Source organism: Heterocephalus glaber, unplaced genomic scaffold (genome assembly GCF_053883595.1).
Source record: "Heterocephalus glaber isolate CG9 unplaced genomic scaffold, H.glaber_assembly_v1.0 deba00001472, whole genome shotgun sequence".
NCBI lineage: Eukaryota > Metazoa > Chordata > Mammalia > Rodentia > Bathyergidae > Heterocephalus > Heterocephalus glaber.
In genome coordinates this window covers 8,003,122-8,075,210 of record NW_028258315.1, presented here as the reverse complement: position 1 = coordinate 8,075,210, position 72,089 = coordinate 8,003,122, and the positions used below count along the sequence as shown (strand labels likewise).

Genomic DNA, 72,089 nt, shown 5'->3' with positions numbered 1-72,089 from the left:
ATGGCAATGTTGAGATGCTAGAACCCGAGAGAGAAATGGCCTAGTGGAAAGTAAGTAGATCTTTGGGGCACTGGCCTCAGAAAGGATGAAGCTGATCCCGCAGAGTGAGCTTCACATTTCTCCACCGTGTAGTGATATAACCAGAAGGTGACACTGTTTACATTCTGCAGCCATGGGAATCATGGCAGCCCAGTTCAGCAATGAAAATCAAACCCCACATAAAAGGACAGCCCAAAGCTCCCCAATTTTATGAAATTTAGGCCAGAACCTCCATATTTACACAGATGCAATCTATTCCATATCTTGACTGCCAAGAATCCCCACTCATTTGTCAGTAGTCTCTCTAGTTCCCATCCCTCTGTCCCAAGCTTGATGCTTGAAGTGACCATATCCCCAGACCCTCAAATTCTCTTCCCATAGTGTGCTACATCCATAAGTGGAATCTAAGACTGATAATGACCGCTGTGTTTGGAAGCAACTTCCGAACCTTCCCACTCCTACTAGGGATGCAGGTAGCTCCATTAGAAATGAGTCACTTTTGGGGCAGTAGACATGAGTGGTCACACAGTAGAAGACAGCAGACTATTGGAAGAAGGAAATAGGCTTCCCATCCAAGCAAAAGTCCATGTGTCCCAGCTGGTTTAAGCTGATCATAACCAATCTAAAAAACGTACAGTGTTAGCAAAGGTCCTCTCCATAAGTCTTGCCGCCCTCTTCTGTGCTCCTTTATATTCACCAAGCTCTGTTTCTTCTATCCCTCTTGCAAGCACTGACACTCCATTGCCTTTCTGCTGAGCCTCCAAATTTTTACCACCCTTCTCCACTTTCAAAAAAAGATGAACTATCAATTCTTTAACCACAGTGTGAAAAAAAGTTACAATCTCTCTAATGACCAAGCAATTTTTATGGTGCCCATCACATGGAAGTTCCAGCCTAATGTGAAAAGCAACATGGTGAACAGAGCACCAGGCTGAGAGTCCAGAATCTGAGCATAGCCTCAGCCCTACTAACCAGCTAGCTGTGAGACATCCCCCATAGGACTTCAGTTCTCTCACCTCTAGAATGATATCACTAGAAGAGTTGATGTAGAAGGGATCTAACATTCTTTCTTGTGGACTTAAATTTGCATAGCATTTTAGATTTTTTAATGTTCATTCAGAACTTGTTATCTCAGCCTTAGCTTCAAAGCAGCCTGTGGAATACATCAGGTAGACAGTGTGTGGTCCACCATATCATAAAGAGGGGCATTAAAGCTCACATTCATGGGATTACACTACCTCTACTCAGGCACATCTCTCTGAAGGGACTAAATATGTGGCTAGGTATACAGAATTCATGCAAAAATATTTTGTAAGGCAGTAAATACTACGAGAATTCAGTGGCGCCACCTTACCCTCCCAACCCCTAAATGTCACTTGGGATAGTTTAGATAGAAAAAATACTTACCAATGGAAGAACAACTTGGGCCGGACCAGAATGAGAAGGCAGGTTTTAGTAAGTGATGATGAACCACAAAATCACTGTGGCATAAACATTGTGAGCGTTCTCATGAGTATGTATCATTTTCCTGGGTCTGTACTTAGCAAAGCACCTTGCTTCCAGTTTTGCTTGGCAACATGTTGATTTTGGAAAGATAAGAAGTAATTCTTAAATACTATTTCTGGATGACAAAGAAGAGAAGAGTCCACTGAGTTCTAGAGTGAGGCAGTGATTATGATAAGCAGAAATCAGGAAAAGAGAAAATTTTCATTGACCTAGGTCAAGTCAAATATCTTGTCACGCTTCAAGGTCTACTTCTGATCAAGGAAATAGTTACCTCGATCTTATCATTCCTGTTGTCCAGGATCAGCCAATGAAATTAATCTCACTTTCATAAAAATGACTAAAGTATTTAATTTTAACAAAGGTGATTACGTAGTAGTTCAAATGCCCTATCAAGCAAGGCATCTAATTTTTTTTCCTAAAGAAATTTCTAAAATTATATCTTACCTCTTCCCTAATTCTCTGAGGATTAGAAGAAAAAGTAAAAACATTCTCTGACCCTGCTCTGAATGAAGTAAATAACGTTCAATTCTCACCCTTTAGAAAAAGTACTACATGTTTGCAAGACAATGCTTCAATTACTTTTGCAATCTGAACTCATGCTTGTCCTCTATTCAAAATTAATACACTACTTTTTTTTTTTTTTGTACCGGGGATCAAACTCGGGACCTTGCATTCTCGAGGTAGGTGGTGGAACCACTGAGCTAAATCCCCGGCCCGAATATACTACTTTTAATGTATGTTTGAGTCTTTCTTGCCTTAAATTGCATGACTCCAAGAGGCAGGACTATATATATTTAATTCCATTTTTATGCCATTTTAAGTGCTATCCTCTTTCCCTGAATATAAGTCCTAGCCAGAAAATAATCAGCCTTGAAAACTAGAGATCAAAAGTGTCAGCCCCAATCAGCCTATCCTGGCCTTACCTGTCTTAGAGTAGCCACTGAGCGAGAGAACAATGAAAACAAGGGAAATGCTGATAAGATGATGTTGATTAGGATGATGATCCTGATGATGACATGATTCGTGGTGATTAATGATAAATCCTGCCTCTTCTATAACTTCTACCTCAGATACAAGCCATTTTTCTATGGCTTTTGAATTTCTTTCCTCGGTAATATCAAGTTTCACTAAAAGGCTTTTATCTGCTCTTCGGGATGACTTGATAGGGTGCAAGAAAATGAGAAGTTTTCTATAACTCAGAAGAGCTTGCTTTATCTCAGGGGAACTCAGCAGTAAAATATGTCAAGTGGGATAAAAGAGAAATTGCAAAGAAAAAATAAATCATTGCAAGCCTCCAACAATCATCTCTGAGTAGGAAGACTATTAAAATAGAACAGAACAATAAATGCAAGAAAGTTAAGTTTTGCCAGTAGATGCTGGAAACTGGAGCCTGTCTAAAATGATGAAGGTGAAAATACCATCCAATAACATAGCTTGGGCTGAAAAGGCAGGTTTAGGTCACCTCTTCCCATCAGATGAGCTACAGCTGATTAACCTGACAGGTAGCTCTAAATAATTGCTCTAACCGCTCCAGTGAGCCCTTTACCTTATCGTAGCACAGGAGCCATGCCTTCCCCAGTTTCAGAGGCCAGGCACTCCTAAACCTGACATCTCTAACAAAGGCACATCTATTTTAATAGAAGCATTATTTTGATGTTGTTGTTTATGGGAGAAAAAGATGGGAGAGAGTTCAACAGAGGCCTCTAAGATGGCTGTAGATAAGAGTCTCATTAAAAGGTTCAAGAGTTTGGATTTGCAAGTTGACTTGATGTGATGACCATTTAGTAGAGACTGATAATAGCAAGAAAGGCAAAAATGTCACCCAGAATCCTGTTTTGGATTCATCTCTTCCAGAGGGTAGAGGATAATTAGGGATGTATGTCATTAAACTTTCATGTCAACTAAGGAACTCACTCTCTATAAAAAAGAAGCTGTCAGATCTGCTTAAAGCCATGCGAGACAGGGACTTCTTTCCAACCTACACCTTCTCATTGGATCTGCCAACTTCTTTAGAAGGCTAAGTGGAGTGAGGCTTCATTTGGATCTTGGATGTATTTGTTTGTCTTGCTACAAAACAAATGATAAAACTTTTTAAACCTTGCGGAAATTAAGGGTCTTTGGCTTCCCCTAACACATAAGCATTTTGTCTCTCTGCTCAGATAATTTTTACAGAAGCCAAAAGAAGTCAATCAGAGTCTAAGCAACAAATTATCCCAACTGTTCACTCAATGGCAAGGAGCAGCTACTGGTTCCCTGGCTCTCCAGCCTGCAGACAACCATTGCAGAGCTATCCAGTCTCTGACCACAAACTCCAAACTAATAAATCTCCTTTTACAATTACATTCTATTGGCACTGGACCTCTTCCAAAGACTATTACACTCCTTTGCTCTTTGCAGTGATTGGCTGTGTGGCCCCTGTTACCATGGTTACTGTAGTCTTCCTTGACTTGGTCCCCAGCCTCCTATTTGATGCTTCCAGCTCCATCTTACCAACCCTACCTTGCAGTTTCTCCAAAAGTCCCTGCCATTGGCTTCTCTCACATGTCATACCACAGTCCCCACTTACCTAAGAGTTCACATTCTGTGCTTTCAGTTATCCATAGCCAACCACTGTCTGAAAATATTACATGAAACATTCAGAAATAAACAATTCATACATGTTAAATTGAACACCATTCTGAGCAGCATGATAAGATCTTGCACTACTCTGCTCTGTCCTGTCCAAGATCTGACACATCATTTTTTCCAGTGTATATACGTTGTATGAGCTACTCACCTTTAGTCACTTAGCAGCCATCTCTGTTGACAGACTGATTGTTGTGGACTTGCAGTACTTGTGTTAAGCAACCCTTATTTTACTTAATTGATAATGACCCCAAAGCAAAGATGCTAACCATTTGGATATGCCAAACAAAAGCTGTAAAATGTTTTCTTTAAGCAAAAAGGTGGAAGTTCTTAACTTAATAAAGAAAGAAAAAAATCACATGGTGAGATTGCTTTGATCTACAGTATAATAAGATATTGTGCAAGAGAGATTGAGAGAGATCACATTCGCATATGCATAAATTTTATGAGATATTGTTATAACTGCTCCATACTATTATTAGTTATAATTGTCAATCTCTTACAGTACCTAATTTATAAACTAAACTTTACCATAAATATGCACATATAGTAAAACAGTATATATAGTGTTCAGTACTAGCTATGGGTGTAGGCATCCACTGGAGTCTTAGAACGTATCCCCTGTGAATGTGGGGGCCACTGCACTCCCTACCTGGAACATCCCTTCCTCCATCCATTCCCAACCCTCAAGAAACTCATTCCCTTGACCTGGAAAGCTGCTTCCTACACACCCTTCAGGTCGCAGTGTGAGAACAACTTCACAAGAAATCTTTCTCAAGAATCAGAGCTTGGACTCAGCACCCCTGACTCATACATTGATGCTTCCAAAGCATCAGTTTTCACTCAGAGGTCACCTAGGTGCCAGCAACAGCAAATTAATTACTGCTTTCGGAGTTTCCGTTTTCAAAGAAATGGCACCTCACACATGTTACTTCCTTGATCACAGCATTTCTTATGCCCACTGAACTGTTTGGATCCCTCGGAAGACTCTATTAAATAAACAAATGGAGTGAACTAATGATTAGAGGAGGTCTGGGGCAGCTTAAAGAGACCTTAGGGTTTCAGATGACGAACTTCCCTACCAGGCTCTGACAGGATGACCAGGGCCCATACAAGACCTCCCATAATTCATCATTCCTTGTGCAAGGTACAAAGTGACCAAGAAGGCCAGGAAAGTTCTACCCCCAAGGATTCATGAGCTTCTCTTTTCATCATGACTTGGATAGGAAGAATGAGAGGAGAGATAGAAAACGTGAAGGTTTTCTTTTTTAAAGTACTTTTTATTAGTTCTGCAGATTAATGGGTTTTGTTTTGGCCAATTCATACACACACACATAATACACTTCGGTCATGTTCACACCTCCATCACCTGCTTTCCCTGCTCTCCCTATAGTTTCACACTTGGGAGAAAGATTTCAGTGTGTGTATTTTGCTCTATTGGCCCAACTTATTCAAAAGAGACAACAGTATTTTTAAATAAAAAGAGATCATTGGACTACAAAGACACAGAGGACACTAGACCACCAGACCACGGTACTGAGTCCGGCTGCTCCCGGCCCAGAGGTAGGGGCTTCTGAGCCATCGTCCCACTGCTCCTGGTCCAGAGGAAGGGGTTTCCCAGCCACCATCCCTCCCACTGTTCCCAGCCCAGAGGAAAGGGCTTTTGGGCCACCTTCTGTCCCGCTGCTCCTGGCCCAGAGGAAGGGGCTTCTGGGCCACCATAACTCCCACTGCTCCTGGCCCAGAGGTAGGGGCTTCTGAGCTGCCATCCCACTGCTCCTGGACGAGAGGAAGGGGCTTCCCAGCCACCATGCCTACCGCTGCTCCCAGCCCCCAGGAAAGGGCTTTTGGGCCATCAGCCCTACTGCTGCTTCCGACTCCTGTCCCACCTCTCCAAGCTCAGAGGAGGTAATCTGTGCAGGCGCCAACAGCACCCCCCCAAGTCAAAATGAGAAAACAAGTAAATAAGTCTCAAAACCAGACTTCCAGATCACCTACAGCAACCCCAAAGGAAAATGAGATGGAACACTCTGATACTCAACCAACTGGACCCACTGAACTGGCAACAAAAGGGGATCTGGAAAAAATGAAATCAGAAATAATTTCTCAGATAACAGGAGAAATTGTGCCCCTGTTGCAAGACATGATTAATAAATCTAGAGAAGAGCTCAGGAACATAATGGAACTCCAACATAGGAAACAAATGGAATCCATAAAACAGATGCAAATAGATTTCCAGGAGATGAAAAGCTCCATTGAAAGTCTACTCAGCAGAATGAGCCAATGTGAGGACAGAATTTCAGATATAGAAGATAAGATTGCAATTAGTGACCAGGAAAAGAAAAATTGCTTCAAAATTATAAGGGAACATGAGAAATCAATCCAGCAGCTGTGAGATGATGCAAAGAAGAATAACGTAAGACTAATTGGAGTCAATGAAGAAACAGGAGAGAGTGGAGATGACATAAAAAAAATCTCTTCACAGAAATAATGGCAGAAAACTTCCCAAGCAGGGGAAAAGAGCTTGACATACAGATGAGTGAGGCATATAGGACTCCAAATAGCCTTGATCAAAAAAAATCTACACATAGGCATATAATTGTTAAGATTCCAGAAACTCAACGGAAGAACAAAATTCTACAAGCAGTTAGAGAAAAGAAACAAATCACATACAAAGGAAAGCCCATCAGAATCATAGTAGACTTCTTAATACAAACCATCAAGGCAAGAAGAGATTGGAGTGACATATTCCAAGCCCTAAAAGAAAACAGCCTCCAACCCAGATTGATGTACCCTGCAAAACTATCTTTCAAAATTGATGGAGAAATAAGATTCTTTCATGACAAAGAACACCTTAGGAACTTCGTGAATACCAAACCAGCACTCCAAAGAATTTTACACAATATCCTAGGAACAGACATTGAGGATCACAACCCCAGGAAGCAAAGCAGAATGAATCCATCTGGCACGACAAGAAATTAAATGTAAAGTGAGAGAACCCAACAAAAAGAAAAAGTCATGGCAATGACAAGTCAATATGTTTCAGTTATAACCATCAATGTTAATGGTCTCAATTCACCAATCAAAAGAAATAGACTGGCAGAATGGGTCAAGAAGCAAAATCCAACAATATGCTGCATACAAAAAACACACTTAATTCAAAAGGAAACTCATAGACTGAAAGTTAAAGGGTGGAAAACAATACTCCATGAGACAGGAACCCAAAAAAAAGCAGGAGTAGCTATCCTCTTTGCAGATCAAGTAGATTTCAAACCAACACTGATTAAGAGAGATGAAGAAGGACACTACATCCTTGTAAAGGGAAGAATCCAAGAGGAAGAGATGACAATCATAAATATCTATGCACCAAACACTAGTGCACCCATTATATAAAACAAATACTAACAGACATGAAAAGTCATATATGCACTAATACAACTGTAGTGGGGGACCTCAATACCTCACTGTCACAAATAGATAGATCAACTAAACAAAAAAACAAGCAATGAAATACTAGAACTCATTCAAACTCTTGAATAAATGAACTTAACAGATGTTTACAGAGTCTTCCACCCCACAACATCAGAATATACACTCTTTTCAGCTGCACACAGGTTGTTCTCCAAAGAAGACCACGTACTCGCTCATAGAACATATTTAGGTAAGTGCAAAGAAATTGAAGTTATCCCCTGAATATTATCAGACCATAGTGTGATGAAATAAGAGATCAATAGCAAAAGAAACCACAAGAATTTCATAAACACATGGAAATTGAATAACTTCTGAATAACCAATGGGTCACAGAGGAAATTAAAGAAGAAATCAGACAGTTCCTTCAATTAAATGACAATGACAGGACAGCATATCAGAATCTGTGGGACACAATGAAAGAAGTCTCATGAGGGAAATTCATAGCAGTAAATACTCATATTAGGAAAACAGAGTGAGCTCAATTAAACAACCTGATGCTGAACCTCAAGCTTCTAGAAAAAGAAGAGCAGGCCAAACCCAAACCCCATACAAGGAAGAAAATTATAAAGATCAGAGGAGAAACCAATGCAATCAAGACTAAGAGAATGATACAAAAAATCAGTGAAGCCAAGAGTTGGTTCTTTGAAAGAATCAACAAAATTGACAAACCCTTAGCCAACCTTGTCAGAAAAAGGAAAGAAAAGGTCCAAATCCATCCAATTAGGAATGAAAAGGGTGAAACTACAACAGACCCAGCAGAAATCCAGAGGATCATCAATACCTACTTCCAGAACCTATACCCCAATAAGATGGAAAACACAGAAGAAATGGACAGATGCCTAGATACATATGAATTACCAAAGTTGAATGAAGAAGACCTAAAAATTCTGAACAACCCAATATCAACCAATGAAATTGAAAATGTAATTAAAACCTTATCAACTAAGAAAAGCCCGGGCCCTGATGGCTTCACTGCTGAATTCTACAAGACATTTAGAGAGGAATTGCTGCCACTACTTTCTTTGAAGAGTTTAAACTCTTCAATGAAATTGAAAGGGAATCAATACTCCCAAATTCATTCCTAAAAGCAAGCATCACCTTGATCCCCAAAGCAGAGAAAGACCCAACTGAAAAAGAAAACTATAGGCCAATCTCACTAATGAACATAGATGCAAAAATCCTTAATAAGATGATGGCAAACAGAATGCAGAAGATCATCAAGAAGATCATACACCCTGATCAAGTGGGATTCATCCCAGGGATGCAGGGATGGTTCAATATATGCAAATCAATCAATGTAATGCACTATATCAATAGAGCCAAGGACAAAAACCACATGATTATCTCCATAGACACAGAAAAAACATTTGACAAAATTCAACATGCATTTATGATAAAAACCCTACAAAAAATTGGAATAGATGGTCTCTACCTCAAACTGATAAAAGCTATCCATGAAAAACCAACAGCCAATATCATACTAAATGGTTAAAAACTGAAATCCTTCACACTAAAATCAGGAACAAGACAAGGATGTCCACTATCACCACCACTCTTGTTTAATGTAGTTCGGGAAACATTAGCCACAGCAATTAGACAAGAGAAAGAAATAAAAGGAATAAAGATAGGTAATGAAGAAGTCAAATTGTCATTATTTGCAGATGACGTGATACTCTATATAGAAGACACCAAGAACTCCACCAAAAGTCTTCTAGACTTAATAACCAAATTCAGTCAAGTAGCTGGTTACAAGGTCAACACACAAAAATCAATAGCTTTCCTCTACACAAATGACAGACTCACTGAGAGAGAAATAGGGCAAATAATTCCTTTCGCAATAGCATCAAAAAAACTGAAATATCTAGGAATCAACCTAAGGAAAGAAATCAAAGACCTCTTCTCTGAAAACTATGGCACTCTGAAAAGAGAGGTTGAAGATGATATCAGAAAATGGACAGACATTCCCTGCTCCTGGGTAGGAAGGATTAATATAGTGAAAATGGCCATACTTCCAAAACTTCTATATAGATTAAAGGCAATTCCAATTGAGATCCCAGCAGCATACTTCATGGACCTTGAAAAAACAATCCCAAAATTCATTTGGAACAAGAAGAGACCCAGAATAGCAAAAGCAATTCTAGGTAACAGAGACATAGCAGGAGGTATCACAATCCCCAACCTGCAACTCTACTACAAAGCTACTGTGATAAAAACAGCATGGTACTGGCAAAGAAACAGACCTGAGGACCAGTGGAACAGATTAGAAGATGCAGAAACAATGCCAGACACACTCAGCCATCTCATCTTTGACAAAGGAGCCAAACACCCTCACTGGAGGAAAGATAGCCTCTTTAATAAATGGTGCTGGAAAAATTGGGCTTCAGCTTGCCAAAGATTAAAACTAGACCTGTATCTCTCACCATGCACTAAACTAAAATCAAAATGGATTAAAGATCTAAATATTAAAATAGAAACGCCAAACCAGTTGGAACAGAGGTTAGGTAGAACCCTTGAAGACACTGGTGTAGGAAAAGATTTTATGAACAAAACCTCAGTTGCCCGTGAACTAGCACAAACAATCAACAAGTGGGATCTCTTCTTATTAAAAGGCTTCTGCACAGCAAGAGAAACCACCAGTAGTGTGAAGAGACAACCCACAATGTGGGAAAAAATCTTCACCTGCTCTTCCTCAGACAAAGGTCTACTATCTCGAATCTATAAAGAATTTAAAAAGACCAGACCTCCCAAATTTAAAGACCCAATCCAAAAATGGGCATCTGAAATGAACAGACATTTCTCAGACAAAGAAGTAGAAATAGCAAATAAATACATGAAAAAAATGTTCAACATCACTGTTCATTCGAGAGATGCAAATGAAAACAATGCTGAGATTCCACTTCACTCCAGAAAGAATGGCTGCTATCATGAAATCAACCAATAACGAATGCTGGTGGGGTTTGGGGAAAGAGGAACCCTGCTCCACTGCTGGTGGGAGTGTAGACTGGTGCAACCACTGTGGAAATCAGTATGGAGATACCTCAAAGAACTAGGACTGGAAGTCCCATTTGACCCTGCTATTCCACTGCTGGGGATCTTTCCCAAAGAATTAAAAGAATCATACCACAGTGATATATGTGCACCCATGTTCATAGCAGCACAGTTTGTAATAGCTAAAACTTGGAAACAACCCAAATGCCCATCAACTGGAGACTGGATAAAGAAAATGTGGTTTTTTTATAAAATGGAGTACTACTCAGCCATAAAAATGAGAAATTAGAGACATTTATAGCTAAGTGGATGCACATTGAGGCAATACTCTTAAGTGAAATAAATAGGACACACATGTACAAATACCGAATAGTTTCTCTGGTGTGAGAAACTGAAAGTGTAAATAAGGACTAAATGTATAATAGGTCATGTGAAATAGGAAGAAAAGGGGCAAAGGAGAAGGAAGTTGGAGGGCTAGGGGAAAGGATAGAAGGGAATGTGATTAATATGAGAAAATGGAAAAATAGGAACAAAATCTTTGTAAATAGGGAGGAATGGAGGGGTTGAAGGGAGGGCTAGGCAAGGGTGAAAAATAAAAACCAAGAGAGACTATGTAAAGGTGCAAATTTCCAATGATGAATGTCATTATATTGTATACCTAAAATGTACCAATGATTAGAATGAATAATCGATAATGTAAAACAGGAAGAAAAGGTCCAAAGGGGTAGGGGTAGTGGGAGGCACAGGGGAAAGGAAGGAAGGGAAAGGAAAAATGATGAGAAATGGAAAAAATGGAAATAAAGTCTTTGTAAATAGGGAAGGTGGAGGGGGTGAAGGGAGGGCTAGGAATGGGGAAAAAATAAGAACCAAGATGCATTATGTAAAGGTACAATTCCCAATGAGAAATGTAATTATGTTGTATACCTACAATGTACCAATAAAAGAATTTAATTTTTTAAAAAAAGAGATCATTGGCTGGGGATTTAGCTCAGTGGTTCTGCTGTCTGCCTCACAAGCACAGGGTCCTGAGTTTGATCCCCAGTACCAAAAAAAAAGAGAGATCATTATTATCTGTTTGTCAAATTTAAACCTTTCTGAAATCAATTATGATACAGTTTTAAGAATAGTAAAACTAACAGATGTTCAAGTTTTTAAAAATAGGAAAACTTCAAATATTTCTTGCATGTCTACATCATAATATACTAAATTTGAATCAGCTTTATCAATGGAGCAAACTATCAACTGAACACCTCTGCCCAAATTATTATGTGTGAACATGATAGGTGTATAGAGATTAATGAAACAGTGCTTTTAGGAAATGCTGAACAACTTTAATAAAAACTTCCTTCATTGTGATCAATTCATTTGATGTATTTGTAATTGTTCAAAGGGTAATATTTATGGAGTGTCTACAGTTTCTCAGTGTGGGAAGGATAAGAACATTATACAAGGTCACCCTTAGCAGTGGGCTTTAAGCCCAGTCACAAAACCTATGTGTGCTCCACTTTTACAAAAGTTTACAACAGAAATTTCTGCATTTTTTTAAGGCATGCAATTTTAAAAATCTACAATGCAAAGATGCAAAGTTGTATAAATATGAAGTGTCATCTACACAAATAGCATGATTCCTTAAAAAATATGGTATGATTTTATGAATAAATATTAGCTCTTCTACTGATATCTGTGTTAGTCAGCTTTCTGTTGCTGTGACAAAATACCTGAGATAAACTACTTAAGAAGAGAAAAGATTTCTTTGGCTCCTGGTTTCAGAGATTTCAGTCCATGGTCACTTGTCACTGTTGCTTGTGGACCTGTGGTGAGGCAAAATATCACAGCAAGAAGCTGAGGCAAAGGAAATCCAATCCCCTCATGGCACCTAGAACACAAAGAGAGGAAGAGGATGAGGTCCTGGTATACCCTTCAAAGACATACCCAATATGATCTCACTTTTTTTCACTAGGCTCCACCTCTTAAAGTTCCAGCACCTCCCCATAGCACCACCTTGGACACCAGGCCTTTAAGATATAGCCTCTTGGGGACACTCCAGTTGCAAACTAAAATGATCTATATGTGACCTTGGGCATGTGAATTAACCACTTGAACCCAGAGCTTCCTTGGGTGTAAACCAAGAAGAATGATATTGACATCAAGCACTTGAGGGTTAGTAAACATTAAATGACTCTGAAGTCCCTTCACCCTTTGAGTCCCAGTGAGATTCTAGAAGAAAAAGAAATCATTTGGAAGAGAATGCAGGTGGACTGTTATCTGTTCATGCCAGGACTTCTTCCATCAGATTGCCCTGTTTTGCTCGAGTTTTGGAAATGGTTGGTGTTTCCTTTGGAAGAGCAATCCTTGATTCTCTTCCCCACCCCCACGATCCCTCTTTAGCTGCAAGATCAGCTTTCAGTTAAAATGGATAATTTCTCTTCACTGCAGCCCACAGCACCAGAGCGGAGCCTGGCCATGTATCCCTAGAATTAGAACTGATAATGAGGCTGCTCTACGTGTGCTGCTGAGTCTTCCAAGAGCAAGAACTGCTGCGCTCCTTAGATTCCTATTCCATAAGCCACAGGATGTAGGACCAGAGAAAGAGGACAAGCACTTTACAACACAAGACAGTGGAGCAAATTTAATGCTGGTGTTTTTATTGATTAAACTTCAGTCAACAAGAAAGCGGTTTTATTTGATCATGGTTCACTGCTGAGAACATTCTTCCCAAAAATTTCACATCAAATTAGGCTGATAATGATTTTTAAAAAAGCAAACATAGTTGTACAGATGATATGAACCAAGCCTGAGTTATCACAAATATCTCTTACTGCTCTTCAGGGTGGCAGGCGCTTCCCGTTGGCTAGAATGCTGGTGTCAATAGCAAAAAATAGCAAGAGAAATTATTTTAAACTTTAAAAATTTCACTCTTCTGGTTGAATCAAGAATCACAGTTTTTTTCTTTAAGTAAAATGAAGCATCAGGCATAGATTTTTGTTATATATCACCCCTATGGGTACATTTTTTAAAGTTTCTTCTTTATCTTATGTGAGCATCTAAAGACGTGCAGTAAAATAGTTAACATTCCCAAAACTTTTTCACAGAGTCTCACATTTTTTAATCAGAGACATCTTATGCTTACATTTTGACATAGAATGTCGTTTTTGGTACTGGTCATAGGTCATGCAGTATTTCTTAAATAAATCTGTAGAAGACCATAAACTCACCTACAGTGATCACTGTAAACCAACAGTGATTGTAAGATACATTCCCACATAGAGATATTCAAGTACATGTTTGTAGTACACAATGTTCACATTCCTTGTGTGGCGTTGGCCCAGGTACATAACACATCTTAATTCCTTTTTCATCCTCTTGTCCCTCTCTCCCCTCTCCACTCCCTCCATTTCTGGATCCCTTTCCCCTTTGAGAAAGATCTATCTCTGTACTTCCTGCTATCTTTTATTTTGTTCTTTATTTATACTACTTTCTAAATTTCCTAACATGAACATTATTACTTGTTAGTTTATAAGATCATACTATCTGCACATTTTAATGCATGCTGCCCTATTTTTAGGTAATAAAAAGTTAAAATTCTCTGTACTGCATACCAAAAGCAAATTGTCAATTTGATCATTTTTGCATTGACTCTTTCCAATAAATTAATTTTTGAGCATGCTGATATAAAAGATTCTTTAAAATTTGTATCTAAAGCCTGATGTTAAATGGAAGGAGACCAAGTTAAGGTACTTTGGAGTCAACAAAAGCTCTTTTCAAACCCCTGGCCTGGCCAGCTGTGGTATATTTAAGCAGATCCTTCTGTTCTCCCAGATCCTGTGGTCTTCAAGGGCCCTCCTTTGTCATCAAAAAGAAATTCTCTCTGACCTCATGGTTCTGGTGAGGGACACTGCAGGCTGCTGGTGGCTGTGTCTATAGACTATTCAAAACAGCATAGAGAAGCTAAGAAAACTGGAGATCATATTTCAGCCAGATAATCAACATCTCAAACTGGTCCACTTCAGTGTAGACCAGTCAGTGAGGTAGGACAGAGTTATGGACAGAACTACGTTCCCCAAAATTCCTATATTGAAGCCTATTGAAGATATTGAATGTATCTGAAGTACATTTAGTACTTCCAAATATGACCATATTAGGGTGTTTAAAAGGAAGATTCATTTAAAAATGAAGTCATGAGAGTGGGTCCCACTCCAATTTCACTGGTGTTCTTACAAAAGAGGTGATCAGAACTGGACATGGTGAACACACACCTATAATTCCAGCATTCGAGAGGCTGAGGCAGAAGCATTGAGAGCTTGAGACCAACCTAAGGTACTTAGCAAGACCTTGTCTCAGGGAGAGAAAGAGACAGACAGGCAGGCAGGCAGACAGACAGACAGACAGAGGCAGAAAACAGCCATCTACAAGCCAAGAAGACAGGCCTCAGGAGAAACCAACTCTGCTGACATTTGACATTTATCTTCACTTTCAGAACTGTGAGAAAATAAATGTCTGCTGGCTAAGCCACCCAGCGTTGCACTGTTTGTAGTAACCCCAGGTGACTAATACAAGTGTACACGATAGTGACCCTGAATCGGTGAGACTCTTTGAACAGAACTTGAAACTCAGAAATATTCATCTGATGCCCCTCAGCCTGTACATCATCGGCCTGATGCCTCTACCAAAGCTTAATTCCCAAACTCTCCTTAGCTGCTTCTCTCAAATTTCTCCCACACCAAACCTTCACAGTTGCTTAAACTTGTGCCCAAGGGACTGCTTCGGAATCCTGAATCCAGCTGGGATGCTTTGGTCCCAGTAGATAAAGGGCAGACAGCAGAAAATAAAATAAAAAGCCAGAAAAAGACACCACTTGGTTAACCATCCCTTTTATAGATAGTTCTGAATGTCTTGTACCTAACAAGATGGAAATGAAAGTTTATAGTGTAGAAAAAAGAAACTGATGGATTATTAGCCTGACACTCTCCGTTTGCTAAACATAGATAATAGATTCATTACCTCCCCCCCTCAACAGTATGGGTTTGATTGCCTTCTTGCCTACAGGTAATTCTCCATCAAAATTAAATCTGTCAGCTAGTTCTCAATTTTATAAACTACACAGGCAGGAGAAGAGGCGAGGTCGGGCGGCCTGAGGCTGGCTCTGGGTAGGAGGGAGGTTATCTTTCCCAGGGCTACAATAGTAATCCAAAGTTCCTCCGAACTAAGGTCCCTGGATCTACCTGCATTCACGGTCCCATAGTGACATCTGCTGGTCAGATCCCAAACAACAGCCTGGGTGGGGAGGAAACGGCCAGGCTGTAGGCACCACTGTGCTCAGAACGGTGCACACGCAGCCCTGGTAGGTGGAGTCCCTTAGTTGTGCCTGTCCTGGCTTACATTGCATGCCAGATAAGGCATAAATATGTCCACATGCTTGTAGCAAATACACAACAGCTATCTGAATGCGTGGATGCTTTATCTTTTATAGGTTCCTTTTCTATTCTCTTACTGATGCTTGAGGAAAAAATGTTGGTGCTTTACACAATTCTGCTGAGCCTGGTGGTGTGTCTGTTACTTTCTTGTCACTGAGACACAATACCTGACACCCACAATTTAAAGGAGGAGAGGTTTATTTTGGCTCACAGTTTGTAAAGGTTCCAGTACGCGGTTGCCAAGGCACAGTGGCATGGCAGAGAGGCGTCACAGAGGAGAAACAGCTCATGGCAGGGCAGCAGGAACAGAGAGAGATCAAGGAAAAAGGGAGGAAGAGAGATCCTTCCAGACCACATCCCTCCAACCAGGCTTCACCTCCCTACAACACAGTTAGCTATAAATTCATCAATGGGCTAATCAATCCACTGATGAGTATCACACACCCATGATCCAGTCACTTCCCAAAAAAACACCTACAAGCGCATGAAGCTTTGGGGGGACATCTAGATATAAACCCTAACACGGGGCATGCATGTCATCCTTGCATTCTGGAAGACCGAGGCAGAAGAATCACAGGTTCAACCTCATGATGAGGAACTAAGTGGCTTAGCAAGACCGAGTCTCAGAATAAGAAATAAAAAGGGGGCCCAGGGATTTAGCTCATTATTTCCTCTGCCTGCCTCACAAGCACAAGGTCCTGAGTTCAGTCCCCAATACCAAAAAGAAAAGAAAAGAAATAAAAAGGGCTGGGGATGTAGCACAGTGCATTGGTCCTGGGTTCAGTCCCCAGTACTGCAAAAAGTCAACTACCCTTTCTCTCCCTGACACCCAGCTCTCTCAGCTGAACTAAATTAGGGAAGGTTCTTATACTTTAGCAATGAGAGGGGGAGAGAGAGAGAGAGAGAGAGAGAGAGAGAGAGAGAGAGAGAGAGAGAGAGAGAGATCACTTGTATGTAATAAAGATGAATGGAAAAGTCCCAAAACATGTCTAGATTCCAGCACTACCTGATATCAACAGCTACTCACTTGCACTGCCCTCTTCCTCAAAGACACCTGTAGGGATGCCATTACATGAATGTTCACGCTTGCTTCTGATTCTTTACTCATAATCTTGTAGTCCTTTCTTTTAAAAGTGTGTCCCTTACATTGTGTATGTTTCAGACTTCAAGAAAAAAAGTGAGTTGAGTTCCATCCCTACTGGGCTGTACACACTGGTGCAATGATTCTATGCCTACTATCTGCTCAGCACTGTCCAGGCAGTGGGACACATAGCAATGGGACAGGAAATCTTCCAGGAATTTCCTGTTAAAGAGCCACATGAAACAACCAGCCATCCATGCAGTATTTAACTAATGACCAAATCATGTGACCAAGATTATATACACAGCAGCCAAGAAATTCAGAGGGGAAAGAGAGGTTATTAGAGAACTGGAGCAATCTTGGAATGCTTCATTGAAGAAATGAATTTTAAATGGAGCCAGAAAATTACGGACAAGAGGTAAAAAGAAGGGTCCAACCTCTAACCAAGAGGGTAGCGTAAGTGGAAACCTAAAGGGGAGAGGGTGGAGCACAGCGGAGCTTGGGGGAAGCTGGCAGTGTATTGGGAAGTTGGGAAGACATTGTACAGAATGGGATAGGACCCAACTATAGAGGACAAAGGAAGCATCTTGGGAATTTGGATGTGAGTCAGCACTCAAGGGGAGAAAGGCCACACCAGGCTAATCCTGTGGCCTTTTACAGTGCTTACCGTGTCCTTATAACTTGCTAGAAATTGAATCAGCGTTGCAATACCATTGGATGGAGGGTGACTTCTTGCTGGATGGTCTGGACAGTGCCAGGCTCATCCTCACCAGCCATAGCCCTATCACTGTGAGTCCTGGGCCCAGGGATGGAGGGTCAGATCATTAACCCCCATCGTGCTCTGCTGAAGAGCCTGGCTGGCTGGCTGTAGACAAGGCAAACAGACCCTGGCTGCAAATCTTACAATATGCAATTTTTATACCAAATTCTAATTTTTATTCATGACGCCCTCTCCACTTTCAATGTCTTTTTAGCCTCTTGGCACTCTGAATATACCAGCTTCCTGCTCTCTTTAAATACCCACACTATCTGCAATACTATGTCTTCCAAATAATTAAAGGAGGCTTTACATGTTGCCATATAAAGGTTTTGAAATAGCCCCTTAAAAAATGTAAAGGTCTCTTTTTGTAACCTACCAAAGTGCCAGAATCCTCAGAACTTAGTGCCATTTCGTATGGATTAATTAATTCAGTATCATGTTCAAGCTTCTTAAATGCAGAAATTGTAAGTCATCTCCCAGGGCACAGCAGTTGCCTAGCACATAAGAGGTGTTCCATAAATATGTGTTGGATAAACAGATGGATCTTTGAAAGAATACACTTAAATGGAGAAACTGAACATCTTCATGGGTTGGGTGCAATAGGAGTAGACTCACCCCATTCCCCTTGTGGTCAGGATCAGTATCACAAAGACATCAACCAACTGGAACAAGAGGAAGACCATCAAAAACTTATGGAGAACTAATACTTTAAAAGGAAAGTTACTAAAGACCAACTCCACCTCTCAGATTGGCTTGGCAAGGCCTTACTGGTAACCTAGGCCCTGGATGAAACCACTTCATCATCAAGCCACCTCATGCTCCATCGTGCAGCTTTGACTACCCAGCAGGTCCACGCCAGTGCTCATCCCACAGTGGGATGGCCTGGGCTGACCCATCCCACTAACCATTACTAAGTGCTCTGTGTATACACTTGGCCTTCTGTATCTGAGGATTCCACCTCCACAGATACAACCTACCATAGATTGAAATTATTCAGAAAAAAAGAATGGATCTGCAGTTAACATGTACAGATTTTTCCCTAGACAACACAGTATGATTACTTATATGGCATTTGCAAGGTATTGGGTATTATAAGTCATCTAGAGATGATTTTAAGTATACAAGAGGCTGTTGACAGGCTCTGTGCAAATACTAAGCTGTTTCGTGTAAGGTATCTGAGCACTGAGCTACCAGACAGGAGTCTCTGTCTCACTCAATATTCCTGTTCTTTGTGTCCCAAACAAAAAATTAAGCAGGACACACAGAAGTAGTAAGAAAGAGATTTATTAAAGGGAAATGTGTACACTCTACAGAGCAGGAGTGGGGAATGAGAAAACTCAAGAGTGAGTTTGACTCAGAGTGGCCCTGTCTGCGTTAGTTTTTGAGATATTTCTTGGGGCCTCTCCCAGGTCTTGGGAATCTGGAGAGGCACCCAATAGGACTCTTAACTCATTGAAAACCTGAACCTGCAGATTAGAAAGGGGAATATTTTATTTTAGAGGTACCTGGAACCAGCACAGCTTGGAAATCCATCTTTGAGGGGAGTCGAAACTGCAGTGCTAATGACACTATAATGACCTTGTGGTAACTCTTGGTTACCTTGAAGCAATTAGGGTGCATGCTCCTTGGGCTCATGCCAGAGGTCAAGGAAGCATGATAAGGGGAGGGGCATATTTTTTAGGCTCATGTCGGGATATTGAGGAAATATCTGGAGAGCACGGGACTCTTTTGGTCTCCAAGAATCAGAAAGCATCCTGTCTGTTGTGAGCCTTAGGCCAGGATCTCTCTCACACCATCTCCTGCCTCATTTTGATGCACAGTCCCACTTAAACACTGTTATAATTTAGATCTAAAATATCCTCTAAAGGCCTCATATATTCAGAGGTAGGGCTTTTGGAAGGTGAGCGGACCATTGGTCCTCTGTGGATTAATCCACTGGTGAATTCACGGCTGAATGCAATACTAGGCGGCAGGGCCTGGTTGGAAGTGGGTTACTGGGGGTCTGCCTGGAAGAGTGTCTTCTTGTCCCCAGCTCCTCCCTTCTCTCTGTTTCCAGGTTGGCGAGAGTTAAGCAGCTCTCCTCCACCATGCGCTTCTACTATGCCAGCTCTTCCTTGGAGCCAGCTGACCTCAACTGAAACAGGGAGCTAAAATAAAACTCCTTTACATGATAAGTGTCAGGTATTTTGCTCCAGTGATGGCAAAGTGATTAATACAAGTACTGAGGGATAACTTGATTTCACTTCTTTAGCCTGATGACTAACCTATGAGGTGGATAGTACCACTTTAGGAATATTTCATTTTACAGATGAAAAAGCTGTAGATCCTGCTTCAGGATCCACTTCTAATAAGTAGTAGGAATTATGTTAAGTAGAAGCCAGGTGCTGAAAAGTACTTATTAGCAGATGAGTGGATTTTAAATGTGGCGTATTCATAAAGAGGAATGTTACTCAAAAAAAAGTTACTTAAAAAAAAATAAAACTAATGATACAGCCAACAGCATGGGTCAATCTCAAAGTAATTGTGGGGAATGAGAGACCAGAAAAGTACATTCTGTATGATTCCACTTACATTGCGTTCTGAAAAATAGAAACTAATTTATAGTGTCAGAAACACATCTGTGGTGGCCTGCGGAGGAGAGGTGGAGGGTGGGGAAGAAAGGGTAGATAAGGGTGATGGATGTGTTCATTACCTTGATTGCAGTGGTGGTTTTACGAGTGTGTTCAAATGTCACAGCTCATCACTTTGCACCCTCGAAAGGTATGCACTTATTGTATGTCATTATGCTTCAATAAACCTTTAACAAAAGATATTTACCATATGATGTTTACATAAAGTTTCAGCAACAGGCAAAACTAACACATGCAATTTGAAGTCAAGGAGGTGGTTACTCAGGATAAGTAACTGGAAGGATTTCCAAGGGGTGCAGGAGATGTTCCTTCTTGATCCAGGTACTGTTGACACAGGTGTGTTCTGTTTGTCAAATTTCACCGAGCTGTACATTTGGCACACTTTTCCATATGCAAGTTGTCCAGCAGTAGAAAGGTTTTTTTCTTTTAAAATGTCAAAAAATCCTCATAAATTATTTGTAGCTGAAAAATAATAGTTGCGTGATTGCATTCATTTATCATCTACTTTTGAATTTTGAAGGCTTTCTGGGGGGTTTTTGCTTGCAAGTGTCCATGACAGAGAACACAACTGGAGCTTGGAGGTTGTAGACATAGGAGCGAGTACTGCAGGGCCTGAGAGAAGAACGCACACACCTGCTCACCATGGTGCCAGTATCTGTCTCCAGCGTCTGTCTGCAGATTCTGATACTTCTGTCATTTCATTGTGCCCTTAATTTCAATCACTGTCATCTACACTCTCTTCTTCCATGGGTACTGAGGAAGGCAAATCTATGTACCAATGGTCCACATCCACACACATAAACTAACTGAAAAAGCAGACCAGCTGTGTCGAACTCCCCAAGATGGGATTACACTGTTGCGGACAGCTGACCTCAGATAAGAAATGGAAATGCCTAGACACTTTTATGAACCCATCATTTTTACCACTTAATATATTAAAAAAAAGAAAACCCTATTGCCACCGATTGATTACTTTAATGAATAAATGTACAGTCTATGATTTGGTGGCTGGAATAGATTAAATTTCCCTGGCTGGCAAGAATGGTCCTAAATAAAAATGAATGGAAGATTTATCTTTTCCAACAACTTCCCCTATCATGCAAAAAAAGATAGAAAATCAGGTTGAATTTCAAAGGACGGTGATCTTTGTGTTTATTTTATAAACTATCTCCTAGTTCCCATGAATGCCCAACAGAATAAAACAAAAAAATACAATATCTCAGATTGTATGTTTAATTAAATTTAAACTATTTCTAAATGTCAATGACCTACTTTATATATTTTTCAAATATGTATTTTTTAAAAACACTACTCTCTTCTCATGCAAAAGCCTTTGCAATTCCCCACTAGACTCCATCAAATAAGAGATAAATGAAAATAATTACAACTACTTATGACTATGCTTTAAAATGGGGAAAAGATACAAAAATAAAGAGCTGAAAATTGAGTTCCGTGTCGAGTATCCACTATTTACCAGGTGCTGTACTATGGATCATACATATAAATAAAAATAAGATTCAGATACCAAAAAGTAGGATGCTGATTTTGCAAAATGCTACAACATATGACAGTGGCTTCAGGACCCAGTGGTTGGTAGAAGCTCCTCAGGCCCTGAGAAACTACCAGCAGAATCTTGGAGATAGTCTCAAGAAGCCATTAACAGAAGCTACAGGGTACTCATTATGTAGAAGCAAAAAAAAAATTAGTGACACTGTTGTCTAAGAAAACATAGAAACAGAAAAATGCAGTTCTGGAAAGAATATGGCAGGGTAGTGATCAGTAGCAAAATTCAGCCTCTCCGAGATCCAGAATCCAGACGTTGGAAAATAACTTGGAGAAAAAAAAGAAACAGATCATCAGGAATCAGGCAGGAAAAATTAGAAACTACTGAGAAGTTGGAAGAAGGGTCCACAACACAGAGAAAGAAAGAAAGTAATATGGACTCTCTCCCCAGCTCTCCCAGCTAACAGAGAGGAGCCAGGCTTCCCGGAAGAAAGATCAGCACATAGGGCTAGGAGATCCAGAGAAATGGCAGTGGATTCTTTGTCCTTTGTGAAACACCCCAACAGCATGGGGTTTTTCTCTGAGGGGACTCCTGCCACAACTTGGGCAACAGCCCGAGTGGTATTCAAGCATGGGAGCCTGCCATCTCGAAAGAGAGAGCTTGATCAGGTGCAGTTCTGGGAAGGGGTTGATTATTTAAATCTGGAACTCAGAGTGACTTTAACACAACTTCACTTCAGGGCTCCCAGTATTACCCTCCCACAGTGTCTGGATGAGAGACAGCCACAGGAGACAGCTGCAGACAGGGAACTGACTAGAAAGAGATCCCTGAAAAGTTTAAATACAGGCCAAGAAGGATACAGGCCCCACTCCCTGGGGCCAGAAGCCTGGTTTGAATTGTGCTCAGAAACAGCTGGATCTGAAAGTGCCTGTGGCATAGTACTGAAACCCTTGCCCTGCTGTCTACACCCAGCACAGATCTGAGGTCTGATTGCCTTCCCTATCTATCAACACCAGCAAGGACATGTCCTGGTGTGGACACTGCCACAGCCTGGGGCAAAGAGAGAGGCCTCTGGAATAGGGGGCATCTCACAAACGCACAGGTCATCAGGCTAGGTAGAGAACACCAAGACTTGCCGGTCCTAGAAGGAAGCTAATCATTCAAAAATACAGAAAACACATTTTTTTCTTCTCATTTTGGACTCATTTTCTACTTTTTCTTGTTCTTTTTTCTTCTTAAATTTTATTGTTTAATTTTTTCTATTTTCATATTATTTATTTTTTATTTTTTATTTTTTTGTATTAAATTCTCTTATTGGTACATTGTAGGTATACAACACAATTACATTTCTCATTGGGAATTGTACCTTTATATAACGCATCTTGGTTCTTATTTTTTCCCCATTCCTAGCCCTCCCTTCACGTCCTCCACCCTTCCCTATTTACAAAGACTTTATTTCCATTTTTTCCATTTCTCATCATTTTTTCCTTTCCCTTCTTTCCTTTCCCCTGCCCCTCCCACTACCCCTACCCCTTTGGACCTTTTCTTCAAGGGTGAAAAAATAAGAACCAAGAGAGACTATGTAAAGGTGCAAATTTCCAATGATGAATGTCATTATATTGTATACCTAAAATGTACCAATTATTAGAATGAATAATTGATAATTTATTTTTAAATTTTTATCTTCTATTTCTCACTGGTTTTTTCTATTACTTTTATTTAATTTTATAAATATCCTTCTACTCAATACAATCCTTTGTCTCACTTTTCTTTGCTCCTTCTCATCTCCTATTTTTTAATTTTTCAAATTTTTCTTTTTGCATTCTCCCATTCCCAACCCCTCATCTTGAATCATATCACCATTAAGCTGTATTCATTTTTAGATAGTTAATTTTGTGTTTCTACTATTGAAGTCTTTTCTATCTTTAGTGGAGATACAGATAGTCCTCATTTAATGACCTACCTGATAAAAGCCATTTATGACAAACCAAGGTCCAACATCATATTGAATGGGAAAAAGCTAAAAGCTTTCCTTCTAAAATCAGGAAGAAGATAAGGGTGTCCACTATCACCTCTCTTGTTCAATAAGGTTCTTGAAACATTAGCCAGCATAATCAGACAAAAGAAAAAAATAAAAGGTATATGTATAGGAAAGGATAAAGTCAAATTTTCATTATATGCAGATGACATAGTCCTCTACATAGAAGACCCCAAAAATTCCATCAAATGACTCCTAGAATTAATAATCAAATTCAGTAGCTTACCAGGACACAAACTAAACACACAAAACTCAATAGCATTCCTGTATACCAATAATAAACTCACAGAGAAAGAAATTGGGAAAATAATACCTTTCAAAATAGCATCAAGAGGGCTGGGGATTTAGCTCAGTGGTTCCGCTGCCTGCCTCACAAGTGCAAGGTCCCCAGTTCAATCCCCAGTACAAAAAAATATATATAGCATCAAGAAAAATTAATACTTAAAAATTAATCTCACCATGGACGTGAAATATCAATACAATGAAAAGTACAGTACTCTGAAAAAGGAGATCAAAGAGGATATCAGAAAATGAAAAGATATCCCCTGTTCCTGGATAGGTAAAAGCAATATAGTCAAAATGGTAATACTTTCAAAATTGATATACAGATTTAAAGCAAACCCAGTCAAAATACCAATAGCATTCCTCACAGAAAAGGATAAAACAATCCTAAATTTCATATAGAACCAAAATAGACCTAGAATAGCAAAAGTAATCATGGGCAATGAGCAAGGCAGAAGAAATCACAATTCCAGACTTCAAGTTATATGACAGAGCTGCAGTGATAAAAACAACATGGTATTGGCAAAAAAATAAACAAAAAAAAACAGACATATAGATCAATGGAACAGAATAGAGGATGCAGAAACAATTTCAATCACATTCAGCTACCTGATTTTTCACAAAGGGGCCAAAAACTTATACTGAAGGAAAGATAGCCTCTTTAACAAATGATTCTGGGAAGCTTGATTATCCACCTGCAGAATATTGAACCTAGACCCATATCTCTCACCATGTACTTAACTAAAATCAAAATGGGTCAAAGAGTTATTGAAATAGGAACACTTAATCTGCTGGAAGATAAAATACATAAAACTCTTGAAAACATGAGTATAGGCAAGGACTCTCTAAACAGAACCTCAATTGTGCAAGAGATAACACCAAAAATCAATGAATAGGACCTATCAAATTAAAAGGCTTCTGCACAGCAAAGAAACAGGCTGAGCCTGGTCTCCGGCCTTGCGGGTGGGACATGTTTCCTTTTGCTTAAACCCCTCAGGGTGTCTCTCTCTAGCCTGACTGTGGCTCCCTGTCTCTCGTGGCCATCCCTCACCCAGTCACTGTGGGCCGTAACACTGGGAGCCCTGAACTAAAGTCATCCCATGGCTGCTCTGTGTCTCAGGCTTAGTCATTCCCTCCCTGGAATGGCTTCCAACCAAACTCTCTCCAGGGTGTATGGCAGGTGCTTGGACTGGAGTCACTCATTCACTGTTGCAGGTCACAGCATCCACCAGTCCATTCCACCACTACATTTCTCTCTGAAGCCCCCTGGAGTCTCTGCTTTCACTTTGTCTCTGTAGATTTGGTCTTCCCTTCTCATGAACCACAAGCTGGGACCCAGGAAGAAAATGCAGATTGTTCCTTCCCTTCTCTGTGTTGCATTCTGTCTCTTAGATTTCTCTGTAGGTTTTAATTTTACTGTCAGATCTTTCCTGATTCCTGGGGATTTACTACCCACCCCAACCCACCCCACCCCACCCTCACCAAGTTATTTTCCAGTGTCTGAGTTGTAGGAAAGGCTGAGTTGTTGTTGCCAACCATATTCCTGACCTAGACAAAGTTTCTAGCTGTCAGCTCTATCCTGTGTAAAATACAGGATACAATCCCACTAAGTTTTAGTTACTGTCTGCCATTACTCTAGACAGAAGTTTCCATGACAACAGAGATTTAGATTCTGGTGGAAGACTAGGGAGGAAAATCCATTAGAAATTTTCCTGAGAAAAACAAGCTAAGATTACTAAGGATACAGTAATGCATTGGTTACAAATGGTTCTGCTCACAAGCAGTTTGGTTTGCAAACAGAAGCGTTCAGCAAAATTTTGCTTCTGTTCAGCAATTCTTCATTAGGTGATGAACAGGACCACGGCCATCTTCCCCAGAATTATGGAACAGTGAAGTTCTTGAAGCACGGTACCACTGTACCTGGAACATAGAACCTGGGGATTTGTAGATTTCTTTTAAAGGAGGTCCCTCTACTCTTTCTGAACAGGAGATCTGTGATGGCCACTCCACTATTGCCTGTTAGAAAAGTAGACCCCAGACAATTTTTTGCTCTAGTTCCAGGCCTTCCAGTCACAATGAACAGTTCTCAGGCACTTGTTCTAGAGAAACAACATTTAAGGAGCCTCATCCTCACCCAGACCTGATTTTTTTATTCACAGCACTGGAGATTGGATGCAGATTCTTGCATCTGCTGAGCAAGCACTCTACCATTGAGGTGCACCCCAGCCTGGACCTGAGCTGGAGGCTGAAGACAAGATGCAATGAGTGTATTTTACAGATAGGAAGGGTGTGCTCTGTGACCAGAAGACAGAATGCAGCTTACTCTGTTTTCCAAAATGGCTGCAACAATAACTTTAGTTCCACATGCCCCTCCAGAACCTTGCCACTATGCCATCAAGACGTGGGGTCTGTTGCCCTCTCCTTGAGTCTGGGTGGTCTTGGTAAACAGAATATGATAGCAATGTCACCAAGGGACTTCCAAGTCTGGTAATTTCAGAAGTACATTTCTGAAAATGTCACTCATCTGTGTGAAAGCTGCAGCTCTCTGCTTATGCATCAAGCTTTAAGATTCCTCCAGTAATTGCCACCAGAAAAGAAAGACATTAAAACACAAATCCAAGACCATCGCTGGAAATGTAAAAGAGACAAAAAGAAAGAACTAAAAGTCCAAGTCAGCACTGGATACCTGCCATTTATCTGACACTGTGATAAGATGGGATATCCACAGAAAAATAAAAATCATCTCTGTCCTCATGCAGTTCATTAGCAGATGGAGAAGACATAATTTAAGCCATTTATATGACATAATATAAGAAATACTAGAAAACATGGTGTTATACAGTGCTTTAGACAAGAAATAGAAGGACAACTAATTCTACTGTGGGGAGACAGAATAATTACATAAAGGTTACATTTGAGTTAAGTATTGAGTTGAAGAATGAATAAGAATTTGCCAAGTAGGCAAAAGACATCAAGTAAATAATTAGGACTAGGCTCGACTATATTTGTGACCAAAAACTACATAATAAAACACACTAAAATGACATAAACAAAACAAAATTTTATTTCTCTATCACATAGGGATTTCTAGAGTTGATATAGCAAGTCTAAAATTATAAGTAAGTCAGCCTTCTTGTTTATCTGCCACAATCCTATGCAGCTTCCTCCTCATGGCCCATGATGGCTGCTACAGTTCAAGTCATCATAGCTACATTCAGAAGAAAGAAAGTCAGCAAGGGTAGTGTCTCACCACATTACACTTGAGCCTAAATCCTACTAACCAGAATTTAACCACGTGACCTCACCTGGACACAAGGGAAGCTGGGAAATGTAGTCTTTGTTTTATTCAATCATGAGTCCACGTAAGAATAAAAGGTTCTGTAACCAAAGGAGAAAAGGAGACCCTGAGAAGGTAGCCATGCTGGGAACACAGTCCGACCTGATCCTCTCAAGAGTGGAGGCAACCGAACTTCAGCAGCTTATCCTGAGCATCACGGGGACCAAGTGGCATCACCACATTCTTCTCTGAGAAAATTCTGATTTTGTCAAATAACCCTAACAAACAGGATGCTTTCCTGATAAAAGGGACAGGCTCACCTGGCAAGCACCTTCTTCTTCCAACCTGGAATGCAGATGCAATGGAGAAACAGCAGCAGCCATCTTTCAACCATGAAGATAAGAACAATACAGGAAAAGAGAATGAGTCCTGGCTCCTGAGGGCATAGTGGAATGGCCCTGAGTGGCCATGGCCAACTTCTTACCATGTAAAATCTCCTTTGGGGCTGGGGATTTGGCTCAGTGGTTTCCCGGCCTGTTGCTCAAGCGCAAGGACCAGAGTTCAATCCCCAGTACCAAAAAAACAAAAAAGAATAAAATCTCCTTTGATGAACCAGTGTAGTTGGCTTTCTGATATAACCAGCCGAATGCAATCTTGTTTTGTAGTACACGTTTGTGGTATATAATGACTACACTCCTTGTGGAGTGTTGGTATGTGTACATAACATGCTTCAGTTCTTTTTTCAGTCCTTCCCCCCACCCCAAGATCTCTTAGTCCCCTTCCCATTTGCAAAAGATCTAGCTCCCTATTTCTTTCATCTATTTTTTTTGCTCTTTAATCTATTTATACTTTGAGATTCTCATAGAAGAGAAGCCATACAATCCTTAAGCTTGTGTGTCTGATTTAGTTCAGTCCACTTAATATTTTGGTCTCAAAGTGCATCCATCTCCCTAAGAATGACTCAAGTTTGTTCTTCTTTATGAGAGAGTGGTACTCCAGTATGTGTAAATACCACATTTTCTTTATCCATTCATCTGTTGATGGAAATATGGGCCACTTCCAAGATTTAGCTATTATGAATTGTGCTGTTATAAATACAGGCATGCATGTATCATTGTGATACAATGTCTTTAAATCTTTCAGGATGGTACCTAGAAAAGGAATAGATGGGTTGAATGGAATTTCTACTTTTAATTATTTGAAGAATCCCCATACTGATTTCCACAGTGGTTTTACTAGTTTACATTTCCACCAACAATAAAGAAGGGTTCCTTTTCCCCTGTTGCCTCACCAGCACTTGTTATTATTTGATTTCTTCATGATAGCCATTCTTTCTGGAGTAAGATGCAATCTCAATGTTGTTTTAATTTACATTCCTCTAATGACCAGCTATGTTGAACATTTTTTCATGTGTCTTACATGATAGACCAAACTGTCATTGCAGACAGCTTCAATTCATTTCCCTGCTGCGCTTCACCCTGCCTTACCATCCTCCTTCATACAGCTGCCCGAGTGACTATCACAGGTGAAGACCAAACTGTATCACGGACCTGCTTAAAGCTTCTGAAAGCTCCCCAGTGTGTCTGGAATAAAACTCCAAGGCTCTATCGTGGCCTATACTGTCCTGGGCCTTACACGGCCCTCTGAGCTCAGCTCCTGGCTCTCTCCTGTCTCTTCACTAAGCTCTCTTCCAACTTTGTTCAATGAAGCTGCCCAGAAACCTCCACAGAGCTGGGCCTGTCAAATCACTCAGGTCTCATTTCAAATGCACTTCCCTACATAGGCCTTTCCTCCTTCCTAGCAAATCCCTGTTTTGTTTTCTTAACCGCACTTATCACTACTGAAATCATGTAAAGTATTTGCTATTTGTTTGTTTATTTCTCGATCCAAAAGACAAGACAATGCTGTACATAGATGAATTATCCTTTCAGGAGCAAAATTTAAAAAACAGTAGTTTCCTCTATTTCAGAAAACCCAGAAACAACCCATTCATGGATAGAGGTGATATAATACCCAAGATTTTGAATCATGTATTACTAAAAAATAGAATCACTCCATTCTCTTTCCTTGCTTCCTCCCAGATTATGAGGCTGAGAATGCAACTTAGCCAAAATACTCATAAAGTCATCTCAAAGCTTCCCATTCATTTGGAGATTTACAGATTTGAGTCTTAAGAGAAGTTTGCTCAGCAATAAGCCCTCAGAAAGAAACTCCTACAGGACTAGGAGAGAGAAATTTGAATCCACAGAGTGAGGGCATTATAAAAAATGGACCAACACATCTCTCCCTAATAAACAGAGAGCTAAGGCAAAGTGTAAACAAGGGAGTCAGGAAAATATTGTTATTTTTATAAGTTTAAATTAGGAGTCACAAATTCAAGTGCCCATAGGGCCCAGGAAACAAGAAAAATAGGAGAAATGGGCTAGTGCAAGATGATAAATAGTAACTAATTCACTGCCTTAGTTCTAGGGGATACTAGAGAGAGGAAACGGTCTATATTGAACAAATCTGCAGTGTTGCCAAAGTTTTCCTATTCCTCAGGAAAAACTGGCTATCTGAATTTTTATGTTAAGTCCTTGATTTAAAGGGCTGGAAGCTAATCTAAATTTTAAACTGCATGCAGGCTGTCAGAAGGGATAAACAAAACACATGCTCGCCCTTCTCCCAAGGGTGGCCTTCTAGACTGAAGAACTTAGACTTAGAGAATGATAGAGATTGGAAGAGAGACCAATCCCAGTGAGTATAAGATGGGGTTTTCTGAAAGATCCATGGATATACACATCACAGAAATTAGAGAAAAAGAGCACTTTAGTGAACTTACATAAATTTGTGGGCAGAAGAAAAGAAATCAGGACCTAGGATCCAGAATCCGGAAGGGCATCACATGGGAAAGGTATTACTTCTAAAATGGGGACCAGGTCTTGAAACAGTATTTAGTCAGGATTAGAATCAGATTTTAAGCACCTTTCTAGCCTTTCTTCCTTTTGTTGTCTTTCCTTAAAGCTGTTTTGACCCACCAGTAAAGGCTGTGGTGTGGAAGGAAACAAAGGGAGAGAACAGAAAAGGTGTGTGGTGTTTACCCTGTATCCCCACCCCACAGGCGTCTTAGGGAAAGAGCAATATGTAGCCATGAATTGTATCCAGAACTACCAGACACTAGCAGATAAACAAGTCGCTGTCCACAGCAGAACTGGGAGTGAAGATGAAGAAGACAGCCCAGAAGGGGTAATCAAAACCTTTTTCCACTTATATTAAGAAAGTGGCTCTTTCAGTGTCCATTGGCAGATGAACGGGTAAAGACAGTGTGTGGCATATACATAATGGAATATTATTTGGCCATAAGTAGAATGAAATCCAGTCATTTGTGGAAACATGGATGAACATGGAGGATATTGTGTTAGTTGAGATAATCCAGACACAAAAATACAGCTACTGGTGGTTCTGCCGCCTACCCTGAAAGCGTAAGGACCAAAGTTTGATCCCTAGTACAAAAAAAAAATACAGCTACTGCATGACCTCACTTACATATGAAAACTAAAAACGTTGAACTCATAGAAGTGGAGAGTCGAATAGTGGTGACCAGCAGCTAGTATGGGAGGAGGGGATAGAAAAACATTGAATAACAGACACCAATATATAGTTAGACAGTGGTAATAACTTCTAGTGTTCTGCAGCACAGTAACATGACTATAATTCACAGTACCTTGTATATGAAATATATTATATATCATATAGTTCCTCGTTTTATATAGAGAGAGGGATAGAATCTTGAAGGTGCCAGACACTAAGAAATGATAAACGTGTAAAGAGACAGAAATACTAGTAACCCTGCTTTAATCATTATACATTGCATATATGTATTGGATTATCACACTGTACCCCATAAATACAGTTATGTTTTGGTTAAAAGGGGGGCCTCTCCAGATAGGAAAGCCGATCCTTACGTTGCCTATAAAATAGAACTGTGGAACCTTTTCAGAGGCCATCCAATCTAGCAGTTTCCATATTTTTAGCCTCTGTCTTCAAAAGAAATTTTATAATTATTGAAGCTAAGTGATCTGTAATAGGAATTCATTAAATTATTCCCTCTATTTGGGTATATGTATTTTCGGTAGTAAATATTTTAAAGAAATATTGCATTGAAATTTAATATACAAAGCAGATTGAACACATGTAGTTTTAAAACTGCGGAAAGATTCTTCCACTATTTCGCTTACTTCCTAAGAATCAAAGAATTCTTGGCAGATGATTTGCAATTGCTTAAATACTTAATAATGAGGAGGAGCACACTAATTTCAAGGCAGTATTAGCTGGATGGCTCTGCTTGTGAGAAAATATTGATCCAAAATATGTCTTCTTACAGCATTAAGTGAGAATGAGACAATTCTTACATCGCAAAAGTGTTCTTATTCTTTTTGTTATCCAGTGCCTTTTCAAAGATTCTCAAATAACTAGCAAAGTCTGGTACTCTGTATCACACTAACATACGCCTCAGAGTCTGCTAGAGAGATGCTAAGGGCTCTATTTCTGTCCTCCGGGTTAAAAAGATGTAAGCGAAATATCTGAGTAAAATTAGGATACCTACAGGCAATAGCTGACAAAGGGTTGCACTCTGTGCTACATAATAGATTGAGAGGTTTTTGAATATGATGATACTCTCCATCCTCACCTACCTGTCAGCGCCACATCAGTTGTTATTAATCTAACACCAGAGAGCTGAGAAAGAGGTGCAAGCTAGTGTGAGCACACATAGCAGGAACAGAGACGGCAAAACCTCCTTGGAGATGCTTGTTCACAACAAACTTTATGGGAATTTGAAAAATGCTCCTCAATTTGGAGGATGCCTGATATAAAATCAAATAAAGGACAGGAACACAAGTTTCAGTCACCTAACTTCAATGCAAAAGCTGAGTAAGATGGGCAGGCAGGTCATCTGTGCAACTCCTAGCAGCTCCCTGGGAACACGTGCCTCACTTCCTGCCTTTCTACCCCCAGCCCCTCAATTACAGTGGACCCACTCCCAGCATCGGCTGATTTGAAGACACGTTAAACATCCGTATGCATTTCAGCAGAAGGTATTTCTGGGGAAAATGTGTGTAGTTGGCAGGCAGAGTTTGTTTTGGTTTGGTTTGGTGGTTTTTTGGTTTTGGTTTTGGCAGTATTGGGGCTTGAACTTGGGCACATACTAAGTCACATCCTTAGCATCCTCCCCCATTGTTTAATTTTTTTGAAACAGGATCTTGCTGTTTCACATCTGCCTCATCTGCTGAGGGCCTTCTTGCTGGTGGGCCATCTGCAGAGTCTCGAGCCAGTTCAGTGTATCACATGTCAAAGGCTCATAATAGACTTCCAAACTGGCTTTTATAACAGACTCATTCTCATGACAACTAACCTACTCCCTCAATAGTCCATTGATCCAGCAGAGATTAATCTAGTCTATCATTTAATATATCCTACATGAGGCCTCTGCTCTCCTGATCCAGTCACCTCCCAGAGGCCCTGCTTCTCAGCAATGCTGCAGTGAGAATCAAGTTTCCAACACGCAAACTTTTGGGGGACACATTCAATCCACAACATGCATGTATCAAAAGAGTTTGAAAGAAAGCCTGTTGCTCAAACACAAGAGTCTTCTGGGGGAAAATGATCGATGCAAGATTATCTAAATGGAAAGAGCAGAGTCGACCTGGATTTGGCCTTCATAGTGCCTGAGGGGTCTGACTGGAGAAGGGCTAGGACCATGAGGTTCAAGCTGCTTACCCCCAGCTCCCCAGGGGGCTGAGGCAGGAGGATCACAAAGCCAGCCTGGGCAACTGAGCAAGACCCTGTCTCAAAATAAAATAAAAAGGAACATGGATATAGTTCAGTGGTACAGTGCTTGCCTAGCATGTGCAAAGCCCTAGGCCCAGTCCCTCATACCGTAACAACAAAAAGCTTAAGAGCTGTTTGGTGGCTTCTCATAAAGTTCTAGATGAGTAATGGTGGGCAGGTGTAACCATTAATCATGATTTGTCAACTTTATTAGATTAAGAAAAACCTAGCAGATTGGTGAAGCTGCCGGGTGTATCTGGGTGGGTCATACAGGCATGACCCGGGGTACCATACTAGGTACCACACACTGTCCCCCTGCTCTGCTTCTTGGCCACTATGAACTAAGCAGCTTTGCTCCACCACATGCTTCTTCCATGATATGTCTATTTTGGAGCCAATCAAGTATGAAAGGAATCCTTTGAATCATGAGCCAAACTCTCCTTTAAATTATGCACATTGAGTATTGTGTCCTAGTGATGAGAAAGTAGACTAATACTCAAAATTGGTGCTGGAATTGGAGCCATTGCTATGGATGTATCTAACCAAGTGGCTTAGAAGTCTTTGGAACTAGCTTGAGGGAAGTATTTGGAGAAGTTTAAAGATGTGGGAAGGAAAAACCCTAAAATGCTGTAAGCAGAGCCTGATGGGTGATTCTGGTAAGATCCGTGATGTCTGTGTGCTAAGGTATGAACGGTGAGGGTGGGAGATGTGGCTGTAAAAGGGATATAGATGTGCAGTCAGGTTTCCATTACTATAACAAATGCCTGAGACAGTCAACCTATGAAGAGAGAAGGTTTATTTTGGTCCCTGGTTTTGAAAGTTCCAGTCTATGGCCAACTGGCCCCATTGCTTGAAGCCTGCGGTGGCATGGTACATCATGATAGGAGTGCATGGCAGAAGAAAACTTTTCACCTCATGGCCAAGAATCAAAAGAGAGAAAGATGAGATCACCCACAAGCCCCTTCAAGGGCACACTTCCAGTGACCTGATGAATTCCCACTTGTCCTTGCCTTATGTATTTATTTATTTATTTATATTTTTATTTATTGGGGAAGGTACTGGTGATTAAACCCAGGGCCTTGTGCACAAGTGCTCTACCATGGAATTACATCCCTACCCATTTTTAAAATTTATTTGTTTGTTTGGCAGGGAGAGTTTTGAGACAGTGTCTTCCTATGAAGTCCAAGCTGGCCTTGAAGTAACTACGAAGGCCAGGCTGGCCTTGAACTTGCGATCCCCTTTCCTTGGCCTCCTGAGGAGCTAGGATTACTGGTGTACACCACCATGTTTGGCAGCCCCACTTCTTAAAGATCCATCACCGTGTCCCAACAGCACCAAGTTGGGGAGGAGGCCTTTAGTACATCAGCTTTTGGGAGGCATTCTAGATCCAAACAGTAGCAGGAGGTGGACAGTGACCAGAAGGCAGTCTGGCTCACACACACACACCCAGTCTCCTCTCAAGACTCTCTACGCTTGATGGGGGGATCTTCATCTATGTCCCTAGTGCTTAATACAGGGCCTGGTGCATTGAAAGTGCTCAATATACAGCTGACCGAAATGCAAGACACACACAGATATGAGAGGTACCTGTGACAGAGAAATAAAAACATGCATAACACCTGTATGATCACCTCATTATCACACATTTGCTATCGTTTAAACTCGAGTTTAAATCTCCGACATACTCTGAAATACAAAAACAAAATTTCCTGAAACAGCACTTTCAGATGATGGCACTGCTGAGAGCAATCTGACACAGTAACAGTTTCTGGCATATGCAGCTCATTTTGATAGATGCCAGTATGACACACAGAAAGCTGTCAGGTCTGCTCCAAAGGAAAAGGGATCCAGTCCCTGTCTCACTTGCCAAATTAATTTCATCTGACATTTAATTTGTACCCTAAGGTGCTACGGACTTAAAACTTGACTACGATAACAGCAGATTAGAGAAGTTTTCTATTTGACAAAATCAGTTCCTCAAATTGTTTTTATTATGAGTAAGGCTGTCTTGATAAAGATCTCTCCAAATCAAATATATATAATTATCTAAATATATATAGTCATCCATTCTTTTAAATAAAATATAAGCTTTCTCCCTTCTGCATAATGCTGAATGAGACAGAGCATGCACCGTCTCATCATAAAAACCGAGAAAGGAGGCAGTGGTAAGTTAGCATGCTGTGGGCTTAAGAATCAGAAAACTGAGTTGAAATTCTAGATGCTCCACTTACCATACAAGGTCTCAACTCAGTGTGCACAGTAGAATTAGCTCAGGGTTTTCTTAATACCCATACCTGGTCCCATCCTATGTAAAGTAAATTAGAATCTCTAGTATAGCATGCCATTTGCACTTATAAAAAACTTCCAGGTGACTCATGTACAGGTCAATAGACTATGACTATGTGGATTTTGGCAAATAATTTAATATCACCATTATACAAGATGGAGTATATTAGATATTTGCATAGTTGTGGGGCTATAGTTTGGATGTTAAATGTCCCAAAAGGCCCATATGGTGAGGGTTTGGTTCCCACAGTGGAGCTCTTAGGAGGTGTAGAACCTTTCAGACATGTGGGCCCTAGCAGGAAGAAGTTACTTGGGGGTGTGCTTCTGAAGGGGTTGTGGGAACTCTCCCTGTTGCTTTTGTTTCTCGGTCAGTGAGGTGAGTGGTTTGCTCTGCCATGTCTTCCTGTCACAGTTTGCTGTCTCACCAGACGCTCAAAGCAAAAAAAGTCACTCAATCATGGACTGAAACTTCCAAAACCCTGAGCCAAAACAAGCTTTTTGTCTTCATAAGTTAATTACCTCAAGTATTTTGTTATAGTGATGATATGTATTGGTGTTGCTATCAATTTTTTATTTAACAGTTTATTTGTTAGAATCAGCCTTGGAAAGAATCATCCATTTCAATTGGTTATGCCCATGATAACTCTACATTTGACAGTTATGAAATAATTACCATCTGTTTTTTCTTTTTTCTTTACAATTTATCTGTTGAAACAATCGGATCATTTGTCCTATGGAGTTTTTCATGGTCTAAATGTGCTGATTGCATCTCTATGGGATCATTTAACATTCTTCCTTCCTACTATTATGTGCTATAAATCTGTTGTTAGATCAAAAGTCTTGATCAAATTCATATTCAATTGGCAAGACTATGGATAATGATGGGTACTTCTCTTAGAACCACATTACATCTGAATTTTTATTATATGAAGAGCTACTGACAATCATTGCCTAGATCCATTTATTTCATTGGATGATACAAAACAATGATATTCTATTGCTCTGTCTTATATATTAGCTATGATACTTCTATGAAGAGAAACTGTCCATCAGGATTTGGCTCCCCTAAGATATAGTTTGTACAACATAATCAAGGAAAAATGTTTTCTTTCATTATTCTATCATTTTTCAAAATAAAGAATTAGATTGCTAGCATCTTCCAGAGGTGACCAAAGAGGACTGTTTCAATTTTATTCTTGTTTTGTTTTTCAATATTATCATACACACATAGGTTTAAACGTAAAGTGTCTCTACCCATTTTAATTATTCTTATTGACCTTAAATGACCTTATACTATTGTGATCCCCCTCGTTACTCCTACATCACTCCTTCACTTTCTCCTCTCACAAGGTGATCCAGCCCTATCTCATACATTTCCTACCAAGGGCTGGAACTGGCCAATCTCCAATTTTTGCATGTGACTTTTTTATTTTTTGTGCCATTCAAAAGCTTCCTTACAGGCAGACACGGTGGTGCACTTCTGTAATTCCAGCACTTTTGGAGGCTGAGCCAGGAAGACTAAAAGTTCAAATCCCACCTGGAGAATTTAATACATTCGTGTCTCAAAATAAAAAGAAAATATTTAAAGGGCTGGGCAAGTAGGTCAGTGAAAACGCCCTGGGTTCAATCCCTAGTACTGCCAAAAAATGAAATAAAACTTTATTTTTATGTAGGCAAATGTATCAATCACCTCCCTCATTGCATTTGGATTTGGAGAAATGATTAGGAGTTTTCTCTACTTCCAGAAATTGACTCATGTTTTCACCTGATACTTTTAAGCTCTAATTTTTCACAGGGGAATCTTTAATACATTTACAATTTTGTTTTATTTTGTATGTGGTAGAGGCTACTGCACCCCATTTATTAAAAAGTCCATCTTGGGCCAGGGATTTAGCTCAGTGGTTCTGCCGCCTGCCTCACAAGTGCAAGGACCCGAGTTCGATTCCCAGTACCAAAAAATAAAAGTCTATCTTAGGGCTGGAGAAGTATCTCAGTGGTACAGTACTTGCCCAGCATGCACAAGGCCCTGCATTCTATCCCTTGTACCGCAGAAGAAAAAGAAAAAGGCAGTGGGGGGACGAATGATTGCATATGACCTTGATTGCACACTAACAAATCTAACTGGGTCCATGTCTGAATTTTCTGTTCTGTTTATTAGCCCATCTAATCAAGTGCCAATTCCACTCAGTTTTAATTAGAGAAGGTTTATAATAATGTTTTGATATCTGGAAGGCTCTTTCAGCCCTTCCCTCCATTTCTCTGTTTCATCTGCAGAATTTTTCTGGCTTTTCTTGCTTATCTGTTCTTTCAAGTGATCTTTTTTTTCTGCATCCAGCTCACACTTGATCTTAGCCAAAAGGCCGAGAAGGGATTCATCCAGCTCAAGAATTTAAAAAAACAACACTGTCTGTTTTGTTTTTACCAGAATTTGCTGATGTGTAAATTACTTAATATGTAGATCGGCATTCATATGTCTACTTTTTAATTTTACTTTTGCAACCTTGTGTTTTTATACCATTATGTGCATAACAACTTAATATTTATTAAATTTACATATAGATTTTACATATTTGATATTAATATAAGTGGAGTCTTTTTATAACTTCTATTGATTTTTGAATATTGATATTCTACTTCACTACTCTTCTAAACTCTTGTTTATAATTTTTCTACTGATTATCTTGAATTTTCAAAATATAAATTTATGTTATCTGTAAATTGAGCTACTTTGTCCTCTTGTTTCAATTCACATGCTTCTAATTACTTTCTCTGATCTGAATACGTTGACTAAAATCTCTAGCACAATGTAATACATACAATAAGGAACTTAGTTTAACAAGAAAACCTCTAAAAAGTTCTCCTTAAATAGAAAATTAGCTAGTGCCTTTACTTTTTTATTGAGTGTTCTAAACATGAATGAGTATTAAATGATGTCAAATGACTTTCCTGAGCCTTTAGAAATGATTATAAGATTTTTCTCCTTAGCTTCATTAATATGATCATAAAGTAAAGGCCAGTTTAGCTAGTTGGCTTATAAGTAGGCAGCAAGTAAGGGACAGAGCCTAAACTAGAGTTGGCTGGCTACTGTAAGACCGAGGGCCTTACCCAAATGCTCTGAGGAGCTGACTATAGTGAAGCACACCCAGGGATCCCAGCGGTGCCTCCAGAATGCAAGGCCAAGGGCCTTACCAAATGCTCCAAGGAACTGAAGTGGAGCACACCCAGGAATCCCAGCGGTGTCTTCAGAACGTAAGACCAAGAGCCTTACCAAACGCTCCAAGGAGCTGGCTACATCGAAGACCACCCGGGAAGGAACACACCAGCCAAGTTGGGAAACAAACCTTTATTAGTCTGGCCAGACGGCACTCCCAAAGCAAAATAGCTTAGAGAGGCACCTGGCTCAGAGTCCGAGGTTGTTTTATAGGGGGTTAAGGGGGGGGAGTTTAACATGTGGATTCACAGAAAAAAAAGAACAAAGGTTAGTGGCTCACTGTCACATGCTGATGGTCAGCAGACATCCTGACTAACAGTTAGGACCACCCTGTTTACAGATTGTCCTATAGATACTGGGCCCTGGGACATTTGGATTTAGGGCAAACAGATGGCTGAGCAATCTCGCCCTATTACTGATTGTCCATTGTCCCGAGGCAAACACACTCCAACCATCAAATTTACAACAGAACCTAGGGGAGTAATTAACTTTTGAATCACACAGTCCCACACTACAAAGAAAATAGCTAAGAACTAATTCAAGCCGTACAACCAGTTAAGCTTAAAAAATATAAAAACATAGGGGAAAGGGTAGAGTTAATATAAGAACCCTAACTCTAAGGGAAAAAACTTTTTAGCATACACGAAGTTAGGTAACAATGCCTCCCTGTTTCTGCTGGACTTGGAGGAACATAAAATTCAGAGTAACCACTTTCCTTTGAACTCAGTTTCCATTGAAACCAGCTGAGTAGTTGATTTTTTAAAAACTCTACATTACAAAGCCTAAACCTCAATTAATTATTCTAAATCCACAGATGCACGTGTGCTAGGTGATCGCTGGATACTAAACAAGTTCCCAGGCTCTGCTCATCCCTAACAAAGTCATGACAAAGCACACCGGAGCTACACTTTTCGACTCCTGGTAGATCCCCATTGGGAGCTATTTTTCTTCTTACTTTCAATAAACTTTCTTCTAATTTCTCCTTTTTCTCTAATTTCCTTCTTCAACTCTGTGAGACAACAGGCTCAACTGTACAGTGATAGCTGCTTCAATTTCACAACAGATTTCCTAACATCAGACTCCTTTGCATTCTGGGAATAAATTCCATCTAGTCATAATGTTTTATTCGCTTAAATGTATTATTGGATTCTGTTTGCTAATATTTTATTCATGATTTTTTCATTTATGCAGTAGCCGTGCCGCTGTCTCAACATTAGGCTGCCTTGAAATTTCTTCTGCCAGATTAATTAATCTGCCGCCTTTATTATCAGTCTCAGGCCAAGTCTCTGGAAATGAGCAAAGTACAGACAAATTTTCTGCCAAAGCGTAACACGCATGGGCTGGAGTCCAACAATCAACGCAGTCCTTTCCATCAGAAACCTCCTGGGCATCTATTGATGTGATCTTATAAGGAAGAAGGCTCTGCAGATGTGATTAAATTAAGGGTTGGGTTTTCCAGTTCGCCATTACAACACTGTTTAAATCCTCAGGAGTTACACTGTTATGTTAGAAACTCCTGATGGACTGTGAACTCTTTACCATTCAATCTGTTCAAATTCGGAGATTTCTGAGCCAAACAAAGGTAAACGTCGGCTCTTATCATTAAAGCCTCAGCCTGCCAAATGAGTTAATGAGTTAACTCAGGCAGCCAGGCCAATAGTCTGCCCTTTAGAAGCTGGCAGAGCCAGATGACTGCAGCAACCGAAGCCCCGCTTCGATGCTCGTTAGGCCAGCACGTCCCCAACAGGTCAAAACTGGAAATTCGCTACCCACTCTCCTCCACTGGTCGCGGAGCCCTTCCTGGGTCCCGCCCCTTTCGTTGGCCCCGCCTTCTGCGCGCAGGCGCACCCTCCATGCATTTCTCCGCTCGGCCAATCGCTGGTGACGTTGGAGGGGGTGGGACTTCCGCCTCTGCCTGTGGCGGAGGTCTTTGCAGTGCGGGTCCCGCCCCCTGTCAGGCGCTGGGGCCGGAAGATGGCGGCGGCCGCGGAGCTGAAGCTGCTAGAGAAGTCCCTAGGGCTGAGTAAGGGAAATAAGTACAGCGCTCAGGGCGAGCGACAGGTAAGAAAAGCAGGGGCGGCGCGGAGGGAGAGAAGGAGAGACTTCGGCCCAGCGCGGGAGAAGCGGCCGGCGGGCGGGAGGAGGCGGCTTCCCGGCCCCCCACGTGTCCGGCGGCGGCTGCTGGTGCCCCTCGGGCTTAGCCTGAACTTCACCGCCGGCAAGGTTGTCAGCATCCCACGCAGGGCCAACGAAGCCATTGTGCAGGGCACTCGGCCCTCAGAGAAGCCTGGAGAGCCCGCGCTTGCGTTCGGCGACTGCATGGGACGCAGTCGCTCCTTTCATTCAGTTCTCGCAGCCGGTTTCCGGGAGCTAACGCGGGGTCACCCCACCTCGGGATGCTTGCTTTTTGGCTGGGTGGACAAACACAGCTGTGTTTTAATGCACAGTAGTAAAAAGTGCTACTTTGAAGCGTGGATGGCTGAGAGAACGCCATTGGGGTCTTGGCGCAACCTGAAGGACTCGAGGAGGCTGAGAAAGGGAAAGTTACCAGGTGTGAGACCGACTGGTGAGGTGTATGTATGGCCCCGGTTTCCCAGGGCATTGGAGGACAGTAAAGATCGTTGCTTGCCGTGGAGAGAATGGGTTAGAGTAGAAGAGACTACTTTGGATTTATACATTTTTTGCTGCTTTGAAGTTTTTTCCCAGATGATGTAGGTTTTTGCCTTAACTTTTCCTTTGTTTGACACTGGCTAAAAAAAATTTCTCAGCCATGCGTGGTGGCACACGTCTATAATCCCAGTACTCAGGAGGTGAGGCAGGAGAATCGTTGCCAAGTTCGAGGCCAGCCTGGGCTGCATAGTGAGTTTAAGCCCAGCCTGAACCACTGCGTAGTGAGACCCTGTCTCAAAAACATAAAAACAAATCATATCTCGACAGTAGCACTAGTGTAGCTTTTACACCTAAGTTAACCTGAGGCCTGGAAGATTTAGCGACTTGGCTAAGATCCGGTGATTGGTAGAGTAGACAATGGCTCCAAAGTGGTCTGCTGCTGCTTTTTCCTCAATCCCCATACTGTTCCTTCTCAGCCGCTTCTACCTCGTTTGCCGTATGTTTTATAGGAAACATCGCGGTGACCTGAGTCTTGCCTTCAGAGAGCTTATTGGCTAGTATGGAAAACAGTCAATGCGATTCGTTAAAACACAAGAAATTGTGTACTTAATGGAAGAGTGCATCAGTGAGAAGTGTAGAAGAGGATGTTAAAACCAGATTAAAAAAATAACGGGTTTATGTTCTTCATGAAGGAGCTGGTGTTTAAGGGATTAGGCTTTGAGAGATGTGTAAAATCAATAAATTATTAAAGTTCGGGGCAATAAGTAAATCAGTATTAAGAGTGGTATGATTCAAGGTAAACCCAAAATTACAGTGTGAGGCCCTACTGTGAGGGCTTTGGAGTTCAGAGTGTGGGGTTTCTTCGGTTTTTAATTAGAATATTTTAGTGATGGGCAACTATTAAAGTTTGTTTGTATGTATGGGAAAAAGGATTGTGTACGAATAAAATTTAGCCCTTTTCTGGGTAGACAAGTGATAACAGTAAGCCAGCAATAAGGCATTCTCTGTCACATTGCCATTAATAAAAATTCAGAGCAGTCTAGCAATCCAGCTCAAAGACAAAAATCCATTAAATTACAGTACATCACATTTGAATATTACTTAGGCAGCCATTAAAAGTAACTACTTCGAAGACCATGGGACCCAAAAATTGATGTGAAAATAGTATGTGTACTATAACTAATCACTTGATATTTATGTCCTTTAGGCTGTATAAAGAAAAGAGGGTGGACTTTCAGGCCAATAGTACTTTATTCAAACTCTTACTCTGCCATCACAAACATGGTGGGCTTGGTTCTTTAAAATGAAGATAAGAGGGGCCTAGGATTTAGCTCAGTGGTTTCACCGCCTGCTGCACAAGCACAAGGACCCAAGTTCGATCCCTGGTACCTAAATAAATAAATAAAATAAAATGAAAATAAGATTACTTGCCTTACAAAAAGATGTAAAATGAAGATAATACTTTATTTTAGAAGATTTAAAATGAAAGTGAGACTTTTCCTATCTTAGAAGCTGTAATGATTAAATGAGAAAGTAACAAATTTTTTTGAGTTAACATAGTGTGATTGGGGATAATTTAGTTTTACAATAATTTTCTTTAGAGTAAAAAAATCAGTGACAGTGTGCTGGAGCTTTCTAAGCATGTGTCAGTTTCTCTCCTCAGCACATGAAAGGGTTACACGTTCCTGCGATATGACTCCTTACATTTCTGTGGTGGCATGGCTGCCAGCACCGGAGCATCTGATTATTTCTAACCAATGGGTTATGTGAAGTGACAAACACTACCAGATGAAAACACTTGATTGCTGGTGCACAGGACTGCGGTAGTCCCCTGCTGTGATGATTATAGAAACACTTGCCAAAAGGAGGATGAAGCTGTGATTGCTGGGTTACCACTCCAACAATCCCCCCAGACCTTTGCATAAGTAAGAAGTACACCTGGATTGTACTAAGCCATAAGCCACTAAGAGTTTAGATTTTAGTACTGCTGCTGCATGATTTGAAGGCATAAGTAATCTTGATTGAAATTTATTAGAATTTCCATTTTCTCACATTACCATTTTTTGCAGTGTTATTAACTGCTTTTTTATTCTTTTTTTTTTTTTGATACCGGAGATCGAACTGGGGTCCTTGCGCTTGCACAGCAGGCAGCAAAACCACTGAGCTAAATCCCCAGCCCATAACTACTATTTGCTTTACTTGTCTGTAACTTAATATCTTAGAGTAAAATCCTAGAATAGTTGGATTAAAAAAACAGTTGAACAATTTTGTGATTACTTAGAAGTTACAGGCACATTGGTCTTTGTTTTTTACATTTATCTGAAGAGGTTTTTTTCTTTTCTTTTAAAGATTCCAGTTCTTCAGACAAACAGTGGCCCAAGTCTAACAGGATTGACAACAATAGCAACTCATCTAGTCAAGCAAGCCAACAAGGAACATTTGTTGGGAAACACTGCAGAAGAAAAAGCAATGGTCCAGCAGTGGTTAGAATACCGAGTCACTCAAGTAGACAGACACTCCAATAAAGAAAATAGCCATGCTCTGTTGAAGGTACCGTGACTTTTCTTTCTGCTCTGGGTTGGGAACCACTAAGTGGGACTCTGCCTGTGCCTTCCAACTTTTGGCCTCTCTCCCTCTTCCCTTCTGCCTCAAGGCAGTTTGTACCTGGCGTTTATTACCTCTGCCTGGGGCAGGCTGGACCCTTCTGTCTTCCTTCCCCTCAGATCTCAGCCCAGACACCTCTGCCTCCCATGCTTCCTGCACTGTGTCCCCTCGGCCACATGCAGCACCCTCTGCTTCTCCTTCATAATACTTGACGTAATTATAGTTTTACATGTTCTTTTAAATGTGATACATGGCTGTCTCTTCCCACTTAGCAATTGTGATTCTCTAGATAGAGGAGAAAATGTTTTCTCAGAGGCAGGAAAAATCAGTCTTTGAAGGTTGTAATTTAAACCAGATTAATCTGAGAAATCCTGACTTTTCTTCTCTTGAGGATCTTAAGATTTGTATTTTTGTTCCAAAAGTAGCAAGTTAGAGTAAAAGAGCCTGTTTATGTAAAATATAACCCAAATAGTTGGCTCCAGAGACATCAAGGACAAAAAGCATCCCAAATTGAAATTGTTTTGTTCATTATATAAATAAAGCAGACTTTGAAAAAAATTATAAAAGCATAAAATATGAAGGAATCCTAGAGACCATCTATTTGACCACATAATATTTCCTGATTTTGTTTCCATTGTTATATAATAACATAAATAATATAAATTTATTTTGTTTCCATTATTACCTAATAATATAATATAAACAATAATATAAATTGAGCAAGAATGTTTTTCCTTATTTTGGAAGGAAATTATTTAAACTACGTTCTTAATACTAGAAGCTATCAAGAGAACTGGCAGGAAGCATTTTCATGCACCATTTCTTAAGAGGTCTCTCATGATCAACCATTTATTCTCAGTATCAAAATTGATCACTTCTGGGGATCCTGCCATCCTCCATAATTTGTGTGGCACTATGAGTTTTGGGGTGTCTTCCTTGACCTGCCCTGTTGGCTCATTTGTACCAGTGACATAAGCCCGTGTGTGCTGTGCCAGGTACAGTCCCAAGAGCTGACGAGGCCTTAGACCCAATTTCTGTCTCTACAGAGTTCAGACTAGTGGGGGCGACATGCCGAGAATGGACTGCCAGTGATTTTTGGCTGTATGAGCACAGAAGAGGAAAGGGTTGGTTTTTTTTGCTATGGTGCTATTTCAAGACAGCATTGTGTATTTTAAAGGCAGTCGGTATTAATTACTGAAAGTTAAGAAATACAAATAAGCAAATAAAAAACATTTTAAACATCTATTCTCGCACCAGTTTAGTCATCAAATTATTAAGCCCCCTTTGTATTGTTTCCATTTGTGTTTTCTTTTTATACATACGTGCATGTATTTAAAAGATGGGCATCTTCTGGGCACAGTCATCTATTATGTAACATTCCCATTTGTTTCCTGAGGCTAAATTCCCACAAGGGAAATTGGTAGGCCCAAAGCCATCCCCTTCCTTTGTCCTTCAGAAAAGTGTATTATTACTGTGTATCAGTGTAGGAGATGGCCTCCTCCCCAGTACTAACTCAGGTAGTACCACTTTCTCTTTCACTGGCGTCAATTTCAGCACCAATGCGAGCAAACTAAGATACCATTTCTTTGTTTTTACTTCTTTCTCATAAAAGTATTATTGGTACGGCATTTTTTTATAATGTTTATAAGCCATTTTTATTATTTTAAAATTTACTTGTATGTATCCTTTGTTCATGTTTATGTTGGGCCATATATCTTTTCATTATTTATTTTTAAATCTCTTGCTCTTAGGGTATTTAAGAAGGAGCTTAATTCTCATTTGCCAAAATTCTACCCTGCTGTAAAAGCCACAATTCTAAGATTGGGTTCCTCATAAGTAAGGCAGTGTGTAATTTCAAAAAAGGCATTACAAAACTAACATTTATTGAGTGTAGGTGGAAGGTATATAATTATTTATTGTACTGCTTTTTCAATTTTTCTGTTTTACTAAATATTTACTAAGAATTGGGAAGATAGGAAGAAATGTTTCAACGGATTTGGCAATAGCTTCAGAAAGATTTGTTTAAAAAACAAAGGAGCCAGGTGTAGTGCACAGGCCTGTAATTCCAGCTACTTGGGAAGCTAAAGTGGGAAGACGGCCAAATTTGAGAGCAGCCTGGGCTCTGTCTCAAAGAAGGAAAGGAACATCAAAATAAGTTCTGTCCCATCTTTTGCAGAAGGAGAATATTTTGTAAATCACTAATCAGAAAAATAGTAATCATCGTTTACAAAAACTACATCGTTAGGGCTGGGATTTAGCTCAGTGGTGTTGCTCCTGCCTTGCAAGCACAAGGTCCTGAGTTCAATCCCCAGTACTGCAAAAAAACAAAAAAAAACAAAAACTACATTGTTAAGAGGTTTTGTAAATGAAACATGGATATGGTTTTTATTTTTAGAAGAAATATGCTGTATGAAAGTGTTTCAGAGCTTTACATTCTCTTTTTTTTTTTTTTTTTTTGGTATCCAGGATTGAACTCTGGACCTTGCGCTTGCAAGGCAGGCGATGGAACCACTGAGCTAAATCCCCCAGCCCTACATTCTTAAATTTAAATGAAGACATACTTACTTCTTATTATTGATTCTTTGAAGTTATTTGGAGGAAACCATTTCTATTCAACAGATTACCGTGGAGGTAGCCCTCGCATACCCATGTGCGAGCGTATTCTACCTCTACTATTTTTTTCTTTCATAGCTATCTCCTTATTCGTGTCCACACTCCTTGGTGTCCTCATCTGTACCATCCCCAGAAGTCCATATTCATGAACCATTTTGAAAATTACTGTCTTTAAATGCAAATGTGTATAAACTCAAAAAGATTAAATTTAGTTTAGCAAATACTGATTACTGATCCACTATGTACCAGGCTCTTTGGGATGTCTTGGGGTATAAATGTTTAGGTTCCCCCTAAATTTGTATATTGAAATCCTAACTCTCAAAGTCATGGTTTTGGTAGGGGATCAGGTCCAGAGGGTGGAGCACTCATGAACAGGACTAGGACCCTTCTATCAGAGGCCTCGTACCCCTCACTCCTCCTGCCCTGTGAAAAGACAGCCCTTGTGAACCAGGAAGCAGGAAACAGGAAATGAACCCACAGGCATTGCATCTTCCAGAACCTTGATCTTGGACTTCCAGAATAGTCTTTTGAGCAGCCTCTGAGAATACCTAATAATAGTTCATGTAAGTTATTTATAAAACCTGCCTTTAAGGGTATAAGACTCTGTTGTCTCTTTTAAATTGAATGTAATTTAATAAAAATTATTAATTTTGAGAGATGCCAAATATATTCATACAATACAGTATATATTTTTCCCTCTAAGGAAACTATTTATACTGGTCTGCCAGATAATACTTCTAGTTTAAGATAAGACATTTTCAGAATTTTATTTTTTAACACATGCTTCTTTTTTCTTTCAAATGAGCCTATTAGCTATGTAGAGAGCTAGTTGGCTGTTTGGAGTGGGTTGGTGATTTTGTTTTGGGGGGTTTTATTTGTTTTTTGGAATATTTTGGTAATTTAAAACAAATTTTTTCATATATATTAAAATAATTTAAAAATTGGTGGCCATTGTGTAGACATCTAATAACAAAAACTTTCTATGCCTTTAGATGATATTTAAAACTGGAGCCTTGGGGGCCGGGGAATTAGCTCAATGGTTTTGCCGCCTGCTGCGTAAGCACAAGGACCCGAGTTCGATCCCCGGTACCAAAAGGAAAAAAAAAAACTGGAGCCTTGGAGGAATTGTGAAAATTGGATATCCACATGCAAATGAATGAAGTTGGTCCTTTACCTGACACTATATATAAAAATTAACTCAAGGGATCAAAAACCTAGATATAAGATCAAAAACTATAAAATTGTTAGAAATCTTTGTGTCATTTGAGTTAGCAGTGATTTCTTCATTTGATGTTAAAAGCACAGATGACAAAAATAAAAATAGATGTATTATGCTATGTAAAAATTTAAAATTTCCATACGTCAAATGACACAGCTGCACTAGGGTATAGCTCAGTGTTGATTGCTTGCCTAGCATCTGCAAGCTCTAGGGCCAATCTTTAGCACCACGGTCAATCAGTCAATGAAATAAGCAGACTAAAAAAGCTACTCATGAAATGAAACAAAATATTTGCAAGTCATATCTGATAAGGTGTGAATATTCAGATTTTAAAATTCTACAACTCAACAAAAAACTAATGATCTGATTTTTAAATGAGCAAAAGACTTGAGTAAATATTTTTTCAAAGAAGGTATACAAATTGCTGACAAGCTTATGAAAAATGCTTCCTGAAATTACTAATCATTAGGGAAATGCAAGTCAAACTCTCCATGAGATATCACCTCAAATTCATTGGGATGGCTACCGCCCAAAACCAAATAATAACAACCCTTTGTTAATCATAGTGCACCATTGGCAGCAATATAAACTGATACAACTGCTGTGAAAATAAGGGTGCACTTCCCCAAGACATTGATAGAGTCACCATGTGACCCAACAACTCCACTTGTTGGTGTACACCCAGAAGAACTCAAAGCATGTCCTGGAAGAGATACTTAGACATTATTCACAACAGCCAGGGTCTGGGGACAGCCCATGTGTCTACTGACAAATTAATGGATAAACAAAATATAGTGTATACATATAGTGTGACATAATTTAGATTTTAAAAGGGAGGAAACTATGACATGTTACAACACAGATGAACTCTGGCGTGTACTAAGTGAAGCAAGCCAATCACAAGTACAAATACTCTATGATTCCACTTAGGTATCTAGAGTAATCAAATTCATAGAAACAGTAGAATAGTGATTGCCAGTCCCTAAGTGAAGGAGAAATGGAGAATTGTTGCTTAATGGCCATAGAGTTTTAGCTTTGCAAGATAAAAATGTTCTGAAGATTGTTTGTACAACAAGGTGAATATCCTTAACTCTTTTTTTTGGTACCGGGGATCAAACTCGAGACCTTGCACTTCCAAGGTAGGCACAGGAACCACTGAGCTAAATCCCCAGCCCAAATATCCTTAATTCTTACTAAACTATATACTTAAAAAATGATTAAGGTGGTAGATTTAATGTCACGTGTTTTGTACCCAATTAAGTTCTTCAAAGTACATACAAAAATTGCAAAAACCAATAGCTTAGAATTCTTTGAATAGAAATAGTTAACAAGTCTTCTATATTTTAACGGAAAAAAATCTAACATGAACATGATGTATGCAATGTTATAAACTGAACTCTTTGAAATGATTGTGGATGGCATTTTGAATATCATTTTCTAATGTTTCTTTATTGCTTTAAAATGTAAGTAATAATATTTACTCTGATTTTGTTTTGTTTCTGTGGTACTAGGGATTGAATGAAAGGCCTTTGCTCTGAGCTGCATCCTTCGCCCTTTTATTTTGAGATAGAAGCTTGCTAAGTTCCCTGGGCTGGGCTTGAACTTATGATCCTCCTGCCTCAACCTGCCTAAACCTGCTAGGATTACAGGCATAGCCACTGTACCCAGCCTGTTCTGGGTTTTTTTTTTTTTTTTTTTTAATGACATGATTGGCATGCAAGTTGTGATTTTAAGTGAAACTTTTTCTATTAATCTCAAAGATTAACTTTATTAAGTTAAATGTTAGTGTTGTATTTTCTTTCTTGTCTTCTAAATGTTTTTAGTTATATGGTATTGTGCTTTGTGCTTTTTAAATTAATATTTTATTTTTTTCTAGGATCTTAATTCATATCTTGAAGATAAAGTCTACCTTACGGGATATAACTTTACCTTAGCAGATATTCTGTTATACTATGGACTTCATCGCTTTATAGTGAGTATTCAAATAGTTTTTGCTTTTTTTTCCTGTCATGTTCAGAATGATTTTTTTTATTTTTCTTGAATTTAAATCAAATTTGCATTTTCAACTTATATAAAAATGAAAGGAGTCATTTTTAGATAAGATGCTTTGTGCAAAAATTCCTTCCATGTATCCACGTAACATAGCTGCTTCCAGTTTCTTGACCTACTTGATTTTCAACCTTCTCTTCTGCTTTTCTTTCAAAATTATTTCTCCACCCACCCTATGGGCATGATCATCTTCATCCCACTCCACCTCTGGATCTTAATTCTAGTGCCCCATCTTCCATGCACCCTCATATCCTACCTCTTTTAATGTCTTAATTCCTAATCCTACCTGGTATAATTTGTCTCTTCTTTTTCCAAAACTGTGTGCAGTACTTCTCTTCCCACCCAACTTAGATTTCCTTCTGCCTGATTTCAGCTACAAGAGCATCTATAGCTCCTTTGCTCTGGCCTGCAGTCACAACTCTTTCCCCGTAAATCCTCAGCATTTGGCAAGTCCAAATAAATGTCTTCATTTCTGTATCCAAACTGAGCTGTGTTTGAGAAATCACAAAACTATTAATGGTTGCCAGGAGAAAGTTGTACTGTCTAATTACAGCTGGGTTGGCATACAAGTAGGCTCTTTCCTTGTCCTTGGGACACTTCCAGACCTTTATCACTTTCCAGGCCTGTCCCTCATCCTCCCTTTTGTCTTCAGTCCTTGCCTCAGAGCCTCCTCCCTTTGACTAGGAATGGAGGTTGTCTGTTAGAATCCCTCATCTGCCAGCCGTCCTGCTTACACATCCTTATTCAACTTGTCTGCTTTTTCTGGCCACAAGGGATTGTCTTGGTTTTTTCCAGACTAATCTATCTGTCCTCTTAACTCTCCTTCAGCTACTACCTCCTTTTTAAAAATTGTCCCTCGTGTAAAATTTCTTTTCAAACAAGTAGAATGCACTCACTGTGTTCTTGGTACTCTTCTTCATGCTGTATAAACGGTCACTTACTTAATCCTTGTAACAGGCCTAGGAAGGAGGCACTGTTCTCGTGAGCCCTCGTCAACCCTGTGTTACCAATGAGATGAGGTGTGGGGAGCTCAGCTGTCTTCTTTGAGGGCCCTCAAATACTTGGCAGAAGCAGGTTGGCTCCAGAGTTTGTGCTTCTTTCTTCAACCCCTCAGCACCCCAACATTTGTATCTCCCCTGTGGAAGAATGAAACCCATGGATTTTTTGTGTTCTGCATCTCATCCACCCAGTTGGTCTGGTCCTGATTTCCACCTCCTGGATGCCTTTCACACGTGACTCTTTCCGTGATCCCTGACGACATTGCCCCTGCCACCAGTCTCATCTCTGAGCCAGATAAAGAAGATTTTAATGTTAGGGAATGTCAGAGATGACAGTGGTGCCACTGAAGCAATCTTTCATGTGACCATGGATTTTTCCTCCCCGACTGACTCAGTAGTTCCTCTTCCCTGCAGAGTGAAATGTCACCACATGAAGGACCCTTCTGTCTCCTGCCTCTCGTGCTAGCTTTGATTCTGCCATTGTGTTCTATCCTTAACGTAGTCCCTGTCTGCTGACCACTGGGCTCTTCCTACTCTGTCCTTGCACTGCTCTTGTCTTTTGCAGCCTGGTCCTAGCCCTTACTTCCTCCCGGGTTCACTTACGTTTCTTTAGGTGTCTCAGCACCAGCACTGATTCCTGGGTAAAAGCCTCTCAGCTTCCTGAATCACACTGACAAGCTCTTTCCCATTTCTTTTTCTATCTTCCCACTTTGAAAATCTGTGATAAGCCCCTTGAATCAAAGATCATATTCATAGCACTACCATCTGACACTCTTGGCACATTTATAGTTAGCCCTCCAGAAACATACAATAAATTTACTTCTATATACTTTTCAAGGAGTTTTACATTTATTTCATTGTATCTCATAACTGAAGGAGATAGGATTAGTGTTATTATTTTCCTTTTATAGAGAAAGAAACAAATGCTTAGAAATGTTGAGTGATTTTTTTTAATGAAAAAATAAAGCAAAAAGGCAAGTAATTTATACAAAGGCACAGAGCTCAGCTTTTGAAAGGACCAAGACAAACCAGATATTCTGACTCAAGTGACTTAGTATGTGAGGGAGCCTTTGTGAGCTGTTAGAAACCATCATAATGCATGATTCAGTTACATTCAGCCCTCCGCATCTGCAGCTCCCACATCTGCAGGGTCAACCAAATCCACATTGAAAATGCTAAAAACTGATAAAGAAGATTGCGTCTGTACTGAACATATGGATATTATTTTCTTCTATTATTCTTTGAACAGTATAGTATAACAAGTATTTTACATGGTATCTATCATGTATTATTAGGCGTTATAAGTAATCCAGAGATAAAGTACACAGGAAGAAGTGTGTAGGTTGTGTGAAAATACTATTCCATTTTATGTAAGAGACTTAAGCATCTGGATTTTGGTATCCACAGGGCATTCTGTAACCCATATCCCACAAGTACCACCACTGTGTTCTTAGTCCTGCCACTCACTATAATCTCTTAATTTGGAGTTACTTGACTTTAATTAAGAATTATTCCTCAAACATCCCTAAGTGATTGTGTTAAGATCTATATCATTATATCATAATGGCCTAATTTGACTTAGTATAAAACTGTTCATATTGTAAGTTTCAAGTTATTTATTGAGAGCCTGCTATATTTGCCCATTATGCTAGACTTGACAAGGACATAAAAGAAGTATAAAATAATATTTTCAAAGAACTGTTAATTTCATTGAGGAAATGACTTATTACATGAAAACAATGAATTAGAGAAAATGAAATATAGTGCTAATTTCTGATTAGAGTGTAATTTGATCATTTAATGAGGGAAGTAAAGTAGAATGAAGAATCATGAAAAATATCTGCAACATTTGAACAGCCTTGGCTACCCAAGGGAATTCTCATTAGTTTAAAAATCTTCCAAGTGTAACTATAAGTGCTGCTTATAAATAGAATGGTCATATGAATTCTCATCTAAAACAGTACTCTTGACTATCAAAAGAGGCCTATTGATCACTATGCTGGGATCAAGAAGGAATAGGCCTTGTATTAAACAAAAGTAGGAGACCAGGGCGGATCATATCAAATTTCTCTTTGCCCCCACCCCTGCCCCCAGTGCTTAGCACAATGACTTGGCCAGCTACATGCTATCGAGAGTAGAAATACATAACAACATTCTGTACCTGCTCATGGTTTTACATCTATAGTGAAAATGCCATTTTATTGGGTTTTTTTGTTGTTGTTACCAGGGATCGAACTCCCGTCCTTGCGCCTGCACAGCAGGCAGCGAAACCACTGAGCTAAATCCCCGGTGAAAATGCCATTTTAGTAATGTTCATCAATGCAATTAAATCAAAGTAATTTTATATAAATGTAAAGAGAGTTTAATTGCAGCTGAAAATCAGTGATCACATCAGCCTCTTTTTATTCCATTCTAGGTTCAGTATATTTTAGTAGCTTTTTCACTTTAGAATGGTGACGTGGCACAGCTTACCTCATTTCAAAACAAAAAAAGCCTCCAAGGTAAAGAGGATTAGCTGCTAAGGTGTCTTAAGTGTTTCTCTCCTGGTGGCAGACCAACAGGTTTCGGCTTGGGGGAGTCCATAATTGACCTGCAAGATTATGTTGCTGTGATCATGGCTGCCTTACAGAGGGGTTCGCCAACAGTTTGGATCTGAAACAACAACAATCTTGTTGGCTTTTTTAAAATGTATTTATCTGTGGCACATGGGGTATTACTTAACTTTTTAAAACAGTATCAGGAGAAATGCACAGCGACCACCAGCAGGCAGTGAATGTCTCTCAGGACTCCCAAGGTCTGTCTTCCTATAGCATCAGGCTGTCATTATGAATGACAGCGTTTCTCCTATCTAATTAAAAAAGATGATCATGAAGTGCAACTCTTGCAAACCAAGTGTACATTTATGTTTTCCTCTTGAATGGCTTGTGCAGGTCCTGTGATAGGAAATACTCTTAAAAGGAGGGAGTTTGTGTGGCATTTCTTTGCCAGCAGAGTGAAGACTGTCATAATCCCTTAACACAGGACAGTCCAGCCCCAGCTGTAGAGTTGTTTAATTATGAGTCTAGGTGCCCTGGGGGACATTTAGTTTGTGGGCAGGCAGGTTAGAAGAGTTTCCTTCCATCTTGCATGTTAAAATTAGTTACCTTAATAATATTTAACTATCCATATATTTATATTTCCCATTTTGGGAAATGTATATCCTCTTTATAGTGATTAGGATATTATAATTAAATATATGGTTATCTTTTTCAAAACAACACTGAGTGGAATATACCCAGATAACTCTGCTGACCATTCCTGTGCTCATACCATGAGTCAAAGCATCTCTTTCTCCCTGGTCAAAGTAGAGGCAAAGTACTCCGATGTAAAGACCTTAAGGAACAGGCCTGACAAACTAAAACCTGTACAGTGACAGGATTGCATTGTGGTATGAAATGACATCCGTGTTAAGCTAGGAATAAATATACACAGGTGAGGAACAAAATGATTGCTAGGTATTACATTCAGTTTGGAGACACCACATCTAGATGGACCATCTGCTCACATTCATCAGGGTCCTTGTTTGGTTTAGCAGTATATTTATTTGTAACTTCTTTCACTTAGTTCACATTAAATATTTGAAATGTAATCAGCAGAATTACAAGGAACCTTCAAGCCCTCAGTAATCCCACTGTGTTTTATTTCATTGTGAGCCCAGTTCTAGTTGTGGCTGAGCTATTCTGAGATCTGGTCTGTCTTAATTTAATTCCTTTGAGAAATGTTATGTTGTGCTTCCTTTGTTACAGTGCCTGTTAGTGTAGCTGTTGGTTGTAATATCAGTGACTCACTGCTTGCTTGGAGTGATTTCACTAGTAGATAGTAGTCCCTGTGAACAGACTGTTACTTGAGATTATTAAAACCCTTTGTAATTTTCTGTGCTGCTTGACTGTATGATTGTTATCAGATGAAATACATTTGTTCTCAAGTTTGGAGCTCCACAGGAGTGTGTGGTTCTTTTAGAAGGAAAGGAAAAGTAAGAGGAATAGCTGGAAAACCATAAAGAGTGTCCCCAAAAGCAGCCTGGTGCCAGTTGAAGGGTAGCAAGCCAGCACTGTACACTGTGCACACTGGGCTGAAAGGGGTCGCTTAAGGTGTTTTTCACATGTCTTCATGGAAAATGAGTGATTCAGAATATTATCTGTTTGGCTTTAAGGTTCAAAGTAATTACAGAGTACCAATATAGACCAAAAGAAATGCTTAGGGGAAAAGCCAGGGAGCACTACAGGCACACTGGCACACAGGCCAGAAACAAGCAGGACGTGGCAACTAGAACAATTACATTGCTCTTCCTGTTGTAAGAAAGGAAAAAATGTATTAGCCAACGAGAAAGGGATGATGGAAAACCAATATTAAATAGTCCAAGGGACTCCATTAAAAATACTTTTTAAAATGGTAGATTTGATGTGGGGACTATCTGTGGTGTTTTTTTTGTTTACAGTAACTTCATATGTAAAATGTCTACAAAAAGAAGTGCTTGAGGTAACAAATTGAGGTCGGTCATAATTTTCTGACTCAAAGGGCTAAATTCAGAAGGTTAGGCCATAAAAGGAGGTTAAAGTGGTAACCTGATCCTTTCAGAAAAGCTCAGTGTATTTCTGGCAAATTTTTCTAAGGGATGTTGATGAAGTTTACATTCCTGAAAGTAGATCAACTAGAAACATTGCGTGGTGGATCTTCTAGTTAAAAATGTCGAGTAGGGCCAGGGATTTAGCTCAGTGGTGCTGCTGCCTGCCCCACAAGCGCAAGGACCCGAGTTCTATCTCCGGTAACAAAACAAAACAAAAATGGCTGGAGTGAGCCCAGGATTTAGCTCAGTGGCGTCTCGCCTGCTTCAAAAGCTCAAGGTTCTGAGTTTGGTCCACAGTACTGAGAGAGACAAAAATGGCTAGAGTGAATTAGAATATTTTAGAAATTTTAGGAACTTTTGAAATAAAAAAAATATTTTGTACTTTGTTGATTTATAGTCCTTACATTAGAGGGTCCAAATGTGAAATTTTCTAAGTTGGAGACTATTTCGCTTTGTGTTGTATATTGTCATTAGTGTTTTAAGTAATAGGCCCGGTAGCAACATATGCTAGTCCTGTGTTAACAAATGCTGTTCTGAAATATAAATATTAAATATGTATTTCCCTTTTTACCTCGTTCAAAATCTGAGTGTACAGATTCAGCATAGATCAAACAATAATTAGTCTTCTGTGTATTTTACTTTATTCTGAAAATAATGTCCCACAAAATGGCTAAATGGAGACAGCTCTGAAAGGACTAAAATTATCTGAAGTCAGATTAGAATCATGTATTTCAGCAGCTGATACAAAATCAAGTTAGAATAGAAATTATTGTTACATCTAATTGCTTCAACTGTCAGCAAAGAGGTTTGCTAAAGTTTGTTTTTTGGTTTTTGGGTTTTTTTGGTGCTAAGGATTGACTAAATCATTCATCTTTCATAAGAAAACTTATCTCTATTTCCCATTAGATCCAGATTTGCAGGTTCGTTGTCTACTAATTGCACTTTTTATTTATTTACTTATTTTACAGTGCTGGGGATTAAACCCAGGGCCTTGAGCATGCCAGGCACACGCTCTGCCAATGAGCCCCACACACTATCTCTAAGCTTTGTAAAAATCTTACATTTTGGGGGATTGGAGGTATATACAGCTCAGTAGGTAGAGCACTTGCCTGGAATTCTCAAGGCCGTCAGTTCAATCTCCAGCATTTAAAAAATCCTTCATTTTCTTTTGAAATCCTTGGTGAAATTTACTGTGGTTAAGAATTAGAAAAAGAACAAAAGATTAGCTCTTTTACAAAGTATTTTTCAGAATATTTTGAAACACGAACTAATAACTTCGATAAACAATTCCTTAGTGCCTCCTATTTAAATGCAACAGTCAGGTGCTCCTCTTATTTTAAACCTAACAATTAGGAATATGTGAAACCACGAATTCTCTTAGTAAATTAGCTTTTACATTTAAGAAAGACCTTCTTGGGCCGGGGATCTAGCTCAGTGGTTCCGCTGCCTGTCTTAACAAGCACAAGGACCCGAGTTCGATCTCCAGTACCAAAGAAAAAAGACCTTCTTGACCAGTCTTTGTGACAAATATGTCAGTTTGTCTCTATGTCATAGACTCACTATTATATTTGTAGGTGACACAGTGATAGTAACATCTTCCTGATAACTACACAATTTTATCCCCCCCTCAGCCAAGATGAATATATTTTTAAATTTTACTGTTAAGCTTGTACGCAGGGCTTCTGTGTGTGTTACTAAAACCTGGAATTTATATTTTTATGTAAAAGTCACTAACAATATAAACTGAGCCAGCAAAAAATATAGACATTTTTTGAGAAAACACTGTCTATCTTTTTATTGTTAATATTATATTGCAGACTAAAGTAACTTGTCCTTCACTTTTGTTAGTCCAGTAACTTAGCAGCATGCTTGCCTGCAGGCACAAGTATATCAAGTATATGTTAGATTCTTTTTTTTTTTTTTTTTGTACCAGGGATCGAACTCGGGTCTTGTACCTGCACAGCAGGTGGCGAAGCCACTGAGCTAAATCCCCGGCCCAAGCATATGTTAGATTCTTAAAAGCCACAAGGCATCCAGCTCACCAAGTGTCTCCAAACAAGCCAAGTACTGATGGGCTTGAACCGTGCATGGGGTGACTAAGTTTTGGGGTTTGGTTTTTTCCCTTTGTATTATAGAAATTTGCAATGTCTATTAAATGTTGAATTAATAACAGGAAGAACCACTCCCTGCTGGCTTTCTCTTTAGCTGGTAATGCCTAAAAGTTCAAAAATTTGTCTTAGAGAAAAGTCTTAGAGTCACCTACTTTGGAATTTGAGCCCAGTAGAATGGTAGGCACCGACGATCTTGATTTTCTCTCTCTGTAACCAGATCTCTGGGCATTCTTGCACCTTGATAACGAATGATGTGAATTGCTGTGTCTACTAAGAGTGCAGCTTTATTGGAAACAGAATTTAGAAGGTGTTCCTGGGTATTTACTCAGCCTTCTTCATCTGAGTCTGTCACTGAGAAAGAGACCTTCCTGTACTGAGTAATAATCACTTGAAACTTAATGGGTCACTGTCTTCTTGAGGTTTTCCCTCAGAGTTCAGTAGAAAGATGGCAGTCATCAGCATATAGCCCAGCCGTTTAGAGCTGTGTGTGTGTGTGTGAGTGTGTGTGTGTGTGTGTGTACATACATATTTTTCCCCCTTAGGTGCTCCCTTGTTTAGTATGTCAGATGCCAGTAAATCTTTCCCTTTTTGCTAAAAAAAAAACAAAACAAAACAGAAAGAGAACCATACCCTAGTCTTTTGGAAGCTACTCTCTTCCCTTCTCCCATCTTCTTTTCTTTTGACAAGCTTTTTTTTTTTTTTGGTACGGGGGATCGAACTCAGGTCCTTGAGCTTCTGGGGCAGGTGGCTGAACCACTGAGCTAAATCCCCAGCCCATCTTTTCTAATAAAATGAAAAACTTTGCATCTGCAAATCCTGGATTAATGTAAATTTTGCATTTGTGGAAAACTTGGTAATTCCCTGGAAAACACATCTAGTTTAAAACTGAACATAAGTGCATTAAACAACTACATAGTGCTCCCAAGTGTCTGAAATTTTTATTCAAATATATTGGCTTTTGAGAACTGTTGGGGTTTTTTTTTCAATTTCTATCAAATGTAGTTGTGCTTATGGAATGTTTATATTATGTGTGTGTGTGTTTTTAATCTCTACTTAGGTTGATCTGACAGTCCAAGAAAAGGAGAAATATCTCAATGTGTCTCGCTGGTTTTGTCACATTCAGCACTATCCAGGCATCAGGCAACATCTGTCTAGTGTTGTCTTCATCAAGAACAGACTGTATTCCAACTCCCACTAGAAGTTACCGATGCCCTGCAGTACAGAAGCGTGATTAAAACTATTTAAATGGAAAGTGTATTCTTTACACAGGACTAACATAAATTGATATGCAGTCATTGTGTATTTGTTGGAGCTGATAGAATTTTTAAAAGTGTAAACTAATGTCTGAATGTCTTATTTGCTCATTAGTTGAAGTCTTGCACTTTTTTGTGTAAAACCTTGACTGCTATCAAAAAAAGTTGATCAGGCTATAAACTACCTTGTTTTTACAGGTGAATTTATTTTAATAAAGGTTGCAAATCAGTGGCTTAATCCTAAAATAAATTTAGGTCATCCTGTGAATGGTTGACTCATTTGGCTATTTAACTTTTTTCATATTTTAAAATTTATTTTCCTCTCACAGATATTTACAGTAGTTTATTAAAAACTGATAAATTATGCCAGTGATACAGAAAGGAAGACAGCTGTATTTGTTTTCAGATGTTTATGTGAGCTAGTAAGTGTGGTTTATTTAAAAAAAAAAGACAAAACTTTTTTGTTTGTTTCTTTCCTGTATTCCGTATCCATCGGGATGAAACTAACTGCTGACTTCCTATGGAGGGGAGGGCAATAAAGTACATTCCTCTTGAGTTAATGATTCTTTTTTGTTGTTGAGTGTATTGGAATATGCAGTGGCTAAAGGAGATGGGAATTCCCACTGTCCCACTAATTTTGAACCTATTATAAACTGAAAGCCGTCTTGGCAGAGGTGCTAAAGCAGATTGTGAAAAACAAAGATACTTTATTAACAGATCTACATATTTTGTAGCTTTTAGTGGTTGAATGAATAGTTAGTTACTAAAAGCCACAGAGCTTCTCTTTCCAAACAGGAAAAGCAGAGTCTTTGGACCCGGTACTGGTTAGTGCTGTCTAATGTTTCGGTGCTGGTGCTGAGCCTAAGCAGTATGCAGAGTTCCCGTAGAAAGAGCTGATACTTAGGAATTATACAGCACTTTGGTTGAGTTCTGTTTTCGTCACTTAACAGCCATTATTGATTTTAAGTGAAGCAGCCTTTTTTTGTTGATCTGTAAAAATCAACAACCTTTATAAATGAACAGGATTAAGAGGCAATATATGTGGAAAAGCCTAAAGTATATCCCATAGCTATCAGCAAAGATTAGTTTCCATTCTCTTCTCCGGGCAATTTATTTTTGCTTGTTTATAAGAAAGTGAGGATTATAAAGTCTCCCCCACCCTATTTTTACCCTCCATGTTACTGAGTCAAGAGATTTAATAGGCCAAGTGTGTATCTTATAATAGCCAAGACAGTTTTTGCAGGATTGAATTTCATGATTCATTGCCCTTGGGAACATTTTTAATTTTGTAAAATGGCCCTTAAATTAGCCACTGTGGACTTGTGTTTTCCTGTTCAGAAACTGGGGGGCTTACGTTCATCCTGCGAGTTATAACGTGCATGATAGGGGCAAGTGCGGCTTCCATATCAGCAGGGTCTGCTGTCAGCAAGCACTGTGGTGTCTGCTACAGTTTCCCCTCCCCTAACCCCTCTCCCCCTGCACAGCAGGAGGAGTGAAGCAGGACAGGTAGGGCTGATACCCAGCCTTCACACCCCAGCCACTGTACTCTTCTGAGGGAAGAGGGAGATCGCCTTTGTGCTAATGCCCTCTTCCCCCTTCAACTTTGTGAATTTTAAACCCTCAGAATCTGTGCATCTGCTACTCAGTTCCTTATCAAAGTGCACAATGTAGATTCCACAGTTACTACCCAGCACTGTGTGCCAAGACTCCCCACTGCTCAGATCTTACCGGATGTGGGGATGGCAGGAGATGAGAGCCTGGCTCCTGTAGCCAAGGGTTAGGTCAATGGTGGCAAACTGATGGGCTGTTATCATTGAAAGCTCTAAAGGGTTCGCCATCACTGGGTTAGTTGATGTTCTCAGTGTCCTGATGAAACAATTCTGTCCTCATAGAATTGTGACTATGCATCATGGGTTCTTAGTGTCCCAGCACTTCTCTTCCTGAAATGCCCTCTTTTAGTAACCTCTTCGATTTAACTTTGCCCCATCCTCTCGGAAGTTGAGTGTATCCTTAGCAACCAGTCCCCTTGGGCCCCTGATTCTGGCATGGAGCTCATTGTACAGCTTTTTATTCTCTTCTGCCAGACTTAATTTCCCAAAAGCAGAGACTGTCTGTTCCCTTGCATATCCAGCCCTCAAACCAAGGCCTGGCACTCCACAGTAGGTGCTCAACATGTGTGTGTTGAAAATATATACTATTCTAGCCTCATTTTGAGTTGACCAAGAACAACATAAGTAAAAAGTACAATTAGATGCAGCTATATGAAGCAGAAGACCAAATATAGCACCAAAGTGGGTTGTATTTAGTTAATGGGGAAAAAACCCAAAAAATGGGAGATTAGGCAGTCCACATTTGTTAAGTCCTGTCTCTGCTCCGTATTGAACACATGGTTTCCATTCTTAGGTTAAACTTACATTCTGTGTCAATGCCAGAGCACCAGATACTAATTCTGATTAAGGTCCAGAGAAAGATGAGAGGTGGGCCACCTGAAGGAGCTTTCCTGGAATGTGCTCTTGGGCCAAGCCCACTAGGAGGGAGGCCAGAAATGTCATTCTTCAGTAGGCACAGTGCCACCCAAATAAAGGCTGTGCTTGGCAATGGGAAAGAAGGAAAAAAGGGGAACTAGGTAGGCAGCTGTCTCTGGAAACAGTGATGCTTACATCAGAAAACACCTTCTGCTACCAGGCATGGTGGACCACATCTGTGATCCTAGCACTAGGGAGGCTGAGGCAGGAGGATTGCTGCCAATTTGAGGCCAGCCTGGAGTACATAGTGACTACATAGTGAGATCCTGTCTCAGAAAAGAAAAAAAAGATCTCTGAATGCAAAATGGTAAAAGATCTTAAGTTGTTGACATATGAATCATATATTTACAAAGAACTGGGATAGAATAAAATAACTTTTCAATGGCCACAGTGTAATTTTCATAATGTAGAAGCCAACTTTAGGATCCTGAAATACTCAGAATAGAATTACAGTGACCTGGTAATTTCCTTTTGACAATAGTGATTGCAGCTAACTCTGAACATTTACTCTGTATCTGACCCTAGTCTAAGTGTTTTCAGGGAGTTCACTCCTTTATTGTCCTGTTTTGCAGATAACTTAACCTGTAAATCACTTTACAGGTGTGCTAGTGAAATTCTGCTTTTCAATTTGTGAAATCCACTTTTACTGAAAAAAAGCTGCTCTAGGCATTAGATAAAATAAATGTGTGTTCCGTGGATGTACTAAAAACCTGTCTTGTTCACTTCAAATGGTAAACACTGTGGTTATAGTTTACTAAATCAGTTTGGAAAAAGAGTGGAGTCAAACACATCACCCTGACCACATAATAATGAGACCTTGGATAAGTCACTGCCTGTGAAATTCCTTACATAAAACGGCTCAGGAATACTGATCTCACTGCTGTTTTATTTGCAGTACAAATGTATTAAAATTACCTAGCATGGTGCTGGCCCTCACATCTTTCAAGTTGTTGAAAAAAGGAAACCACACTATTTTTCTTTTGTTTCTAAATGATCAATGAGACTTTTATCTAAGAGAGTGTGGCCATTTGAGTGTGTGCATGCTAGTCCTTTTTCTCTGTAATTCCCAGAAGCCTGGAACACTGATCAACAGTCCCTCCCAAAATGTTTACTTGGCACCCTCTGTGTACCAGACACTGCTAGGCCTTGGGGATAGCTCAGTTAATACTTGCCCTTATGGAGTTTACAATTCAGTGGCATGTAAACAAATTCCTAAAGCAGAGCACATGAAGCATTCTTTGGGAAGCTGCCCATCTCCAGCATTCTTTGAAAGTAAATACAAACAACTGGATATAGTTGACTGCTGTGCTCTGGACTCTGTGCTGGATGTTTTACACTAAATTTATTTCACGTTAATTGAGGAACTAGAGAAGGCAGAAATCCACATGCTGACCAGCGTCTCAGTTAGACCATGGCTTCAATGAATGAGAATCTATGATTTAGGAGTTAGAAGATAACCTGTCACCCATATTGTTACTGAGTTGATTCAATTACCTAATTTAAATACAGTATATACCCCAATTCCATAAGCAAATATAGGGAGCCACAAAAATTCCAAATAAGGAAGGCTCATTCTTTAGCCAAGGAGTCAAAAGTTTATCCATTAATTACAATACATACTAATTTTAAAACAGAAATAATAGAACTGGGAGGAATATCAAAAGGCTGTCCATAAGCAGAGTTATACACAAAGCGTCCAAGAGCTCATGAAGTATTTAATGAAGTTCTGTGATTGTAAACACAACCAAGTGGCTGTGTCACACTGTGTAGAAAAGATGACATCACTTCGGGAATGAATCAATCCAGGATCTGACCCCAGTTAAACATTCATCCATCCCCAGCCAGTTCAATAGTAAACTGACATGGCTAAGATTTTTACCAGGTATGGTGGGCCCCCTTATCCACAGGGAACCCACTTTAAGACTCCCAGTTGATGCCTGAAACCATAGATATTACAGAACCCCATGTCTATTTTGCTTTGCCCTATCATACATGCATCTGGTAAAGCTTAATCATAAATCAAGCACAGTAAGATTAACAATGATAACTGATAATAGAGCAGTTACTAACAATATGCTGAAGCCACACAGGTAATATGATAATGAAGTGACTATTGCTGAGCAGGTAGCATACACTACATAGAGATACTGGTTACAGGGATGATTCACATCCAGGGCAAGATTTCATTACGAGGTTAGTCAAGAGTGGTGTGCAATGCAACTTACGGGTTATTTATTTCCAGGGTTTTCCATTTAATATATTTGGACCACAACTGAGCCTAGGAAACTGAAATCATGGAAAGCAAAACCTTGGATGAGAAGAGAATACTGCATTTGGGATTGTCGTTTTTACTCCTTGTTAAACTTCAGTCCTTCGTAGCGTAGACTTTACCCAGAGTAACAGTCACAGTCGTTATCATGCACAATGGGTTTCCCACCGAGACAAAGGCAGGAAGGTAGGAGAGTGAATGGGAAAGATCACCCTCAGCTAGGGCATCATAGCCTCCGCTCCTTGTAAAAACATATCTTATTCATAACGCCCCTGCTAAAAGTCTGTTCAGAATAGCTTCAAGATAAAATTTAAGCACATATACTGTTAGAAAAGAATAGAACTCTTATAATCAGCTACAGGTTCATCACACGAAAAGATAAAATGCACAACTATTTGACAAGTAGTCAAATTAGAAACATTGTGAACTATAGCTTTTTCATTTATATTTTCTCTAACACTTCCTTTAAAAAAAAATCAGACATTACATGAACTTTAATATTAATCTAGCTTTGGCAGAGAATGTGGTGGTTTAATGGATTAGCGCATTTAGCTTTTTACCCCCAGAGAGCAATATTTCTTCTTTCTCTCCATAATTAGATAATCTGCTGCTACCCATTACCAGGGCACTAAATTTCAAATTCTCCATACACCTGAGCAGGCTGCTACATATCGGGCCATCTTAATTTTAGTCTTGATTTATTGAAGAGAAATTACATTCCTAACTCTTCCTGGAGCTCTGGGTGAATTTTATTGCAAAAGCAATGGGGAGAAAGTTACCATCATATATCTCTCTTGCTGGGCAGAGCTTTTAGATACACAAGGGGCTCCATATCCCACTGTTCCATGTCCTGTATGTTGGATTTATAACACAGTGAAGCCCAGCTCTAGGGTTACATACAGGCATATCAGAGATGAGATGGGGAATTTGATTTTGCAATAATGATTACTTGTTGCAGGGCCCACATTCCTGCAGGCTCTGCCTTTATTCCCAGTACCGCTAGTGAATAAAACTAATTCCAACTGCTACCTAATCTAGCAAAAATTCATCTTTCACTTACAGGACAGAGGCCAAAGGAAGGTAGATGAGAAGTTAGAAGGATTTAAGATGTTGGCCATTTTTGCTGTTATGCCTCCAAGATTTCTGCTTCCATCATCATGATTCCTTTGGGAATATTTTAATTGTTTTAAACTTTTGTTTCTGTGGAGGTTGGAGGTTGAAAGCTTTGCTTCTTTTCCAACCCGGTGAGTTAATTCGATGGCTCATCCCCGCTGTCTCTTCCACTTCAAGGAGACCAGGTCCCCAGGGCTTGCCAATTGCATTATGGATCTTGCAGATTTGGCCTGCCGTTCCTGCTGAGTGTCATCTGTCCTCGCAGTCCTACTATGGATAATTCTTGTCCTCCCTCATATCATCTGCTTGAGAAATTTGTTCCTGACAGGCCTGTCTGTCTAAGTTAAGCTTGAGGTATAGTCGCCATACAACTAATTTGATAGGGCATAGCTCTAAACAGGCCACAGGCTTATTTTCATCAAGATGAGAAACTTTCAATCACCTGATTAGAAATTCCAAAGTTCTTTTGGAGCAATCCATGAATTAGTCTGTTCATGAAAGGTAAATTATCCTTCTCTGGCTGCCTCATTTTTCCTGACCTTCTGCATTACATACACACCTTGTCTTAAAGAGATTTTTAGCTCCGACTGGCCCCTCCAGGTTTCCACTACCTGACTGTTTTTAGCAGTTGACTTGAGCTGTGACACTTGGCTAAAAGAACTCTCTACATTAGCCACCCTTCCCTTATCATGGGAGACACATTGCAAGACCCCCAGTGAATGCCTGGGATTCTAGATAGTACCAGTTAGCCTCACTGCTGTAACAAAAAGCTGAGATGATCAACTTAAAAAGAGAAAGGGTTACTTTGGCTCACAGTTTTGGAGGTTTCAGTCCATGGGCTAGGGGACTCGTTGTGGTGAGGCAGTACATCATGGCAGGCAGCACAGTGTGAAGCAAGCTGCTCATCCCATGTCAGACAGGAAGAAAAGAGACAGACAAATAGACTGAATGAGAACAAGAGAAGACACACATCCCACAGCGCCCTTCCAGGACGCACCACCAATGACCTACAGACTTCCCGCCACACCCCACTTCTTAAAAGTTCCACCACCTTCCAGGAGCTCTGAGCTGAGGATCAAGCCTTCAGATGTGGCCCTTCGGGGGACATTTGAGACACAAAGTGTAGCGCTACTGCATACCATAGAGGCTATGCTTTTCCCCATGCCTCCATACTCATGATAAAGTTTAACTTACGAATTAGGCACAGTAAGAAATTAACAGTAACTCATTATAAAATAGAATAATTACAACAGTATACTGTAATGAAAGATATTTAAAACTTATAAAATGTTTGTTTCTGGAATGCATAGGGGACAAGTGACAGATGGCACTCAAGCAGTGGTTCTCAGACATTCACACGCATGGGAATCACCTAAGGCTTCTTCAAGAAAATTTTTCAGCTCCAAATTTGAATCTCTGAATCAGGAGGTTGTATTTCTGACAAGTTCCCAGGTCATTCTAATGCTCCCAATGGGATGACCACACTGTGAGCGGGGTCACATCTGCCAACACTTAGGGCACAGACTGAGAGCAGCTGCATGTGTCTGAGAGCTCACACTTCTGTCTTTTTGCATAGCTGAGTCAGATTTTTTACGGCATGAGCAGAGTGATGGTGGAGACATCTGCATTCCCATGAGGTGAGTCTCACCTGAGCCACTCCTCTGTGGCAACCGCAGCAGCAAAGCACTGCATGTTCCCCAATACTGTGCTTTACCAGAAGCATGTTTACGGAGAACTAGCAGGATTCAGTGCAGGAAGACTCAGTGCTGAACTTTAAAGACAACTGATGCCAATTCACAGTCCCCTACTCCACACCAAACTGACACTGAAGCCAAGTAGGCCGCATCCTTTCCTTAATTTCAGTTACTTAAGTGGTGTGTAGCATCTTACCCCAAAAGACTAAACTCCCTCCCTCCATTGCTTTCATCAGGTTTTGCCTTTTAGCGCTTTAAACCCTCTGTGAAAATTGGACAAAAGAGGATAAAAAGTAATGCCAACAGAAAATGTTTCCCCAGAAATCTCATGCAGTGGATTTGATAAAAAGCAAAATAAACTTAGAGGTGTCCTCTCTCTCACCCATACTTTGTCAATTATGCTTTTTTTTTTTTTTTTTTTGGTACCGGGGATCAAACTCAGGACCTTGTGCCTGCAAGGCAGGCGGCGGAACCACTGAGCTAAATCCCTGGCCCAATTATGCTTATCTTTGATGAGCTTATGCAAGGAATGAATTTTAATTTTGTTCTCAGCGTGCATGTAATTAACCATTTATGTATGAGGTGTGATCAAAAACTATAGTGGAAGTTTAAATATAAAATATTATTCACTAAAAGACACATTGCCATTAACCCCCTCGTCACAGTTCCCTTCATTTTGAACACATTTATCCTATCATTCTCGCCACTTTCTGAAGCAGTTTACAGTTTATGTTTACAGCAGTTCTTGTCAAATAAAACTATTACATTGTGTCCTCATCCACCTTATTCACTGGATCTGGCACCGTGTAACTTCCAGCTCTTCCCCAAAGAGGAAACAACCATGAAAGGTGAACATTTTGAATCAGTTCAGTAGATCAAGGCAGCTGCAGCAGCACAACTAGAGACACTTACAAAAGAGGCTTCCAGAGCTGCATCAGAAAGTTGCACGAACGATGGGATGAGTGCGCTCAAAGCAAGGGGAAGAGTTTGAGGGGATTCGTGGCAATGTGTCTTTTACTATAATAATTTTTTAAGATTTCGGCAATCATCATGTTTCTTCAATCACACTTTGTATTGGTGCTGGGGATGGAACCCAGAGCCTTGCGTATGCTAAGCAAATGCTCTACCATTACCACTGAGCTATATGCTCAGCCCATTTTATTTTTATTTTCTAGTTTTTATAAGATTCAATGTGGGATGACAGCAAATAATCTTCCCTGAAGTCAGAACTTCACTTCTACTAAATTGACAATATTTCCATGATTTAGCTGCACTGACTCTGAAAAAGCACCATAATTGGAAAATCTATAATTCCATGGTTACATTTGTATCTGATATTGATTCTCTGAAAATGATCTTGTCTGTACTGTCATAAGAACAGATATTCTGAAAAACACAAAATAGTATATGATTCCATTTATATAATATTTTTCAAATGATAAAATTTCGGAGATAGAGGGCATATTGTAGGTTGGCGGGGGCTGCAGTGGGAAGAGAGAAAGTGGGTGTCATAAAAAGACTCTTATGGGTATGCTGGCACACGCCTGTAATCCCAACTACTAGGGAGGCTGAGGCAGGAGAATGGCAAGTTTGAGGCCAGCCTGGGCAACAGCAAAATCCAATCTCAAAATGGAAAACAATAAATGGGCCAGGGGTGTAGCTGAGTTGTAGAGTGCTTATCTACCCAGCACAAAGCCCTAGGTTCATCCCCAGTAGCTGCCCCAACCCTGCACGCACACAAGGTTGCTTTATGTGGTATCTTTATAGCATTGCGTTCAATATATTTATTGACTGTGATGATAGATGCATAAATCTACATGTATGGTAAAATTGTATAAAATACACACACACTGGGGCCGGGGATATAGCTTAGTGGTTTCGCCGCCTTCTGGCAAGTGCAAGTTCCAGAGTTTGATCCCCAGTACCAAAAAAATAAATTAATTAATTAAATTAAATACACACACATTAAGTACAAGCAAAACTGGTGAAATTGGAACAAGATTGGTGGATTGAATCACTGTTGATATCCTGGTTATGAGAGTAGCACTGCAAAGTGTTAACAATGGGGAGCCACTAGCCAAAGTGTCCAAGGACACTCCCACTATTACTTCTTACAGCTGCATGAGACTAGTGATCTCAATAAAAGTTTTACTTTCAAAAATATAGGAAAAGTCTTATGAGTCCTAGGAGATAACACAAGCCCTTCAGGGAGATGGTATAGAGTCCCTTTTATCTTCAAGAGTCTCACATTCTGGGAGTCAAAATCTTAAAGATAATCATAGCAGCCCCAATCCAGATGAAGGCAGTGGTACAACAGCTTCACCAGCACTGCTCTTGGTGGATTCTTTCCTTGCTGTTGGGGCTGCAGTTTAAAGATTTCTGTGAAAGGGGGAAAAAAACAGAAGCTGATGGACCTGACGTCCCAAAGAACACCACCACTCCATAGCCCACAGCAAGATGTAATCAAATGGCTAGAAACACATTCACAGGACAGGGTGGTCCTATGGCTCAAAGCAACAGACAAGCAACACAATTACAGAAAGGCAATTGTGTGCTTCCTTAGTGTCATCTCCACTGATAGGTTGTGTATTTCAGGAAGGAAGGAAAAGGCTTCAGTAAGTCTTGTTTGCCACTGTTTCTTAGCTCCTATCACTGTGCTGGGGACATACCTGGTGCCCAGTACATACTTATTAAAAGTTTTTTATTGAAAAAAAATGAAAATCTCATAGGTCTGTTAAAGTTAGTATGGTTTCTCTCTTCGTTATCTCCCAATTGCCCTTCCCTACTGCCTCTTCACCCATCACAGGTAGGTGGTAAATACCCACTCAGAGACCTACACAGAAAAAGTTGTCCATCAAAGATGAATGGATAAAGAAAATGTGGCATACACACACTATGGAGCACTACTGAGCTATAAAGGAAGATACATTTCAATCATTTGCAGGAAAATGGATGCATCTTGAGACCATAATGCTAAGTGAAATAAGTCAGACCCAGAAGGGGAAATATCACATGGTTTCTCTAATATGAGAAATCCAAAATATAAATAATTGACAGAGAAAAAGAGAGAGAGAGAGAGAGAGAGAGAGTTGGTAGGGAACAGGAAGGTAGACTCTGTGGAAATCAGGGATCCTGGGAAGGAAAGAGAGGGGAGGGTGGAGGGAAGAAGGAGTAAAAATGAGCAAGATGCAATACACACAGGTACCAGTTCCCCAAGACAAATGTAATTATTATGAATTGCAAACATATACTAATAAAAAAAGAATAGGGCCAGGGATTTAGCTCAGTGGTGCCACCGCCTGCCTCGAAAGCGCAAGGGCCTGAGTTCGATCCCCGTGCAAAAATAAATAAATAAGAATAGTGGTTTCTGCCACCTACAAGCCAGGCAGTCATTTAACCTGAGCCTCCTCACCTGTGAAAGGAGGACAAAGCAATTATCTCCTTCAAAGCACTGCCATGAGGATTAAACAAATTCATATTTGTCAGGCACTTAGCTAATGCCTTGTAAATGTGTGCTAAGTGGCAATGCAATGCTACTACTGACTATCCGGCGTTAGCACGGACCTCAGAGGGTAACAGCCTGGTTGTTGCTAGAGTTTCCTTACCTTAGACAAGAGCCACAAGCTCTAGGCTCTCAGCCCACCCGCACTGCTGACCCGCTGTCCACAAATGTACGTTCTTGGGCTTGATCATTCCTTAAAATAACTCCCAGAGCTTGGGAAAAGTAATATACTTAAATTCTAGTTTTACTATAAAGGATACGTCTCAGGACCAGCCAAACAGGGGAGGTCTGGGAGGGTGTCCAGTGTGAAATATTTATTCCTCAGGAAAGCAGCTTCTTCCTGGCACACCAACCTCTGACTACCAGCCAGGAAGTTCCCCTGAGCTCCAGCGCCCAGTCCATTGGGTTCCATCATGTAGGCATGGTTGATCAAATCACTGCCATGTGGCTGAGCTCCATCCCCAGCCCAACTCCCCTCTTGTCCCCAGAGGTGGTGTTGATCATGTAACTCAAAGCCCCAGCCTTCTGATCACAATTAGTCTTTCTCACATGGCCAGCCCGAATCCTGATACCTAGGCACCCACCGTGAGTCATCTTGTCAGCTGTCCTTCATAGCTGGGACTTCGTTCAGGGAAAGTGACTGGATCATGGGTGTGTGATACTCACCACTGAGTTAGTCCATTGAGTGGTTTCTAGCGGGGTATGACATTGGGAGGTGAAGACTGGTGGGAAGAGGTAGGTCACTGTGGGTGCAGTCTGGAAGGGTGTGTGTGTGTAAATACACATCCTTCCTCCTTCCTTGACGCTTCCCTCGCTGCTTCCTGCCTGCCATGGCAGCTCTTTCTTCTCTGTCATGCCCCATCTGCCATGGGACCTCCCTGCCTTGGAGCCAGTGACTATGGACTGAAACCTCTACAAACTGTAAGCTGAAATAAACCTCTCTTCCCTTAACCTGTGAGGGTCAGTTATTTTGTCGTAGCAACAAGAAAGTAAGTAAGACATCAGCAGAAACTCAGACGTGGCCTGGAGCTCTCCATGAATAACAGACACTCCCATCACTTGGGAGTTTCCAAAGACTTGGAGGTTATCCTTCATGGCTCCTCTGAATTTAGGGGTCAAATTCTTTACATAATGAATTAATGAACTGATAGGCAGAGGAGCAAGGAAAGCATTGCATGAAGGGAACATCTTAAAAGAAAGCCAGGGATATTTCTGGCACAGTCATTGCATAGAAGGAAGACCTCTCCCCCTCCACTAGCTGGCTGGCTTTGCCTACAGTGGAATGCAAACCCTTGAATCATAATGTGAGCTCTTGTTGGGCTATACAGAAACTGTGAACCATATGCAATCCTTTGTATGAGAAGTAGGTGTGATTTAAATACAAACATACACAAACAGTGGATTAAAACAGCAAAGATTTTTGTTTCTCCCAACCCATTGGGTTGACTTGGCAGTTTCTGGCACTGCAGGCATTTTGTGTGACTGCACTGAGCTGGCTGAGAGCCAGGCTGACAGCCCCAGGAAAGTCTTTCTATGTCTGGGGCCTGTGTTTGGACCACTAGAGCTTCATTTCTCATCCCTGCAGCCTCTCTTTGCATGTGATGTCTCAAGGCCTTCCTCCATGTCCTTGTTCAGCAAGACAGCCTGAATTCCAGGCAAGAGAGAAAAGCTGTCAGGTCTCTTAGGCCCCAGAACTGCCACAGTGCATATTTTCCCACCATCTTCTGTAGTCAGAGCAAGTCACAAGGCCAGACAGGCTCAAGGGGAGGGACAACAGACCCCATCTCTTGGCCGGAGGAGCAGCACGCTACAAGTGTGTGCAGGGAGGGCAGGACCTGCAGCAGCTCTCTTTGGACTCTACCACTTTCCCTCACCTTCCATTTCCTCCTCTGCAAATAGAGCATTTAATACAGGTGGCCCTTCTTATCCACAGGTTCCATATCCTAAGATTCCATCAAGCACCGATCAAATTATTTTAAACATTACATTGCTGCTGGCTTGTA

General features: G+C 40.2%; 1 protein-coding gene across 1 annotated transcript; it reads left to right on the top strand.

Annotated features, from left to right (window-relative positions):
- Positions 1–40,798: 40,798 nt before the first annotated feature.
- Positions 40,799–59,538, top strand: Eef1e1 (eukaryotic translation elongation factor 1 epsilon 1). Its single transcript, XM_004847717.3, has 4 exons — positions 40,799–40,981; positions 43,880–44,080; positions 49,843–49,938; positions 58,788–59,538. The coding sequence occupies exons 1-4, from the start codon at positions 40,895–40,897 to the stop codon at positions 58,926–58,928; spliced, it is 525 nt and encodes a 174-aa protein (XP_004847774.1). The 5' UTR covers positions 40,799–40,894; the 3' UTR covers positions 58,929–59,538.
- Positions 59,539–72,089: the final 12,551 nt, after the last annotated feature.

What these genes read in the sequence shown, in the direction of transcription:
- Eef1e1 (XM_004847717.3), top strand. Translation starts at nt 40,895, where the DNA reads ATGGCGGCGGCCGCGGAGCTGAAGCTGCTAGAGAAGTCCCTAGGGCTG. An exon ending in ATAGCCATGCTCTGTTGAAG is followed by an intron (nt 44,081 to 49,842) that starts GTACCGTGACTT and finishes ATTTTTTTCTAG; the next exon opens with GATCTTAATTCATATCTTGA. An exon ending in ATGGACTTCATCGCTTTATA is followed by an intron (nt 49,939 to 58,787) that starts GTGAGTATTCAA and finishes ATCTCTACTTAG; the next exon opens with GTTGATCTGACAGTCCAAGA.